Consider the following 72,089-nt stretch of genomic DNA (forward strand, 5'->3'; position numbering starts at 1 on the left):
CTCGACCACCAAAGCGGCTTGCTGAGGAAGCTGAAGAAATGTCCTGCTTCATAGGCACCAGGACCCTCAGCCCTTCTCCTACCATTAATTTTTGTAAGGGGACTGAGGCCCTCCCCAAAATAATTTATGAATAGACAATGCAGTGCAGTCATCCCTCTCTTACAAACGGACTTGTGTCCCGTTTATACGGGACAACTGACAACTCTTAGCCACGTCAATGTTTTCTTCACGTCGGCCCCTCTTCTTCAGCAGCTGAAAAGTTCTCCTTCGTCTGCTCCACTCGCAGCTGAAGATGTCTGCCACCATTCATTCGCGGATCCAGGGGTGGAAGGGGGGGGGTGGCGATAGGGACACTCGAACTTCTCAAAAGCCGAATAATATGTACGTCGGTCCCGTAAAATACCGTACGATCCAACGAACCTACGCATCTCTCCCGGTGCATCGCCCCAGATCCAGAACGATGTGCCGGACGGGCGTTCTATGGTGCAAGACAGTCGTATCGTCGTAATTTTTTATGGGAAAGACTATCTTTTCCTATATTACAGTATTTGGCTCTTGGAAAAGACGATCACTCCATCGGCCCCTCCCTGGGCCACACACACACACACACACACATGACCAGTGGCGTCGGAGCTCGGGTTGCTCGGCCCCTTAAGTAGAAATTGGGGGAGGGGGGGGACATGTGTAAAAAAGAGGTAAAGAAACACTGCAATAAGCACATAACTGAAATTTACATTTCAGTAGATAATTCCGTCAAAAGATGGCACTAGTATAGCCGAGGAGTGAAATTGCGTCGAAGAAGAGCGGAGTGACGTCATCAGTCGTGCTGATGGAAGCCATCGGATATGGACGAATGGAAGGGAACTGTCGCCATTCATTTCTTTCGTTTGTAGACGTTGTTGGAGCACCAACATCATCACTCCAACATTTCGTCACCAAGTGGATTTATTTGTGCTGATCATTAATCGATTCAATCATTCTTCGAACGGATTTACTTCAAGAAAAAGATTTCCGACTGCATCTCATTAACAGGTAAAAGCCATTTCTCTCCTCTTTCGATATGTGTTGTAAAAAATACAACATGGCGAGCGCGTGTATTTTGGCCGGTTTCTTGGCGCATTATTGGCTTCCCTTACAACATACACACAAGTGCTGTTGCAAACAACAGTTTCATTTTCGGTGAATTTCCGAATTATAGCGGTGTTTTGTCGATTATAACTAGGGCTAGGAATATTCTATGATTACATATTATTTATGATTTTGCATATTTCGCTATTTTTACGCGATGGACAATTTTTGAATTTCTCATGATTTTAAGAATTTAATTGTTGAAGATAAAGTAATTTATTTATTTTATGCCTCAAACTCTGAAAATCATGAAAAATACCTTTTTCCACAGCCCACTTCCCAGGGGCCCATAATATAAGCCGTTGAAAAGAGTGTCTCGTGCTTGGCGTCAGATCTTTTTTCATTCGACATTTTCATATTTTAAGACCATTACTTTGCATATTTAAACAAAATAATGGAGAGGAACCGCCGCCCCCCCCCTCCCCCAAAACTCACTTTTGACTAGTTTCATTTCCCACAATTTTTCGACGATATTAACAACTAATTAACAATTTTACCTACCTTTGGCATCGCTTTTGGTAATGGTAAGCGATTTTTCAGCGATATTTGCATCAATTTCCAATTTTATCTATTTCATCGCTTTGGACAACGATTGCCGATTTCCCATAACTTCCTGAAGGATACATATATATACAGTCAAACCTCGTTAATGAGTCACAAAAATATGACTTAGTAAGCGAAGTGACTCGTTAAGCGGAGTAAGCCATAGTTGTGCTAATTCCTGCCTGAGGACAATTGGGACTTACAAAAAGTGACCCGGTAAGCGGAGTGGCGTGTTAACCGGGTGACGCACTAACGAGGTTTGATTGTATATATATGGTCAGCCTGTTTTCGGACGCATATTTTAAGCATTTTGTATTCACGAATGCACTTTTGTTTTTTTTTTGGAGCGTATTCTGTCGGTTTTATGTCATAAAATATTTGTCTTAGTTAAAACCGACGAAAATTACAACAATTTAAAATATTAGGGAAGCCAATTTATCAGAGAATTTTTCCCCCACTGTTTTAGATTGTAGATGATTCAGAATCACCTACAACAATCGAAACGGGGGGGGGGAGGGGGAGACGTCAATTTTAAAAATAAGGCTCACCAAATTTCTCTGATAATTCGCTCGCCTTACATTTTACATTGTTGTATATAATTGTATGTATATGGTTATATGAGTGAATGAGTTATCGAGCTTACATTGCTGGAGGGAGCGTTGCGACGGGGTCAACATCGAATGCATGGAAATCACGTGACCATAGAAATGTACAGTTCAGTCTCTCAATATTGCATTATAAAGATTTAAAAAACAATAGGGAACTCGTCTGAAAATAGAAAAAGATTGAATTATTTCTTTCAATTAATGCTGAAATTATTTATTTTATTAATGCTGTAATTATTATTAATTATTTGATTCTATAATTATATCGCACCAATTCTGGAGTATTTTCATCAATGCTGGAATTATCTTTCATTAATGCTGGAATTATCGCTTTCATTAATGCTAGAATTATTGCTTTCATTAATGCTAGAATTATCGCTTTCATTAATGCTAGAATTATCATTTGATCATTTTTGTCGCACCACGGTCATTTTCTGCACACGAGGGCTAATTAGACCGGGACCTACAATTTATTGCCGATTCCGAACGGCAGGCTTGTTTTCTTTTATACTCGTCGAGAGGTTGGTGCGCTAACCCCTCGATGGGGGGACTCCCTGCGGTAGCAAGCTAGAATTATCGCTTTCATTAATGCTAGAATTATCGCTTTCATTAATGCTAGAATTATCGCTTTCATTAATGCTAGAATTATCGCTTTCATTAATGCTAGAATTATCGCTTTCATTAATGCTAGAATTATCGCTTTCATTAATGCTAGAATTATCGCTTTCATTAATGCTAGAATTATCGCTTTCATTAATGCTAGAATTATCGCTTTCATTAATTTTGGAATTAGCTTTCATTAATTTTGGAATTTTCTTTTTCATTAATTTTGGAATTTTCTTTTTCATTAATTGTAGAATTTTTCTTTCATAAGTTTTGGAATTATCTTTCATTTATGCTGGAATTATCTCTTTGATTAATTTCGGAGTTATCATCGACGCTGAAATGATTTCTTTCGGTTATTGTTATTGAATAATCACTTTCATCAATGCTGAAATTATGTTTCATTAATTCTGGAATTATCTTCCGTTAATGCTGGAATTATCTTTCATTAACGCTGAAATTATCTTTCATTAATGCTGGAATTATCTCATTCATTAATTTGAATTATCTCATCGATGCTGAAATTATTTCTTTCATTTATTGTTTTAAACTCGTATTTATGCCATTGGAAAATAACAGAGATAGCTCCTATATATTAAACGGGTCACGTGATCTTCCGACGAATGATGTTGCGGACAACGTTCTCAGCACTGACGTCATACTCCCTCTAGTAATATAAGCTCGGTGACTGTAGCTGATTCTTTCATCGCCAATTAGCGGTCATCCCGATAATCGACCAGTAATTTTCGTGATAGAACCTCGTCTAATTCAGAATCCGGAAATTTCGCCCCGACATTTTGTCGACGTTACCAGTGCCGTAACTTGCCATTCCTGTACCCTACGCAAGAATTAGCATTTGGGCCCCTTCTGACGCCCCCGTCTTCTAAGTGGGCCCTGCACGGGTGCACCTGTTACACCTGCCTAGTTACGGCACTACCCGCCACATTTTGCCCTCGGAAATTTCACCTGCCCTGAAAGTATGAGTGACTGATTGAGTGAGTGGCATATGAATGAACAAATGACTGTGAAATTGACTGTAGGAGTGGATGAGTGACCGTATAAATGACGAAGTGAGTGATCATGTGTGTGAGTGTGCAATTGACAGTAGGAGTGAATGACTGTATGAATGATGTCCGCATTATAATTATAGCAGCAGCTTTTTTTTTAAATGCTGGTGGATCGAGCTCCAACAGCTCAAGAATCACCTTAAGCTCACTTGCTCTGAGCCCCTGTTTGCCTTGGTTTTGTTTGGGAATTCACCATGCCCTTGTTCTCCCCCGTTTCTTCCTTCTCCAACCCCCGTACGCACATACCGGCCACATCTGCAGCTCATTTCACTTCTGAAATATAGATGGCAGCACTGAAAAATCAAACACAACACTACATACGACTATTAGGTACGCACATAGTTACACTTCCGGCACTATTCACTAGGTAGTAAATCGCCCATTGATGATGGTAGACCTGAGTTGTGCTCGGTTTGAAAGAAAAAAAGCTCCCACCATAAAAATCCAAAACAACCAGGGTTGGCAAGTTTCCGTCCCGGCAAAAAATAGTTTTTGCCATGTTTTTGGAAGCGGCAAAAATTGGAAGAATCACAAGTTTGAATTCTTAATTTGGTGAAGTAAATTCTGAGAATCCTAACTTACTCAACAAAGTGAAATATTTGAAACGATTTTTTTTACCTCTGCAATCAGCTGCTTTCCTTTGAATTAGACAAAAGGGTTGGGGATGAATGGGAATAAAAATAGTTTTTGCCAAAAGGAAAAGGAGTTCTCAATATCAAGCCCGTCTTTTGTCAATGAAACCCCAAAAACATGAAGTGATATGCATCACAGAAGTGACAGTGAAGAAAATTCCTTCTCATTCCATTAGTTTTGATATTGTTCCGGATAATTTTCCACAAGACTTCGAGATTGCAAAACAAGAAGCGGTTCGACGGACAAACACAGATTTATTTACAGAACAGCAATTTACACGTATTTACAGCCTAATCAGAGAGCTAACAACGTTCTCTCAACGTTTAAACACGACTGACTTTTCATCCAGTCTCTCTCTATTCGAGTCTCTTTGAGCCTGTCTAGCCTCTCTCAGTCTGCCATCTTGTGAACGCCACGGTATTTATAACCCGGATAGAAACTTCGAGAAAAAGAACATTCCGCAAAATTCTATTCCACAGTTTCCTAGTCGGCGGCGCTACCGTATAGAGGGGCGGGACTTTCTAGATTTATCTCTACACGCCCCGCCAGTTCTCCGCCAATTGCATGTCTTAGACGGAAACCGCTTTCATCGATATTTCTATCGAACAAATCGCGCCATCTATCGTCGAAAGTTCGTAACAATATATAAGGACTAGTGAAGTTAGCTCCACAAAGATGCATCCCACAGTATGAAATAGGTGATAGGTCACCATCATTGACTAAGCCCACAGTATTTTAATTTTCAACGTTCATGTTAAGTTTTTTTGTTAATTTTGTTTTTTTTGTTGGCATCTCGTGAATTAAAAGCAAACGTTACAATAGCTTGCTATTTTAAGATTGGATGATGTAAGAACTATTTCCAATGAAAAGAGATGACAAAATGTTGAAAATTTGGCCATATGCAAAGAAACGAAACTATTACAGCCAGGATTAAAGCATGCAAAAGCACACAAAAAAGACAACCGAGAATGAAAATCATAGGGTTTTTTGTTATTAAAAGAAACTGTTCAAATAATTTTGCTCACATCACTTCATCACTTACGCAAAAAAAGCTCCCGCAATCGATACTATTAACACTTAAATGACCCGCATATTATTTCCCGTAGGCTTACTGTAAGACCGGCGATTTTCTCGTTTGGAAATGAAAAACAAATACATAAAGGAAATTAAAAATCGCAAAATCTCTTTTACGTCTCAGCATTGAAACACGAGAAATCTGGTGAGCGGTCGTTTAAGTGTTGATATTATTAATTTTAGTAATATTAACAGAAATATGGAAGATAATAAATAGTTGAAAACTTTTTATACGCCAAAATTGTAATTCTAATGATTGATAATTGCCTAGCATTCATAGTGTTTTTGGTCTAAACTTTTATTTCAATTTTATTTTTTTTATTTTTGCCTGGTTTTTTCCACTTTTTGCTAATGTCCCGTCAAAAATTCAATTTTGCCGGCAAAAACCCAACCCTGAAGGTGACGCAATGCAATATCCTTTGATTAATCCATCGTCAGTGAGTCCTTCCAAGTTTGACATTCATCTAGGCGAGGAATGAAACAATTCGTGACAACCGTACATATGGATGTGAAATCTCAACAAACTACTTTAGGAAAATGCGTAACATACGCGTGTCGACGCGTCTTTAGGATCATCAAATTAACAGCACCGTTGGGAAAATGTGCTGTATAGGCTCAACACATCGTCATGGCATTCTGTGAGAGAAAGTAATGAATAGTAAGGGCAACTAGTGTTGTTATAAAAACTAATTTTTTGTAGAAGTTGAGTTGACTCAGGAAACCCTTACGACGAAAGAACACCCATTAGACCGAACACTTCTTCCCTCAACAAGTAGGGAAATGCAAGTGTAAGTGAAAGTTTTTGTAAACGGGAAGTATCCGCTAACGGCGAGTATCCGTTGCGGAAGGTTTCGCTGTATATTATTTAAGTCATTACCAAGAAGTTGATTTCCTTTTCTGATCACTAGGTTCTTCCAGAGCTTCACCAAAACTATTTTCCGAAACGGTGTAGCGGATTCCACATTCCTGTTTTCATACCCGTCTTGGTAACCGGTACAGTTTCTAGTACACCAATATGGAGTACTTACCATCACTGGTCGTAAAGTACAATCCGGACAAAGCATGTGAAAGTGACGTCTCCTTCATGACAACTCGGATTTCACCCGAAGAGGAGGGGTCGCCAACAGAAACAAGTCCGAATGAAATAAGTGCCAATCCGATCAGTCACAGCATCCACACCGATGAAAAATCACTCGAAAGTGACACATGCGGTGAGACTGTCTCACATCTGCCTTCTTCAAAAACACTCATTCAAAAAACTCACATTGTGGGAAACACGGATGAGTGCGATCTGAGCTGTAAAGTGTTCTCGTGCAATAAAAACTTGCGATTACACAAAAGAGATAACACTGAAGAAAAGAAACGTGAATGTGATGTTTGTGGTAGAAAATTTCTGCAAGAATGCCGGTTAGAAATCCACACAAGAGTTCACACTGGTGAAAAGCCATATAAATGTAACGTTTGTGGTAAGAGTTTTACGCAAATTGGGAATTTAACACGTCACGGAAAGGTCCACACCGGTGAGAAAACATATGAGTGTGTTCTTTGCTGTAAAATATTTTCTTGTACTCAAAGTTTGCTCATTCACAAAAAGGATCACTCTGAAAAAAAGAAACATGAATGTGAAGTTTGTGGTAAGAAGTTTACGCAAATTGAGAGTTTAAAAAGTCACACAAAAGTTCACACAGGTGAAAAGCAATATGACTGTGATGATTGTAGTAAGAGGTTTATGACAATTAAGGCTTTGAACGGTCACAAAAGACTCCACACTGGTGAAAAGCCATATGAGTGTGATGTTTGTGGAAAGATGTTTACGCAAAATGGTAATTTAAAAAGTCACAAAAAAGTTCACACAGGTGAAAATCCGCATGAATGTGATGTTTGTGGTAAGAGGTTTGCTCATATTGGGAGTTTGAAAGGTCACAAAAAAGTCCACACAGGCGAAAAGCCATATGAGTGTGATGTTTGTGGTAAGAGGTTTAAGGCAATTAAGGCTTTAAACAGTCACAAAAGACTCCACACTGGCGAAAAGCCATATGAGTGTGATGTTTGTGGAAAGATGTTTAGGGTACTTGGGAATTTAAACAGTCACAAACGACTCCACACTGGTGAAAAGCCATATGAGTGTGATGTCTGTGGTAAGAAGTTCACGCAACTTGGGACTTTAAAAATTCACATGAGAGCCCATACTGGTGAAAAGCCATGTGAGTGCGATGTTTGTGGCAAGATGTTTAGGGAACTTGGGACTTTAAACAGACACAGAAGGCTCCACACTGGCGAAAATCCAGAGTGTGATGTTTGTGGCAAGAGGTTCACGGCAATTAAGGCTTTAAACGGTCACAAAAGACTCCACACTGGCGAAAAGCCATATGAGTGTGATATTTGTGGTAAGAGGTTTACGCTAATTGGGAATTTAAACAGTCACAAAAAAGTTCACACCGATGAAAAGCCATACGAGTGCGATGTTTGTGGCAAGATGTTTAGGGAACTTGGGGCTTTAAAAAGTCACAAAAGAGTCCATACTGGTGAAAAGCCATATGAGTGCGATGTTTGTGGCAACATGTTTAGAGAACATGGGACTTTGAACAGACACAGAAGACTTCACACTGGCGAAAAGCCATATGAATGCGATGTTTGTGGTAAGAAATTCACGCATCTTGACACTTTAAAAATTCACAAAAGTGTCCATACAGGGAAAAGGCCATAGTGTTATGTTTGTATTGGAAAGTTCAATCCAGGGTTGATAAAAAAAATAAATTTTTAGCATTTACATTAAAAATAATGAAATTTGTAAAATATCATTCAAATTTCTAGTAATTAATGAAAACAAAATGTAATAGATACCAGGGCCGGACTTAGGAATTTTGCGGCCCGGTGCAAAAAAAAAAAATTGCGGCCCCCCCTCTAAAAAAATGTATGTAATTACTCCCCGATTTACGAACTTCCCAAGCTGCGAACCGATATATTTTGGCAGTCTTGGTTTTACAGCGTGCAACGAAAATTTTACAGACAGTGTGATGGAGATCAAAATCAGAATGTGTGTTGAAGGGAAAGTTATGTTGACAAAGAAGTCTTTTTTTATTATTATTATATTCAGTGGCGGATTAAAGTCGGTTAAGGCAACACCATTATAGATAAAATCTTATCTATATCTTATTGGTCGAGGTCCCGGGAGCAAAAGAAAATAATGACCCCCTTAAATTAGAAAAAAGTGTGAAGTTTAGGTTTTTCGGGAGCCCTTTAGAAGTCGGGGCAACGGGCGCGTGTCCAGTGCGCCCGCCGATAAAAGAATATAATCCACCTCTGATTATATTCTTTTTTATTGTGTACTGGAAACAGGGCCGCAACTGAGGAGGGGGGGGGGGAGTAGGCGGATCTGATGTCCCGGGTGCCAGACCCGAGAGACCACAAATTTCATCCTTTAGCCCCTTCTTCACTATTAGAGAAGATAGCCAAAATGCGTGCTTTCCTACAGCTGGCCAAACTTCTGGTTGCGGCCCTCGTTGGAAATATTGGAAATGCTCAAAAATATTGGCGAGGAAGGGGGCTATAAAACCCATTGTTTCCATTAGTATTACAAATATTGGAGGGAGGTTTGTTCCCAATACAAGTTTACGCATATGCACATCGGAATTCCTCCACTAATTGAAATGGCTATCAGCGCTTTGATGTTATTGGGGTTGAACTAAAAGCTGCTTCTTTTCTTACCAAATGTAAGTTTCAGAGGTAAAAATTAAATTTTTCACAAATGGTTCCCATTTCAGAAGAAAAGGGTTTCTTTTCTTTCAGGTAAATTGCGGCCCCATAAATTTTGCGGCCCGGTGCGACCGCACCTTTCGCACCTACTTAAGTCCGGGCCTGATTGATACTATTGACATTCAGCTACTCTATAAATATTTTATACATTTCAGCGAAAAAACTACCTTCTGTCCAAATTTAATCACTTATTTTATCGAATTATGCTTAATTGGGAAGTTTTTTTGCTAAAACTAGGTAAATACAGTGTGTTTTTATGGAGTATAATTAATGCAAGTCAATCAGCGATGACTTAAGTTACTTACAGGGTGATAATAATTAAAGGTAGATTTCAAAACACTGTAAAGTAACAACCCTTGGTCAGACCGACTTGAAAATTTGTATGAATATTCCTGAAGCAACGGAATTTTGTATGGCGGAGGAGGAAAAAATGCTTAAATATGTAAAATAGACCATGGGTTTTCATGTGTTAAACCAGAAAAGGCCCGTATGCTGTCCCTTCTGGGATTTTTCCCGCCCTTTACCCGTGTTAGCCGGACCTCATCCAGCCATGCTGGGGAGGACCGGATGAGTGTCCGGCCTGGGCGGATAGAAGTGCCCAGATTGTTTTATTTGCAATCAAAAATTTTTCAATTAAACTTGGTGACAGTACCTCTGAATGGTTTTCCAACTGGTGCTCTGTGAAACCCTGGGGTTCGGTGCATTTTCTTTGGGATCCCGCATGATCAAACGCCACGGAACCATTAAAAAATTCCAGAACCCGGAGAACTTTCAAAGATGAAAACTTCCTTGTTGCGAAACTCGCAAAGCTGTTTTTTATTTCAAATTTTAACGAGATAATTTTAATAAAAATCCAGACCCACTCTGTCTCTCTTGGATGAATAAACAGCTTGGGAAACAGTGATATTCCATTTGTTTTTTCACTTTGAATTTCCGAACCTGAAGTTCGTCATTTTCCGTTTCATCAAGAAAAATTAGATCTTCTAAAAACAATGGGTTTTTTTTTGTGTTAAATTTTTTATCCGCTAGAATCCTACGGATTCTAGAATTGTAGACTTTACTACGTGTAGCAGGGGCGGCTCGTGAAGGAGGCGCCACGCCCCCACCTTAAAAAAATTTTCAAATTCTTATAAAAATTTACGGGGGTTCAAAAAAAAAAACACCACACCCCCATTTGCCTATTTTGGGAAGTCATGGGAGTTGCTAATATCTGTATGGGTTTCCGAAAATATAGGGTTAAATTTGAATTTATTGCTCGCAAATGTAGAAACATTGTTGAAGACATTGGATATGTGGCAGCTGAAGGGTGCGATGTTATTAGCTTATAAGCCTATATTAACTGATATATTATGCTATTTATCGGTTATAATTTCGAATCAAGCATTTTGTGATGTTCCAATATTTTCTAACTACGCTTTTTATTCTTATAAACATTGTCCTCAGTTCGAAGCAGAAACTTTACACGTGTGCGCGTGGGATTTTTCACGATCTCATGATGTTTTTTTAATATTAATTTGCAACCTTTTTTTAATGAAACGTATGTTTTGATCGTGTTCTTTTTTGTATTGTTTTTTATGCAAACGTGAATTGACGTTTGATCTCGAAATTTTGGTTCCTCGTTGATTGTGTATATTTTTATAATGAATAAACAACGATTTTGTGACATAAAAAAAAAGGCATGTTTTCATGGAATATTTTACTGCGTTTATGCAAGCCTATAATTGGTCTCGAACACTAATGAGGCCAATGAAATAAATTAATAAGGGACAAAAAGAATAAAGTAATAAAAATAAGTGCAAAATATTAGTCATGACATAAACTTTCTACTCATTTCTAGGTTTACGCACGCCGAAAAAGCATTCCGAGATGGGAATTACCTGCATTCCTAGTGGGACGATTATAGAACGCATTTTAGGTCACGTGCACCTTTTTTTACAGATTTCCAGAAGTACGTAGGGTGGATTTCCTCGATCCAGACTTTGTTCCCTGATCGGTTGATGTCGTAGAGGACGTCAGACAGTTTGTAGATACAGTTAGTAGATACATACAAGATACAGTTTGTAGTCACTAAATATATCGTTATGTCAACATCATGGGAATGCGTAATAAAATCCCTTTCCCGCAGGCAAACTCATAACAAAACAATTCTCTACAAATCCATTCTGCGGTCCACTATGCTCTACGAATCTCCTGTTTGGGCCCACGCCCGTAAACTCAACGTAAAAACTCTTCAGATGCGACAAAACAAAATTCTTCGGCATCTCATGAGGGCCTTTTGGTTCCTGCGAAATATTAATATTCGCACTGACCTGCAAATCCCGCATCTCTGGCCCTATATTCAAGAACTGAATCAAAATCGATTCGACTGCATGGGCGAGTCATAACACCAACATATCCGGGGCATTGTCGACTACTCCACTGAAGAAATGAGGAAAGTTAGAAGACCCAAAACAAATCTGGGTTCTTCAGTGGCATGACCTATAGGTCACATCTTCTCTGTACACACTTGTAAAAACCTCACCAACTCCATATTTAATTCATAAGCACTTTCCATTTTTGCCGAAAGGCAAGGGAAAATATAAATACGAATCAAGTTGTATTCAAAATGATGCCTGTTACTTGTTATGGGCATCTTTTCCTCATCCTCCTGAAGGGCATTTCGCCTGTTGTGGCCTTTGCATTTGTACTGATTTTGAGGTATTTTTGTACATTTAAAACCCTCCTTCCATTTTTGAAACCTTTGCGGGAAATTAAGGCAACCACCACTCCCCCCCCCCCACACACACACAGTGATCTTGAAAACAACATTTAATTAAAATGGAAGAAATTGTGTCAGTGTGAATACCATTCCATAAAAAACTTACATTATTTCTCACTCACGCAAAGGTTGATAATGCATTCTTGAGAAATATTCTTACCGTACTTTTGGCAGCTCTTTTTTGTTTTTCTCGTGCACACACAAAAAAAAGCGTTTGTATCAAGTTCTTAACATTTTTGCTAATGGCTTGGAAGCTGAAAAATTTATTCAGAATCTCCATTTTTAGTTGGAGTGCAGACTGTTTCCTATTTTGGATCTGATTAGTTGAAATGCCAGCAGGTTCTTTCTAAATGGAAGAGAGCCTTCTTGAATTCATTTGGCAGTTCTTTCGTAGACAACAATAGAACCCTTGCATTGATTGCGGCGATGGTGAGTAATGCAAAAAATATTATCATAGGCCATCTATATCCGAAATTTTAGCAGTAGAATATCGGACACCAATTTCATCTGCAACATCCGCGGCATATTCGATAGGTATTTTTCAAATCTTGCAATAGCCCATGTACCAATCTGCCTAATTTATAGATTTTTCTTGCGTAGGAACATCTTGAAACGTTTTTGCGAGAATTTGATTTTATTTTCGTTACCGAAATCGGGAGAGGTTTCCATGGAAGTAAAGTTACACCAGGACACGGGGTGTTAAACACCCCAGTAGCTACATTCAAGTGAACAAAAGAAGGAATTTGGCGTCTGATGCGCTCCCCTAACATAAGATGACTTTAGAAGCAGTTACTTTGGGCTATACCAACACCACCGATAGAACAAGGCCTCAATAAGGCCATTTCACCTATTGCCATTGGATATAGCAGGCCGACGCATGCGATAGCTTTACTTTTTTTGCAGTATATCCAATGGCAATAGGGGAAATGGCTTTCTTCATTGACGTCACAAGCTTCGTGCAGAGGCCTTGTTGTATAGGTGATGTTGGCTATACCCATTTTATAAATAGTGAAGTTAGAAAGTTCGTGATATATATTCGGGTGGGGTGTAAAACACACCCTTACCCGTGCTCGCGGGTTAAAAAATGAAAATAAAAGTCCAAAATGGGAACTTGAAAAATGAATTCCCCAGTGGGAAATGTGTTATTCAAGTATCACGTCAGCATCGATGGGGAAGGGGTTTCGGGTTTGCTTCTTTTTGATGACGGGGGGTTGAATGATACTTATGCCATCAAGCACCCTTCATAAAAATATGAAACATTCTTAATGACATCTTACTCGGTGTGCTAAAAATGAGAAAAACCTTTCGCTAGTTTGTAGGCACGTGAACTAACTTATGATAAGTCCTCTATAGAGCCAACTTAGTGATCTCATTATGTTTCGCGGATTCTTCAAGTGATCTGGAAATGTGTCAGGGCCGCTCAAGGGCTCTACAAATGTGTTGCGAGCCGCTTAAGTACTCTGGACTTGTGCTGCTTGTCACCCAAGTGATCCATGGATCACTTGAGTAATATTTTTTGCAGAAAAATTTTGATCGTCTGGGGAAGCATGACTCCGCCTATCATAACCAATCGCGCGTACGTCTCTAATTCACATATGCGTTTGTGGTTGGGGGAGGGGGGGGGGGTGATTTTTCTGACAATGGGTCCAAAATGGCTAAAAATCTGCTGACGTATTACTTCAACGACCACAAAGGTTTCAAAACGATAACGATAAAATATTTCTAAAACAGTTCTCGGGAATTTATGCGGTAGTTGCTCAGTACTGCTCAGGTCGAGAAGCATGTTAAGAAAACGTGTACAATTCCAATGGAGTTTTTCAGTGTATGGTGGATATAATAAAAAATTTCTGCAATGTGTTCTAACCAAATCAAGGGTGCCATATCTATATATAAAATTGATTTTCTGTCTGTGTGTGTATGTTCTCTATACAAATCTACAATTTTAGATCGATCGTCGCCAAATTTTGCATTTATACCAAATGGGACCCGACTTGAACGATAGGCTACTTTAAAATTTCGTCAGAGCAGGGCAAGCGCCCCAAATGGGCAAAAAAACTGTCGGGCAACAATGGTTTTTGGGCCTCAACAATCACTTTCGGAACGTTCACTTTGGTTACCGTGGTTCCCTAGCAATGCGTTTCAGACGTGTTTACGCCTTTACAATGGCTTGCCACTTCTTCAACGCTGTCAATATATGTATAATATTTATGCCTTTATAATGGTTTGCCACATTTTCAATTCTCCCAGTAATGAGGTTTTTTGAATGACGCCATAATCGTTATCAGCATCGCTTTGAGGGTCAGGAAAAAGGTGATCCTCATAGAAATCAGTGTTAAAATTGCCGATTTTACTGTAGAAATGCGGAAATTTAGTGGAGTTATCCGCCACATGAATAATTTAAAAAAAATGTATTGAATTCTCAATTTTTGAAGTATTGAGTTCGCTTAGAGATATACGAAGCCCAGGAGATGAAATATGAAGCAATTAGACGGACCTACTTTTCAGTTGGATATTCATGCAATAACATTGATTTTAACTTTTTATTTATATCTTCTCAAGCATGAAAATTAATGTTTCAATATTCAACTGCGTAAATTCATAGTTTAGGTTGTTTTAAAATTAATTATGGGCCCATAAAGTGTATCGAAGAAATTCCACAGCTTTAACTAAGCATTTTTGGAAGCTTAAACAGGCAGAGATGGATAACTTGAAGTTCAAAGGGGGGGGGGGGATCGAACTAACTACCTAGCGCCCTTTAAAAAAGGAAAAAAATGTTCATTTGTACGTTTCTTTAAATCTAGATTTGTTTATTTCATGAGTCGCGCGGGGAATTGCCGTATTAGTTAACTTGGACACAGTTTGTATGTCTCTCAAAGAAAGAGGGAGATATCACGTGATCCAAAAAACCTCATTGAAGAAAACCCGGGCAACGCCGGGTATTATAGCTAGTAACAAATAATATTGGTGTAAATAACATAATTCTATTTTTTTTTTTATTTGGACAGTCGGATACATATCTCATTAGAGCCCCATTCGATTGAACAATTCTGACTCTCCCAACTTCTAGTGATTTAATGGTGCTAACTCGAAAGCGAAACTTAATACTGTTCGGTGTGTGTGTGTGTTTTATGTCATTACTTGAATTTATAAGCAAATCAATCACTGAAGTTTCTTTATATGCATATAATCCTACACAAATTCCGAGGATGTTGACGTCGTTATTTTTTCATTAATAGGTTCTCCCAGAGTCTCATCGGAATACGTTGTTCAAAGCAACACGTGATCTGGAGAGAGGTTTTGTGAACTTCAGCACACCCAATTTTTTTATAGTCGGTTTCACTCTGACGGAAAATTGACTGAGCGTGTGAAAGATTTTTTATAATAAGATTTTTTACGAAAGCGGATATTGAAAAGCCACTCAAACTTAAGAATGAAAACTGGTGAAAGACAATCAAGACAATATGAATGTGATGTTTGTGGTGCAAAGTTCCTGTTAAATGATAAATTGAAAATTCACACGAGGATGCACTCTGGAGAAAAACCGCATGAGTGTGACGTTTGTGGTAAAAGTTTTACGCTGAAGTGCAATTTAAAGAAGCATTCCGTAGTACACACCGGAGAAAAGCCATTCGCATGTGACGTTTGTGGTAAAAAGTTCTCACAACTGATCAATTTAAAGACTCACACGACAATGCACGCGGGAGAAAAACCGCATGAGTGTGACGTTTGTGGTAAAAGCTTCACGCTAAAGAGCAATTTAAAGAAACATTCCATGGTGCACACTGGAGAAAAACCATTCACGTGTGACGTTTGTTGTAAGAAGTTCTCGCAACTGATCAGTTTAAAGACTCATACGGCAGTGCACACGGGGGAAAAACCACATGAGTGTGACGTTTGTGGTAAAGGTTTCACGCTTAAGGCTAAGTTAAAGAAACATTTCATAGTGCACACCGGAGAGAAACCATACGAGTGTGAAATTTGTGAGGAAAAGTTTTCTCAGAAACGGGCATTAGAGAGTCACGTGAAAAAGCATGAGGGCGAAAAAATGCACGAGTGTGACATTTGTTACAAAAAGTTTCAAATAGAGCAAAATTTAATGACGCATGTCAGAATGCACCTAGGAGATACACCTCACGAGTGTGATGTTTGTCATAAAAAGTTTAGCCGAAAATGGGCATTGAAGAATCACATGGTAATGCACAGTGGAGAAAAAATACACGAGTGTGACATTTGTGGTAAAAGGTTTTCGCGAAAGACAAATGCAAAAAGACATATGAGATCGCATGCAGGGGAAAACCCAAATATGCAATGTTCCTTCTAAGCCAGGCGTTCTCTGACTTTTTCCGCACGCGCTGCCCCTTTACCTATAATCAACGCTTCTCCGCTGCTACCCAGAGCAGGTTAATAGTGTCTTCGAAAATCCTTTGGCAGAATGGTGTAAATAACATAATCTCTAATTTTTTCAATCTGGGCAGTCGAATTCATATCTCATCGGAGCCCCATTCGAGTGGACAGTTCTGACTCTCCGAACTTTTCGGGATTTAATAGTGGTAACTCGAAAGCGAAACCTGATACCGCTGTGTGTGTATTTTTTATGTCGTTACTTGAACTTATAGGTAAATATATGGGTAAAGTTTATTTACGTGCATTTATTTCTACAAAAATTCCGAGGGTGATGACGTCGTTATTTTTTCATTGACAGGTTCTCCTAGAATCTTATCGGAACACGTATTTTAAAGCAACACATGATCTGGAGAGGAGTCTACACGTTTTGTGAACTTAAAATCAGGCTTTTATAGTTGCTTTCAATTCGTCGGGAAATTGTGTGAGTGTGTGAAGGAGTCTCACCAAAGCAGAAATGAAAGAGTCACATAAGATTGAATTCTGGAGAAAGACAATATGAATGTGATATTTGTTGTTCAAAGTTCACACAGCTGATCAATTTAAACACTCAGACGACAATGCATTCTGGAGAAAAACAATTTGATTGCGACGTTTTTGTGGTAAAAGTTTCTCTCTCAAAGACTCTTCTTTCTTTTGTACTGTATTTGCAAAGATTTGTGTATTTCTCGTGTATTGTGTTTCTATAAATGCATAAAATAATCTAAAAGCTTGTGATAGCGTGACTTCTTATATTCCTGAAGGGTCGTATTTCTGAAGCAGAATTCACAAATTATCGCGATATTTATCCGACGTTGCACAGGTCGAAAGCCACGTAAATAAATAAAATTAATTGGGATAATCAAATCCGAATGGTGTTTCCCCAGTGCTTTTTGACGATAGTGCTCTCAAAGTGTGCGTCGCGACATCTAGGGGCGTCGTGGCGAGCTGCTGAGATATTGATTTGTAGGCCTTTCAAGCTTTGAACGAGATCATTGACCACCCTTAGACTTGGTTTCGTTCTTTTGCAGAACCGGGCTGCTTTCCAAGGTACGGCTGTATATTCCAGTCATAATTGGCAGCGTTGTCACAAAATACCCAAAATTTGATGTCGTACTTGGTTGGTTCGCTGGGCATGTACTGACGGAATATACATTTGAAAGCGACCAGTTGTTCATCCACAGCAACGTACATTTCAGGGTTATACAGCATCGGTAAAATTTCAACCCACTTGTCACAAAGCTCTTATATGGCTGCAAATTTGTCAGTTTCCCGTCTTCTTGGTCGAGTTTGCCCGCCATCAAATCGAAGAACCCTCTATATCTTTTTGAACTTTTCTAAGGACATAGTCGCCCTGAAGACATTATGTCAGATGGTGGCATCCCACAGGCTCTCTGTGGACTCGTTACGAGATATTACACCCTAGACAGCAGCAACAAGCCAATAAATGCTTCTCAGTCAACGTTATTCAAATTTCTCCATAACTGTCACCAAACACATTCTTTCCTTCTATATTGCTATTTTTTAGTATGATATTCACTATTGTTGGAGAAAAAAACAACACAAATGCAGAGTATTCGTCATCAATAGTAGACCGTTGCCCCGACTTAAGTGATCTCTAAATGTTTCACGGATCATTCAAGTGCTGTGGAAATATGTCCGGGCCGCTTAAGTGCTCTGGAACTGTGGCACGCATCACTCAAGTGATTCGTAATTATGCCACGGATCACTTAATTAATCTTGGAATGTTCCGCGAGTAACTTGAATGATGTAGAGCCACACTTGAGGGGAGGGGGGGGGGGCGCTCTAAAACTTCACCACGTGTCACTCAAGGGATCTTGAAATGTGCCACTTGTAGTTTAAGTGTTAAGTGTTAAGGAACTGTGTCGCCGGTTACTTAAGTGCTCTTTGAATGTGGAAAGTGATCTTTGATGCCTACATCAGCAATCTAAAAATGTGCCACGGGCCACTTAAATGCTCTGGAATTGCGCCACGGATCATTTAAGCGATCTGTAAATGAGCCGGTTAGTTCATTTTTACAAAATTAGGTTTGAGGGGGGCAAGCCACATCAGATAACCTTCAGGGCTACATTTGGTCCGCGGGTCAAGGGTTTACCATGTATGGCTTAAAGTAGGGGTCTTCAACCCGTGGCCCGCCAAAACATTTCGATCGATTGACACAATATCATTCAAAAATAGGGTAAAACGAAGATTTCAACAAAAAAAAGTCACCCAGCTTCATATAGACGTATAACAAGGACAGGCTGATCAGTGTACAGTATTTAGCTTCTGAATAAAGCTTCTAACGTAAAAGAAACCACACCATACACTTCTTCACTATAAATTCGAGTACATCCCAATCTCCTTGAGTGGGAGAAAGCAGAAATGAACGGAATTTCCATGGTATCGTACTTCTCGGGTGCATGGTCGGGTAAGGAGCAGGTGGATGTATGCATCTTGATTGGTTGGAAAAAGGATTTGTACAATATTGGTACAGTTCGTTTAGTTGTGTTTCAGGTCTTTGAAGTCTTTCATCAGAGGCCTTTTAATGAGTGCACGACGGCAAACCGTGATAACAAAAAAAAAGGAAAGTTGAGATTTTTTTCAAGAAAAGTGGTCATCCCTAGATGCTTCAGCGCCTGTTTTCCTTGAAGGAGGAAGGAGATGAATTCATGAAATCCAAAGGAAAACTTACTGGAGAGTTTCAAGATAAAAAGTGGGTGGGAGATTTCACATTTCTTGTCGATGTCACTGGTCATCTGAATGATCTAAACTACCACTTACTGGGAAAAGACCTACTTGTCCATAATTTTTATGACAACGTAAAAGCGTTCGAAACTAAATTAGTCCTTTGGAAACGTCAATTGCAAAACAAAAACTGCATAAAAAATTATTGAAGTTGGTAAATAGATCTACAACTTGGAAACCGGACGATTATGGACAGTGCATTTCAAATCTGAGAATGGAATTCAGAAGCAGATTTTCCGACTTCCGCGAGAACGAAATTTCTATGAAAACATTTTCCTCGCCATTCTCGGTCGATATCGAAAGTGTTCCACCTGAGCTTCAATTAGAATTTGCAGATATGCAATGTGACTGCAGTTAAATGAAAGTTTTTTGAAATTCCTTCATTAATTGATTTTTATTCTAAATATGTGTTCAAAGAAAAGCATCCAGAAATATGCAAATATGCATTGTTCATATCTTCTATATACAGGCAGCATATTTTTATTATATTTGCTGCCTTATAATTTATTATATTTGGCAGCACTTACATATGAGAATAGTTGTTTAGTCGAATTAAGAATACAAAATCAAAAACTAGAACACGTCTGACTGATCAGCATTTGGAGGATACTTCACGAATAGCAACAACACAAATTTTGCCTAACATTGAAGCTTTAGTCAAGCAAAAATACAGTCAAGTTTCGCATTAATTTAGGAATTACATCCACTCGCATTCGTAATGTAAGTAACCAAAGATTTTCTTACAAGATATACGGAAGACTGGATGTTGTGAAGATATTTATTATTTCAGATGTTTATTTTTTAAGGAAGGAAAAAACTCATCTCTGCCTCCACCGGGAGTCGAACCCGGGTCCCTCGATTGCCGGACGAGTGCTCTGACCACTAAGCTACAGAGGAGATAGAGATTTTCCTTCGCTAGAGCGTATATATGCCTCTGGTGGCTCGTCGTCAATGAGCTATTAGCTGATCGGTTTCACCGTCCATTGCACGGTTCCGTTCGGCATATATACGCTCTAGCGAAGGAAAATCTCTATCTCCTCTGTAGCTTAGTGGTCAGAGCACTCGTCCGGCAATCGAGGGACCCGGGTTCGACTCCCGGTGGAGGCAGAGATGAGTTTTTTCCTTCCTTAAAAAATAAACATCTGAAATAATAAATATCTTCACAACATCCAGTCTTCCGTATATCTTGTATTAACAAGTGGAGAGCGACATTCATGTCATAAAGATTTTCTTGTTTATTTGGTGCGTAATTAATTCAACATATATATATATATATAAAATCATCCATTTTCATTCTGTTTCATACAATTTACCAACTTTCAAAAGCATTTACCAGTAACAGAAATGTATTAATATCGCAAAAAAGTATGAATTTTTTGACACTATAATTTGAAATTTTTTTTTTTAAATCATTCAAAATTGATATTTGTTAAAATTAATTGAATTGAATGTTTAAATTCTATAAAATATTTTGAAATATATTTAATTTGTCATCGTCTTTGAGGGGGGGGGGGTGCCCCCCCCCCACGCCATTAATGAGTGGCCCGCGGAACGCGACAAATTTTTTATGTGGCCCTCGAGCGTAAAACGTTGAAGACCCCTAGCTTAAAGGGTTGGCCGCAATGAATATCCTGAAGAGAAATTTTGAGTTCTTACCCTTCAAATAGCATTGAAATTAACAGAAATTGATTATTATAACATATAAAGGTATTTCGAAATTTTAATTTTTTTTAAAATATATTTTGCATAATTTTTTTTTTTCATCTGGGTGGAGGCGCGCGAGGCCCTTATGCCCCCCTCCCGCGTACGTTTCTGATCCCACCAATATGCGTTAGGAAGTGGGGGGCAGTGATGACGAAATTTTGCTGACAGGGGTGGTCAGAGTTTCGCTGACGTAAGGGGGGGGGGGCGCGGTCAAAAATGGCTAAAAATTTGCTGACGTAATACTTGAACGGCCCCTTATCTATGATGATGATTCCCTTCACCGTTATGATGATGAATAAGGATATGGAAAAATTATATATATATACCTCCACCGAAGATGATGATTGGTATTACTCACAAAATATTTACAGGCGTTTCATGTCCGGTCTGACCATCAAAAGTACATTCTTAGGTCTGGGAAACTCACACGGACTCTAGGACTCCGTTTATGGGGATATCAACGAACAAATATTCTTATTTGAAGTCAAGAAATTTTTGAAAATTTTTTGTTACAAATAATATTTTCGGCATTTTGTGATTCATCCCCATAACATCAATCACCCATAAGCAAATTTCCAGAAAATTTGATTCTCTAGTTGAAAAGTCTAGCAAATATAGATGGCGTTGAATGAATAAGAGTAGCAATTTCACTGTTCTCGATCAGAAGTTTCCTTTGAAGTAGTTAATTTTGTCAAAAGATGACGCTAGTATGCCATATGAAAAAAAAAAAAAAGGCGTGGCAAGTTATGCATGGGTTGAAGCTGCAAGGAGTAATTACCGCCATTGAGCAAGCCGTGCATTCTAATTTCAATTTTGTCGCTGAATGCACTTATTTGAATAGATTATCGATCGATTCACATATATTTTGAACAGATTCGCTGCATGAAAAGGAGGATTTACAACTCCACACTCACAGGTAAGCCATTTTTCTTCCTTCATAATATCACATGTGAACATGATAGGTTTGGTGTTTTGAGGAAGATCGTTGGCGTGCTTTTTTCAAATTGGCGTGATTTAAACGGTTCTGTGTGTGTGTGTCAGCAGGTTTTCTTATTACTATTTGTTCCTGTGATTATTCAAGAGCAATCAACGTGTCGTAAGCGCATGCGCTCTACGAGGATTCTATTGAGCTATAGTTAGCTTCTTTATACAGGGATGTTTGGAGGTAGCGCGCATGTACGTAGTCAGTAGCAACAGAGAGCGCTTGTTCAAAACATTTCTCAACCGTTCTAATCTTTTACCAGTTTCCAAAAACTTTTTGTTTCTTTTTTTTTTGATTTCTTAAATTTTTATCAACAATCTATCAAAGTAACATTTTAATTTTTTCTGTATATTTTAATAAATTTTATATAATTTTATAAATTTTAAAGAAATATATTATTCGGAAAATATCATAATTCCCTACAATTCATCATGGGGAAGAAGGCACTCGGTAGCAGCCTCATCATTTTCATACAGGAAAAAAAATTCTCTAGCCATAAGGCGTCGGAACCTATGGTGGGGAGGGGTGGTCTGAGGTCACTTGAGTGTGCTTCAAATAAATTTTACATATACATCAAATTTACATATACATATAAATTTACATATACATCAAAAAACGTGTTTTCGATTTGTAAAGAAAAGGGGAAAATTAAAAGCGTCCCATCAATCAGATTGGCTAATTTTCCCATTGTATACAAAACTAGCTTTAAATACATGGGAGTAATACTGAACCGGAATTTCACATGGAGTGATCATCTGCACTATATCAAAGAAAAAACATCTACATCACATCACGAATTGAAAAGAAACTCGAGGGCAACATGGGGTACGAAGCCGGAAGTTTTAAAGAAGATTTATTTGGAGGCCATAGAAAAGAAAATAATATATGGTTACGAAGTATGGTTTGAAGACAAATCAACACATAATAACAAACTTCTTCAAATACAAAGGCAATTCTTGTTAGATATAACGAAATGCTATTCGACGGTTTCGTACGAGGCGTTGTTCACACTAGCAGGTATACCTCCAATCAACATTACTCTGAAAAATCGAATAAGATGGTATAATATCAGTAAATTGAAAGAGTCTACACAATTTGAAGAACAAATTATAATGCACTCTCAAATACAAGAGCCAGACTGCTCTAATATTCCACCATGGAATAGAATCAAGATTGAATGGGACGAAAATGCTAAGGACAATAACACACATTCTTTTTATACAGATGGCTCCAAAATGTTAAGCAGAGTGGGCTGTGCGTACACGTACTATCATGAAAACAAAAGAACATTGGAAAAAATGTATAGATTGTCAGACAATAGTACCGTCTTTTTGGCAGAATTATTGGCAATATATAATGTGGCAAAACATATCCTTGGAAATAAAATATATGAGGCCCACATATATACAGATTCAAAATCAACTTTATGTGCAATCGGTAATCCAAATTACAAAAACAACAGAGTGCTCATAATGCAGAAGATCTTTAAAAAATTTAATACAAAACTACATTGGGTTAAAGCACACCACGAAAACATTAAAAATGACTATATTGATACAAAAGCAAAACAAGCCACGCAAAAGGATGAAGTAGACATCAACAACAAATATACAAAATCATATATTCGACAAGTTATCAAGAAAGACATCCTCAAAGAGTGGCAAGAATATTGGGATGATAGCAACAAAGGAAGGGTCACATATGCTATCTTCCCTAAGATTAGCACCACAAGAATTCAAGGAGATTTTTATATAAATCAATTACTCACGCAACATGGTGCCACAGGAATTGCTCAAGCTAGGTTTCATGGAAAGTCCCCGATGTGCATTTTCTGCAACAAAGATAGTGGCACCACCCAACATCTTATATATCAATGCGAATATTGGGAAAGCCAGAGAAAGAAGATAAACTTCACAAGCACTAACATTCCAATTACGGCATTGATTAAAAACCAAAAAACAAGAGCCCTTCTTTCTGGTATAATGGACTTGGCAGTGCAAAGGTACTTAGGAACAGAGTGAAATGTTCCCGAGAGAAACAAATAGATTGAAAAGTGGTAATCGGGAGCACCAAATTCCTGCTCGCGGGTTGTTAATGGTGTTGCCCGACTTTTGTAAGGTGAATTGTTAACCTCGGACCAATGGTGCTCCGGTGATATAGAATGTACATAATTTTAACATGTAATTTTTTTTTTTTTTTTTTTGATTGAGAAAATAAATGCTCCCTTCGGGGAACCCCCGTATGGCGAATCACATTCGCCGGGTCGGGGTAAGTAACTCATATACATCAAATTTAATTTTAGTGCTTGAATTCTTCATCAGTAGTTCATGATACAACTACCAAGTAATCTCGAACACTTTTGACTTGGTGGAGGGGCCCAGGGCAGGGAAAAGTAAACGGAAGACCTCAACTTGGGAAAGAATGTCTAATTTTTTTCAACAAAAATATTTTGTTTAAGTTTCAAGCCGTAAATTAATAGAGCCCATGCAGAAATGAGATCTAGCTCGAACAGTCCTCAACTTTCCAAAAACTTTATTCGGCAAATGAACTTCCCCAGCGTAACTTTCGTTACTTAAAATGTTCCGTTTGGGTATAAATAGGATTTTATGGTGACTTTTAAGCATATGTCAATGCTGTTAACACAAGCTCTTTTTTTAATGGGAGCCATAAAAATAGTCTGTTCCTCTTTCTCAAACTTTTTCATAGTGACGAGTTAACCGAACTTAGCGACGAGTAAACGAGGGTTTAATAACGTTGTCTATGAGAGCTGGAACTGCCTGAAGACGACGAAATGACGACTAATTAGGGTGACGACTTAACGAGGTTTTACTGTATATGCATGCATTTGTTTCCTCCCTTATGCAAGAATCCTCGTTTAGGGGTTTCCAATGAGGGTATTTTTGTGAAAAGGGACAAAAAAAGATGATTATTGTTAGATTATTTTTTATATGCTTTCATAGACACGTTTTAGCGATTCGATAACAGTGAAGTTTTAGTACTATTCATGGGGTTACGTGCCCTCTGCGACCAAGGAAAATTTATCCCCCCCCCCCCCCAGTTTCCACTTTCAGTGGATTCTTGCATAAGGGAAGAAACAAATGTATACATTCTATTGAAAGAAGGAGTGAGAGCAAAAATATTAAAAAGGTTGAGGAGAAGTAACAGTTTCTCTGATAACATATACAGTGAAATCTCCCGATAACGGACACCAATGAGACCCAAAACTTTGTCCCTTAAGATATTCCTCCTATAAAGGAGAGTCATTTATGGCAGGTTCCGCTATACATTCTTGTCTGCATTACCAATAAGATGATTTTCTTTTCTTATCCACTAGGTCCTTGAAAAGCTTCAACGAGACTATTTTCTTGAAACGACATTTGATGAAGAGATCGATACTTCGAAGGGAATTATATATTTAATTTGTGGTTCGTAAAATATCAACTTCGCTGAGAAATTCAGACAAGTAACGGATTCCATTTCCCTGGCTTCAGAACTGCCTTTGCTTACCGTCATTTTTTTGGTCCACCAATATGGAGTACTTACCATCACTGGTAATTAAGTACAACCCGGGCAAGGAATGTGAGAGTGATTCGAGTGACATGTCCTTCATGACGAGATGGTTTTCATCAGAAGAGGAGGATGAGCAGTCATCTACAGAACCAAGTTCGAGTGAAATAAGTGTCAATCCCATCAGTCATAGCATCCACATTGATGAAAAACCCCGCGAAAGTGACATATGTAGTGAGACTGTGTCACAGCTGTATGATTCAAACACGCGCATTCGAAAATCTCTCGTTGTGAGAAAACCATATGAGTGTGATCTTCGCGGTAAAAAGTTCTCGTGAATCGAAAGTTGCGACTATATAAAAAGGGTCACACTAGGCTAAAGTCACATAAATGTGATGTTTGTGGTAAGACCTTTTCAAAGCGCTGGAACCTAGAGATCCATACACGAACTCATACTGGAGATACGCCATATAAATGTGGTGTTTTTGGTAAGAGGTTTGCTCAAATAGGGACTTTGAATAGTCACAAAAGAGTCCACGCAAGTGAAAAGCCATATGAGTGTGATATTTCTGGTGGAAATTTTGCACAGGAAAGGGGTTTAGGAATGCACAAGAAACTACATTCTGGTGGAAAAACATACGCGTGCGATGTTTCTGGTAAGAAGTGTGCACGGATTTTGCGTATGATTTCACACAAATATGTCAACACGAGTGTAAAGCCCTTCAAGTGTGAAGTTTGTGGTAAAAGATTTACATGGAGTAAGCATTTAAAAATGCACTCAAGAATTCACATGTGTGAAAAATCTTATGAGTTTAAAGCTTGTCGTAAAAGGTTTACTCACAATATGAGTTTAAAGATGCACTCAAAAATTCACACAGGTGAAAAACAGTTTGTGTGTGAAACTTATGGTAAAAGGTTTACTCAGAGTCAATATTTGAAAAAGCACTCAATAGTTCACACGGGTGAAAAACCGTATGAGTGTGAAACTTGTGGTAAAAGGTTTACTCAGATTCAATATTTGAAAAGGCACTCAATAGTTCACACGGGTGAAAAACCGTATGAGTGTGAAACTTGTGGTAAAAGGTTTACTCAGAGTCAATATTTGAAAAAGCACTCAATAGTTCACACGGGTGAAAAACCGTATGAGTGTGAAACTTGTGGTAAAAGGTTTACTCAGATTCAATATTTGAAAAGGCACTCAATAGTTCACACGGGTGAAAAACCGTATGAGTGTGAAACTTGTGGTAAAAGGTTTACTCAGAGTCAATATTTGAAAAAGCACTCAATAGTTCACACGGGTGAAAAACCGTATGAGTGTGAAACTTGTGGTAAAAGGTTTACTCAGAGTCAATATTTGAAAATGCACTCAAGAATTCACATGTGTGAAAAATCTTATGAGTTTAAAGCTTGTCGTAAAAGGTTTACTCAGAATATGAGTTTAAAGATGCACTCAAAAATTCACACAGGTGAAAAACAGTTTGTGTGTGAAACTTGTGGTAAAAGGTTTACTCAGAGTCAATATTTGAAAAAGCACTCAATAGTTCACACGGGTGAAAAACCGTATGAGTGTGAAACTTGTGGTAAAAGGTTTACTCAGATTCAATATTTGAAAAGGCACTCAATAGTTCACACGGGTGAAAAACCGTATGAGTGTGAAACTTGTGGTAAAAGGTTTACTCAGAGTCAATATTTGAAAAAGCACTCAATAGTTCACACGGGTGAAAAACCGTATGAGTGTGAAACTTGTGGTAAAAGGTTTACTCAGAGTCAATATTTGAAAATGCACTCAATAGTTCACACGGGTGAAAAACCGTATGAGTGTGAAACTTGTGGTAAAAGGTTTACTCAGATTCAATATTTGAAAAGGCACTCAAGATTTCACACAGGTGAAAAACCGGTTGAGTGTGAAATTTGTGGTAAAAGGTTTACTCAGATTCAATATTTGAAAAGGCACTCAATAGTTCACACGGGTGAAAAACCGTATGAGTGTGAAACTTGTGGTAAAAGGTTTACTCAGAGTCAATATTTGAAAATGCACTCAATAGTTCACACGGGTGAAAAACCGTATGAGTGTGAAACTTGTGGTAAAAGGTTTACTCAGATTCAATATTTGAAAAGGCACTCAATAGTTCACACGGGTGAAAAACCGTATGAGTGTGAAACTTGTGGTAAAAGGTTTACTCAGAGTCAATATTTGAAAAAGCACTCAATAGTTCACACGGGTGAAAAACCGTATGAGTGTGAAACTTGTGGTAAAAGGTTTACTCAGAGTCAATATTTGAAAATGCACTCAATAGTTCACACGGGTGAAAAACCGTATGAGTGTGAAACTTGTGGTAAAAGGTTTACTCAGATTCAATATTTGAAAAGGCACTCAAGATTTCACACAGGTGAAAAACCGGTTGAGTGTGAAATTTGTGGTAAAAGGTTTACTCAGATTCAATATTTGAAAAGGCACTCAATAGTTCACACGGGTGAAAAACCGTATGAGTGTGAAACTTGTGGTAAAAGGTTTACTCAGAGTCAATATTTGAAAATGCACTCAATAGTTCACACGGGTGAAAAACCGTATGAGTGTGAAACTTGTGGTAAAAGGTTTACTCAGATTCAATATTTGAAAAGGCACTCAAGATTTCACACAGGTGAAAAACCGGTTGAGTGTGAAATTTGTGGTAAAAGGTTTACTCAGATTCAATATTTGAAAAGGCACTCAATAGTTCACACGGGTGAAAAACCGTATGAGTGTGAAACTTGTGGTAAAAGGTTTACTCAGAGTCAATATTTGAAAAAGCACTCAATAGTTCACACGGGTGAAAAACCGTATGAGTGTGAAACTTGTGGTAAAAGGTTTACTCAGATTCAATATTTGAAAAGGCACTCAATAGTTCACACGGGTGAAAAACCGTATGAGTGTGAAACTTGTGGTAAAAGGTTTACTCAGAGTCAATATTTGAAAAAGCACTCAATAGTTCACACGGGTGAAAAACCGTATGAGTGTGAAACTTGTGGTAAAAGGTTTACTCAGAGTCAATATTTGAAAATGCACTCAATAGTTCACACGGGTGAAAAACCGTATGAGTGTGAAACTTGTGGTAAAAGGTTTACTCAGATTCAATATTTGAAAAGGCACTCAAGATTTCACACAGGTGAAAAACCGGTTGAGTGTGAAATTTGTGGTAAAAGGTTTACTCAGATTCAATATTTGAAAAGGCACTCAATAGTTCACACGGGTGAAAAACCGTATGAGTGTGAAACTTGTGGTAAAAGGTTTACTCAGAGTCAATATTTGAAAAAGCACTCAATAGTTCACACGGGTGAAAAACCGTATGAGTGTGAAACTTGTGGTAAAAGGTTTACTCAGAGTCAATATTTGAAAATGCACTCAATAGTTCACACGGGTGAAAAACCGTATGAGTGTGAAACTTGTGGTAAAAGGTTTACTCAGATTCAATATTTGAAAAGGCACTCAAGATTTCACACAGGTGAAAAACCGGTTGAGTGTGAAATTTGTGGTAAAAGGTTTACTCAGAGTCAATATTTGAAAATGCACTTAATAGTTCACACGAGTGAAAAACCGTATGAATGTGAAATATGTGATAAAAGGTTTACACAGCTTTCGAGTTTAAAGACACACTCAAAAATTCACACGGGGGAAAAACCGTATCAGTGCGAAACTTGTGGTAAAAGGTTTACATGGATTTCGAGTTTGAAAAGGCACTCAAGATTTCACACGGGTGAAAAACCGTATGAGTGTGAAACTTGTGGTAAAAGGTTTACTCAGAGTCAATATTTGAAAAGGCACTCAATAGTTCACACGGATGAAAAACCGTATGAGTGTGAAACTTGTGGTAAAAGGTTTACTCAGAGTCAATATTTGAAAATGCACTCAATAGTTCACACGGGTGAAAAACCGTATGAGTGTGAAACTTGTGGTAAAAGGTTTACTCAGATTCAATATTTGAAAAGGCACTCAAGATTTCACACAGGTGAAAAACCGGTTGAGTGTGAAATTTGTGGTAAAAGGTTTACTCAGATTCAATATTTGAAAAGGCACTCAATAGTTCACACGGGTGAAAAACCGTATGAGTGTGAAACTTGTGGTAAAAGGTTTACTCAGAGTCAATATTTGAAAAGGCACTCAATAGTTCACACGGGTGAAAAACCGTATGAGTGTGAAACTTGTGGTAAAAGGTTTACTCAGATTCAATATTTGAAAAGGCACTCAAGATTTCACACAGGTGAAAAACCGGTTGAGTGTGAAATTTGTGGTAAAAGGTTTACTCAGATTCAATATTTGAAAAGGCACTCAATAGTTCACACGGGTGAAAAACCGTATGAGTGTGAAACTTGTGGTAAAAGGTTTACTCAGAGTCAATATTTGAAAATGCACTCAATAGTTCACACGGGTGAAAAACCGTATGAGTGTGAAACTTGTGGTAAAAGGTTTACTCAGATTCAATATTTGAAAAGGCACTCAATAGTTCACACGGGTGAAAAACCGTATGAGTGTGAAACTTGTGGTAAAAGGTTTACTCAGAGTCAATATTTGAAAAAGCACTCAATAGTTCACACGGGTGAAAAACCGTATGAGTGTGAAACTTGTGGTAAAAGGTTTACTCAGAGTCAATATTTGAAAATGCACTCAATAGTTCACACGGGTGAAAAACCGTATGAGTGTGAAACTTGTGGTAAAAGGTTTACTCAGATTCAATATTTGAAAAGGCACTCAAGATTTCACACAGGTGAAAAACCGGTTGAGTGTGAAATTTGTGGTAAAAGGTTTACTCAGATTCAATATTTGAAAAGGCACTCAATAGTTCACACGGGTGAAAAACCGTATGAGTGTGAAACTTGTGGTAAAAGGTTTACTCAGAGTCAATATTTGAAAATGCACTCAATAGTTCACACGGGTGAAAAACCGTATGAGTGTGAAACTTGTGGTAAAAGGTTTACTCAGATTCAATATTTGAAAAGGCACTCAAGATTTCACACAGGTGAAAAACCGGTTGAGTGTGAAATTTGTGGTAAAAGGTTTACTCAGATTCAATATTTGAAAAGGCACTCAATAGTTCACACGGGTGAAAAACCGTATGAGTGTGAAACTTGTGGTAAAAGGTTTACTCAGAGTCAATATTTGAAAAAGCACTCAATAGTTCACACGGGTGAAAAACCGTATGAGTGTGAAACTTGTGGTAAAAGGTTTACTCAGATTCAATATTTGAAAAGGCACTCAATAGTTCACACGGGTGAAAAACCGTATGAGTGTGAAACTTGTGGTAAAAGGTTTACTCAGAGTCAATATTTGAAAAAGCACTCAATAGTTCACACGGGTGAAAAACCGTATGAGTGTGAAACTTGTGGTAAAAGGTTTACTCAGAGTCAATATTTGAAAATGCACTCAATAGTTCACACGGGTGAAAAACCGTATGAGTGTGAAACTTGTGGTAAAAGGTTTACTCAGATTCAATATTTGAAAAGGCACTCAAGATTTCACACAGGTGAAAAACCGGTTGAGTGTGAAATTTGTGGTAAAAGGTTTACTCAGATTCAATATTTGAAAAGGCACTCAATAGTTCACACGGGTGAAAAACCGTATGAGTGTGAAACTTGTGGTAAAAGGTTTACTCAGAGTCAATATTTGAAAAAGCACTCAATAGTTCACACGGGTGAAAAACCGTATGAGTGTGAAACTTGTGGTAAAAGGTTTACTCAGAGTCAATATTTGAAAATGCACTCAATAGTTCACACGGGTGAAAAACCGTATGAGTGTGAAACTTGTGGTAAAAGGTTTACTCAGATTCAATATTTGAAAAGGCACTCAAGATTTCACACAGGTGAAAAACCGGTTGAGTGTGAAATTTGTGGTAAAAGGTTTACTCAGAGTCAATATTTGAAAATGCACTTAATAGTTCACACGAGTGAAAAACCGTATGAATGTGAAATATGTGATAAAAGGTTTACACAGCTTTCGAGTTTAAAGACACACTCAAAAATTCACACGGGGGAAAAACCGTATCAGTGCGAAACTTGTGGTAAAAGGTTTACATGGATTTCGAGTTTGAAAAGGCACTCAAGATTTCACACGGGTGAAAAACCGTATGAGTGTGAAACTTGTGGTAAAAGGTTTACTCAGAGTCAATATTTGAAAAGGCACTCAATAGTTCACACGGATGAAAAACCGTATGAGTGTGAAACTTGTGGTAAAAGGTTTACTCAGAGTCAACATTTGAAAATGCACTCAAGAGTTCACACGGATGAAAAACCGTATGAGTGTGAAACTTGTTGTATAAGGTTTACTCAGAGTCAACATTTGAAGAGGCATTCAAGAGTTCACACGGGTGAAAAACTGTATGAGTGTGAAACTTGTGGTAAAAGGTTTGCACGGATTTCGAGTTTTAAGACACACTCAAAAATTCACACGGGTGAAAAACCGTATGAGTGTGAAGCTTGTGGTAAGAGGTTCAAAGATAACTGCGGGTTTAAAATATCATCGTACTAAAGTACACACATATGAAGAGACTGACGAGCGCGACGCAAAATAGCTGGTTTAGCAGAAAAGAAAACTTCACCCTCGCACTTCCGAGTCAAATATGTTCCAATCATGATCACTCATGAGTTCATCTGATTAATTTTTCTCGTTCATCTTATTTTTTGTTCATCGCTCATTAACAAACAATTCGACAGATATTGCAGCTTTCAACCGCATGTATTTACATGCACATATGAATTTAAATCCAGACCGTGAGGCTGTCTGACGACTGACGATTTAAAATTTGAAGAATGAACGCAAAATACTTTTCTTATTTGTTTCGTGTTTCCAATAAACTCGGATGATCGTTTTTATTTAGATTTCAGTAATAAATATCCGATTATTCTTTTATACTTCTGATAAATTCGCATAGTATGAAATAAGTTTGCAGTGGCTTTTTTTTATGCATAGAAATCTAATTTGTTAAAAATTACCCCTCCTCCGAATTTCGAATAAATTGGTTGTGCTGCGCAATTTTACTAATTTTCACGAAGTTGAATGACTAATTAGTTAATTAATTATGATTTCGATTAGCATCAGGATCGTTGTGATTAATAAAGGACAATGTTTAAAAATTTATGAAAATTAGAAAAATCTCAATTTTACTAGTTTTCAGGAATTTGAATGATTAAATAGTTAATTAATTATGATTTTAATTAGCATCAGGGTCATTGCGATTGATAAATGTCAGCATTTGCCGAAGTGCTTGGTGAAAGTCCGAAATGTATTCGTTTACAAGCGTTCTTCGGGCTTTTACCGTAAGATATATCTATATAAACTATATATAATATTAATATATATATATATATTATGTTATTTTAATAAGTAAATATGTAAAACTATCGAAACAAGCTTCATTAGACATGGTTAAGCCGAGATTATCATGATGCAGTTCCATTATTTGAATTATTATATTAAAAAAAACAAACAGAATTGAATTTATTTCGTCGTTTCCCAGCCCAATGAGGCTGTCTGACGACTTACAAATAGCTTTTCTGAGGCGATGTGAAGGAGAAAGACAAGTTTGTCCATGTATGTGTAAAGCGTGAGTGCGTATTTGTGTGAACAAAAATCCAGTCCAACGTCATGTCCAAATTACAAATGCAGTATGCGCTCTAAAAGGTCACAATAAGGGGAAAAGATTAAAATATTCAATATTTAAAAAAGAAAAAAAAATCGTTGGTAGACAAAACCATATAACACATACAATACATATAAGATACACAGATGACACATACGGATACAAGAATGAGTACAATATACCAGTGGCAAGTACTAGATAAAGTGTTATATAATACATATTATGCTTTTTTTTCCTCCCTTCCATCTTCATTTCTTGATCTCTTAAATTGCTGGCCACCCAAATTGCAACACCAAGAAAGACAAGAGATATCGCAACAATATTTATTTTGTAGATAACATGTTGACCAAGCATCAAATGATTAAATTTATAGACTTCTGTGAAGTGTGGTTCCTGCCAAAATCAGTAGCCAGAGTAGCCGCCATTGTTGGAGATCACCGCTGCCACACGCCTCGGCATCGATTCAAAGAGACTTTGGATGTGTTCTTGGGGTACAGCAGACCAAGCAGCTTCCACGCGTTGCCAAAGTTGATCTGGTGTGGCAGCTGGGGATGTAATCTGGGTCAATCGTTGAGCAACCATGGACCACATGTTTTCTATCGGCGAAAGATCCGGAGAGCGAGCTGGCCAGGGAAGCAATTCAATCTGGCGATTGACGAAGAACCTTTGGACAATGCGTGCCACGTGTGGTCGCGCATTATCCTGTTGAAATATGGCTGTGGGCAAGCCCTGAAGGTAAGGAAGGACAACTGGCTCCAACACCTCGGAGATGTAGCGCTGACTTTTTAAAGTACCGGCAATGCGTACTAGAGGAGTGCGAGAGTGATATCCAATACCGCCCCATACCATAATACCCGGTACAGGACCAGTGTGGCGGTGCATAACGCAGCTGTTCAGCATCCTCTCTCCACGGTGTCTCCAGACTCGAATCCGACCATCGTGGTGTTGCAGACAGAAGCGTGGCTCGTCAGTAAAGACAATTTCATTCCATTGTGCCGTCCACATCCTTCTTTCATCGCACCATTGGCGGCGGAGACGTCTGTGGTTCTGCGTCAAGGGTAGACGAAGCAATGGACGTCTTGCGGACAGACCACTCTGCTGTAAACGGCGTCGAATGGTACGCGCAGACACTGGATGATGCGGTACAGACTGAATGTGCTGTGCTATGGTTCGTGATGTGGCTGAGCGATCCGTCACTGCCATACGCACAATACGCCTGTCATCACGTGAAGTGGTGCACTGAGGTGGATGCGATCGAACACGTCGGTCCGTCGTACCCTCCTGCATACAATTTGAAGTATAGATGGCAGCACTGAAATATCAGACACAACACTAGCTACACACTGAGACTGTTAGGTGCACTCACTTTGCTCCAGACTCTGCCACGAAGCTGTGCTGGAAGAGATCTCGGCAACGGGATAAGTCCGGTGGCAGAGACCCTGGCGTTCATTCATTCATTCATTGACTGGAATGCCAACGTGGCCGGAAATACTGGGGGGCGTGGAGAACAGTGCACCCTCCCAACTTTAATGGAGGAGTTTTTTTTTTTTACTTTTAAACCGTACACCACCCAGGCTCTGTTGTCGACATTCGTCAATTTCAGCCCTTGTCCCGGTTAAGGGGCTGGGTGGTGTCGGGAACTTTATTTCCCATGTACATAAATATATACAATCATGATGACAGAGAAATAAAAGAAGGAGGGGGGGGGGAAGACAACTGTACACAGTGAACGTTCGCCGGGGGCCTTCAGCGCAGGACTTGTTTGGGTCCGACTTGGTCAGGGGCCAAGTCAGACCTAGTCTGACGAGTCTGAGTCTTCGACGTATCGCTGATGTCTTCGTGCCAGCCTGGCCGAGCGTCTTGGCTCCACAGCGATGGTGGTGGACCTCTCCTCATCCAAGTCCGGGCCGATCGTCTTAGCCTTGTCCGAGTTTTCTTGTAGAAATCTAACAAGCCCGATCAGTTTTTTTTATCATATCCGGTCTTTTTAGGGCATTGGCCATCCATGCTGCTTCCATGGCTTCCGAAGGAGCTATTAGATGGAACTCTGGCGTGTCGGCAAGATGTGGCGTAGGGGAGTTCTGTGCCAAGTTCGCCACAGCTGCAGCGATCGTTGGGGTAATGGACTTGAACCTTCGGAGGTTAGCAGAGAATGAGGCCGTGCCCAGTAACGAACATAATCAGTTCTCTGCACCACTTGCTGTTCCACGTTTTCACGCGACGCAGGATCTTATGCGTGGAGGACCTTCCCGAAGTCTTCGGATCATCCCAGGCTATTTGCCAGTTCATCATCATGTCACCCATAGCCTGGCTTTGGCAAGCAGATGCCGGCAAGCGGACTTCATTTGTGAAGCTGCCATTCTTTGTTGACTCCTTTGCGTAGCGGTCGGCCTCCTCATTGCCCCACGAACCCGCATGCGCCTTTATCCATGATATTCTGATGTTCGGGTGTCTGTGGAGCAATGTTCTCATTTTCCGGGCAGTATGGTGGTGTGTCTGTGCATTCTGGATGGCCATGATTCCGGAGAGACTGTCCGTTTAATGGAGGAGCTGATTTATCTAATGCATATGCATATACCGTATATGAATTGAGATCATCGATCCAGCCTGTCCCGAAAATTACTAATGATATGGTCACCATATTGTTTGGACGACGAAGCAAACAACTTTGCTTTGCACTGGGTTGGTGACGCTCTCTGTGACATATAAAATAATCTATTTCAAGTCTTGATTATGTGTAAACACATTATTCCTCATCGTTTGAATCCATGTCTATCAGCCGAGAAATTGCGTAACCAGTTCCCTGCTGAGTTTAAATTTCATTCGAGGTAAAATGGAAATTTTTCTTCTAAAAATTCTGAATTTCACTTCTGAAAGAAGTTCCACAATTTCGATAGATTCCATTTGAAGTCATGTGCTGTTATTGTCGTAGATTTCAAGACAGCGCATTTGTTAGTAGAAGACACTGGATTGATATGAATTCTTCGAGAGAAAAAAAAACCGTCAACATGGCAAATAGGCCCGTGATACACATGTTACCAAATAGCACGAAAGCATGCCACTTTCGTGCTACTTAGGGCCGTATTCACCGACATGGTTAAAACCTGTAGTTACAATTTTTAGATAAGAGATCAACATAGATTGGTTAAAACCCTGAATTTAACCAATCCGTGCCGATCTCTTATCAAAAAATTGTAACTATAGCTTAAACCATGTCGGTGAATACCGCCCTTAGTGGCATGTGCATCACGGGCCATATGCGAGATGAATATTTATACCTATAATACGTATTTACAGTCGTAATTATCGTATTATAGTTTATGAGTTAGGAAGATAGTTTCAATACTTGATTTCAATGAAGAATAAAAATTCAAGTTGGCTTGATTGAAAATGCGTAGAAAAAAAACGGGACATTTCCCAAAAAAGTCGGGATGGTAAAAATTACGTGAAAGTACGGGGAGATGTTCCGAGAAATACAGGACGTATAGTCATCCCACATATATCAGCATAATTGAAAAATAATTTCATTATAATAAGTGTGTACAATGGCAACCACGGTTATTAAAAATACAAATCCGTTTTTCAACTATACCCTTACTTACAGCATATTATCAGTAGGCTAATCACGTGTCCCGTAAAATACGGGACATTCTCGTACTTTCACGTAAATTTTGCCGTCACGAGACTTCCTTCTATACAACTTTCCTATTTATTTCAACAATGCTCTAATTTGAATTCAAAGTTTTTACTGAAATCCTGAATGAATGTAATTTTCATAATTTATGAAATATTTTGGTAATTATGGCTATGATTATTTAATTCTCATCGTTTCGCTGCGATTTCTAGTTTCCCGTCATTCCTCACCCCCTCGTTAGTTTTCCACGCATTTTAACACTGTTGATAATTTTGCCAACATTTTCAGTGATCAGGGCCGTCTTAAGAGCATCATGGGGCCCCCGGGCCAAATGATTTCTCTGAGGCCCTACCCGAAAACTTCTCGTAAAATTAAATTACTCGCCGTTTTTCTGAGGCCCCCGGGCCGTGTCCGGTTGGGCCCATGCGTGAAGACGGCACTGTCAGTGATGCCCCGTATAATGTGTGGAAATGTGCCGCGAGTCACTTAAGTGCTACCTGAATGTGCCACGGGCCTACTTGAGTGATCTGTGAAAAAAAAGTGTGCGCGTAGTTCATTCGGGGTGGCGGCCACATCAGATAACTTCGAGGGCTATATTTGGCTTTCTGGCCTTGGGTTGGCCATACATGGCTCAAAAGGTGGGTCGCAATTAATTTCTAAGAGACAAATTTTGAGTTCTTAGCCTTCAGATAGCATTGAAATTAACAGAAATTGATTATAAAGTCGAATCCCGTTATAACGAACGCCAAGAGACCGAAAGAATCACTTCGTTATGACGGAATTCCACGTTATCTAGCATTGTTCCCATGTAAACTTATTTGGGAGATTAGAAAAGTGTTCGTTAAAACGAGATTTTCGCTATAACGGTATGCGTTAAAACGGGATTCGACTGTAATAACACACACACACACACACGTAAAAGTATTTTCTTCCAAAATTTTAAATTTTTTGTGGGTCAAAAAACATAAATAAAATTTTTATCATCTGGGAGGGTGGGGGGGGGGGGAGACGAGACGAGATCCTCTTTGCCCTCCCCGCGTACGTCTGTGATCCCATTTTGGGGCGGACGAAATTTTGCTGACAAGGGGGGCAGGGTGGGTCAAATATGCCGAGAAATATGCTGACGTAATACTTGAACGGCCCCTAAACAGGGAATAAATAAAAATAATTACGCACTGTGTCAGAGCGAGAACCTCCCGAATTGCAGCTGAAGTGGTTCATCTCGCCCACAGATGGCGCTGGCACGGCGAAAAAAAGAAGATGGAATAGGAAGAAAAACATATCAATCAGAGACGAAAGGGAGATGACGTCGTCACGTGGGTTAAAGGAACGGCTGCGGCTTTCTCTCTCTGTTCATGTTGAATCAACATTGTTGATGGTCGTTGTAACGGCGATTTGCGGAATGCAAGAATATTTGACGGCGATTTTTTGATTTTAAATTGATTCTTGTGGTGCCAAATGTTTGAATTGATCCTGCGATTGAAGGGATTAGCCACAATTGAGGAACGCTGCCACGGGTAAGCCATTTTGTTTCTACCGCAGCACACGCGTTTCCTGAAGCGTGTGTGGCGTTGGCTCGATTTTTGGCGCTTTTATTGTTATTTTTGTGCTCCTTGTGTAACGTGCTTTCGAGTCTGTTTTTCTGGCCAAAGTCGCTTGAAAGGAACTTCAATGCAGCTTTGGTTTCTGGCGAAGCTTGTTCACGGAAATTTCGTCCCCGGTGCATTTCGTCTGCCCTGACTGTATGAGTAGGAGACCAAGTTTGTGATTGACTATTGAGTGACAGAATTATCAAGAGCGACCATATGAATGGTTGAGTGACTGTAGGATGAGTAATGACCGTATGAGTGATCATATTAATGATCTAGTGACTGAACGAGCGATAATATTAGTGATCTAGTGGCTGAATGAGTGATCATATTAATGATCTAGTGTCTGAACGAGCGATCATATTAATGATCTAATGTGCTGAATGAGCGATCATATTAATGATCTAGTTACTGAACGAGCGATAATATTAGTGATCTAGTGAGTGAATGAGTGATCATATTAGTGATCTAGTGACTGAATGAGTGATCATATTAATGATCTAGTGACTGAACGAGCGATCATATTAATGATCTAGTGACTGAACGAGCGATCATATTAGTGATCTAGTGATTGAATCAATGATCATTAATGATCTAGTGTACTGAATGAGCGATCATATTAATGATCAAGTGCGCTGAATGAGTGATCATATTAATGATCAAGTGACTGAATGAGTGATCATATTAATGATCTAGTGACTGAATGAGTGATCAATGAGTGACTTCAATGCAGCTTTGGTTTCTGGCGAAGCTTGTTCACGGAAATTTCGTCCCCGGTGCATATTAATGATCGAGTGACTGAATGAGTGACCGCATCACCTGGTCTCTCATACAGTCACGTACCCACTCGTTCACTCATATGGTCATATGCTGTCAGTCACTCATGTAGATACCCACCCATGCGGTCACCCATCCTCACAATTGGCCATTCATCCACTCACTTGTCCATTCATACGGTCACTCACCTTTCAATCAGTCATTAAGGCATTCACTTGGTCATTCATGCACTCACTTCCTCATACGTCACTCATTCGGTCGAGTGATCAGATAAGAGACCAAGTGGGTGTGATTACTCATGCGGTCACCAACCTGATGACTAATGCGGTCAATTGCTTGATCATTCAGTCACTCAATCATACAATCAATAACACACTGAGTGGGTCACTCATATGGTCACTCACACAGTCATGCGAAATGTGTGAATACGAAATTTCCGGATCCCGTATCTGAGGGGGGGGGGGAAGCAAGTGCCTTTTATATTCACATTCATTCTCTTCCCCCTCCTTTCCGTTGCATATCGTCAGTTGTGGAATTCATTTGGAGGGTAATTATGCATAATTGCTACATAATATAATTATCTACACCCTCGAGGAACGCTTGAAGGGGTCCGTAAAAATTCATGTTTGACCAGGGAACCGAACTTTGTACGGTTCATTATAACGTGTGGTACGAATGTTACGTTTCTTTGACACCCATATCACCCCCCTTACACTCCCTTCCCCCAAACCAGTGTAACATTGGGCCTCATAATAATAAGGCCTAGATCCCACCGAGTGAGTGAATGTATCAGTGTCCATGTGGTTGAGTGACCATATGAATGACCTAGTGAATGCGTTAGTGACCGATTGAAGGGTGGGTGACCGTAGGATTTGATGAGTGGTTGGATGAATGACCAGTTGTAGGTCTGAGTGACTAGCAGCATGTGCCCATATGAGTGAACGAGTGGGTACGTGACTGTATGAGAGACCAGGTGATGTGGTCACTCATACGGCCACTCACCTGATCATTTATATGATCGCTCATTCACTCACTAGATCGTTAATATGATCACTCATTCACTCACGAGATCGTTAATATGATCACTCATTCACTCACTAGATCATTAATGCGGTCGGTCACTCATACGGTCATTACCCATCCTAGTCACTCAACTACGCATATGGTCACTCTTGGTGATTCTCTTACTCATAGTCAATCACAAACTCACTTGGTCTCTTACTCATACAGCCACTCACTCATGCGGTCAGGACAGGCGAAATTTCCGGATTCCCCCCCCCCCCCCAAAGCGTTTGACTCATTTTATGCGAAAGGTTGCCATGTGTGTGACTCTGACTGAGAATAAGTGGAGTGTCCCACAGGACCGTCTCAAGAGTGTCACGGGCCCTCCGACCAAATGACTTTTTGCAGTCCCTAACAAGCAAATTTACATGTATACTCGAAAAAATTGCAACTTTATCTCATTCTTGTGAGGCCCCTGTTCTCTTGAGACCCCCCCCCCCAGCTCATGCGTTAAGACGGCGTCGGTTTCTCCCCTCCCCCCATCACAGTTCTTTTGGAAAACATTTTTTCCTCCGGTCCTTGTGCTCTCCCGTGGCCCCTTCTTACGTTTTACCAGAGACCCGTTTGAAGAAATAACATATTGCTGCAAAGGGGAGACACGTGGCTCCTGGTTCAGAGCCACTGTTTCAACGAGGGTGCTTCAATGGCTTCGAATGAAATGCAGAACGTGCAGCAAAGTCTTGAAGCATCGGACTGTGCCCTACTCAGCGTATGTTCAGGACCCGATTTTCATTCATTGCAGAGCAGGAATTAGGGGACCAAGGATACGGGGTTCAAATTTTCGGGCCCTGGGCAAATACCATACCAGCTGAAACGGACCTAACGCAACTAGTATATTTTCTCGCAAGGGTAAATGAGCACGATGACCCCACACACCGTTTCACACTATGCCTATTCTATTGCGACCGAGGAAATTCCCTCATGTTAAGAGCTTATTTCCATAGAGTGTCGCGGCCGTGACAGCCAATTATTGACGCTATGGCCTCGGTTGCCACTGAGTTCGTTATAACCGAGTTTGATTGTGTCAAAATGAACGCCAGTTTTCGGTAGTTTTTTTATGTAAATGCTATTCGTCAATGGTTCTTAACACGAGTCGCTGGGACTTCCGAGATGGGTCGTTAAAATCCACTGATAGCAGCGTTTCTTGCGCTTCGGGTCACTTTATTCATTGGGACTTTCTCGATGGGCCGTTACTTAGAGAAGGATTCTTGTGCTATAGGGTCAGGATCCACACTTAATTCGCAGAGAGTGTCCCGAGATGGGTCCTACAAATCCACTTACAGCCAAGGATTCCTGAACTATTTATTGGTCGTGTACCAAACATTATTCACCGGGGTTTCCTGGATGGGTCGTATAAATTTACTTACAGTCAGGGGATTCTTCAGCTATGGGTTAGTATTCAAACTTGATTCCCGGGGGTTTTTTCGAGAAGGCTCAAACAAATCCACTTGCAGCCAAGCACGCTTGAACTATGGTGGTCAAGATTGGTCACGAACCAAGCTTGGTTCGCAGGGGCTTCCTGGATGAGTTTTATAATTCCACTAAAACGAACTTAACTGCGTCACTGGTTTCACTGATTTTGAAAAACAAAAAACCAGTTCCCATGGGTCACAAAGCTGATCTTGCTGTTGATTTCGGGGTCACGGCTGAAAAATGATAAGAACCCCCCCCCCTGAATCTCCGAAATGCAAAAAAGTGTCAAATGATGTACCTGGCAAGTACAAGATGCAAACGGAAACATGATGCTTTATGTTTATGTGAAACTTTTGAAAAAAAACTTGACATTAGTACGAATATTGTGTGGAGAAAGAGTAGATTATGGTTTCAATTAAATTAACTGTGCGCATGTGCAGGGTGATTCAAATTGTTTGCCCCGTGGGACCAATTGTAACCGTTGGCTTTAGAAATGCACTTCCAATCACGAAGAGTTTTCAAATTTCATGCGGTTTCGTTTAATGACGTCATTTTTTTTTTAGGAATGGCGTTTTGTAATTGTTCCATTCTGTATTGTATAGGCCTATGGCTATAGTTTTTCGTGGCCCCCACTCGGAGGTCTTCCGACGACGTGCGTATCTTTGTAAGTTCCTGCCCAATGTAACCTTTCGTGTCTTCTTGCCCTGTGGTGGTCTTTCGGTGCTTAGTGTTCCAGGCGTTAGCATCGCTCTTCCACCACGGCCCAAATTCTTATTTTGGGCGGCCATAATAGCTTATATCCCCTAGTTCTTAACCTATTTAAGCCGTGACCCAAGACTCTATTTCGGTTATAAAAATGCTTAACGAGCATTACTTATTAACAAAATATTTGGTTTGATGTACGACCCATCCCGGAATCTTCTAAGACCCATGATTGGGGCGCGATCCATAGGTTAAGGACTCCTGCCCTATGGGAGTCATGGTCGGTTTGTTGTTGCATAGGAATGGAACGAATAGTGATTTGGCCGAATACTAACTATTCTCCTAATGTTCCGACCGATATGACATTGAATTTCAATTATGCACTTTGTTATTTAAACAAATATTAAAAAAAAACTGGTAATTGAAAGATGATCTTCGCCACGTGGGGGTACTGAGTAATCAAATTTAACGATGATGTTGTTGTATTTTAATATTACAGAATCAATTTGATTTCAACACTTGTTGCAATTTTACATCTAATTAATGTAAATGCCAACCATTATTACCTAGCATCATAAAACATTTACGACATATTTCGTTATTTTTCCCTTTTCCGATGTGCTTTGCCCCGTTTTTCCTCTTTCAGTAGCTCAATAGGGCCCAATAACAATGAAGAATCTATAAATCTCGCATATAGGGTATGGACATAGTGCACGCGTGTTTCCGATCCAGGTAGGGGGCGTGGTGCATGCCGGTTTTTTTCGGCTGCTGTACTTACTGTATACATATTTTTTTTTACTCGTCAAACAGGCGGAAGGGAAGAAAAGCAGTTTCGATTCCAGAGTTGCCAATAAAATGTCTGGAAAAACGGTTACCATAAATGCCTGAAAATTCTGTTTGATTCGTGTTTTTCAGTGGCATTTTTTTGTATTATATATATGCCCATCACAGTGTATGCGTTTTTGGTCAAGGAAATTTGCGAATTAAAGTCAGGCAGGATCGAGCAGATTTTGCTGAGAACCTTGCACTGGTAGGGGGGGTCAAGGCAGGCCGTAACTAGGCTTGGGGCAACCGAGGCACTGCCTAGGTTCCCCAGCTGCCGCGCAAGGTTCCAGTGACTATAGGGTTGTTGTATTTAAGTATACACTTTTTAAATTTTTTTTCGAAATTGAAAAGAAATTAATTTTTGAGTAATTTTTTTTATTGTGCTGTATAGAATACTTTAGCGGAGTGACAGATGCTTCGTAAAAATTTCAAATGACCTTTGTGAGGGAAATTCACAAATTATGAATTTATGAAGGAAATTTATTTAGAATTAGATATTTTCAGCATTTTAGGGGAAAAATTACCCCCTTATATTGCAGATATACGTAGTCTGTTTGTACTCCTGCTCCATTTTCAAAATTTCTGCGCCAAAAATGAAAGCTTGCTGCTCGAAAAATGGATGAGTGGCACTCGCACTTTGTAGTGGGTTATGTTAAGTCCGATGAAGGGATCTCTCTCGTTTCCACGAAGGCTGAACGGTACCTGTTATGGGGTCAGATCCAGGCTTAAAAAGAGATCGTAAATTGTGGAAATCGCAGAGATCGAAATGAAAGAGATCGTGGAAATCGATACGAATGGTCTTCATTGGACGTGGGCATTCCAGTGTCTTCACAAAGGTTAATCAGTCAAGATTAGAAAAATTGGCGGTGTTCCACAATTTATCAGATAATCGGAGGTAAACGGACGAGGAGTTTCGCAATGAATGAAATACATTAAATTTTGACTACATGTTCCGTGTGATAAAACATCGCAACCAAACTCCAATAATTTCCGATCAGTGACAGAATATTAATGTGATCGACCGAATTCTCTATGTTCGTTTGTTGGTCAATGGTTTGCTCTTAATTGCAAATGTCACATTTTCTACGGGTGATAAAAAATGAGTTTGTTAAATCTATTTTTTTCGGATTTCTCGAATGTATATATATTTTTTGTGAAACAAAAACTACAACAAAAGAACATTCCGAAACGCATTACATGAGGAGTAATTCGAGCGAATGAATTAGTAAAAGTTAATTGAGGTTTTATGATTGTGGTACCTTTTCTTTTGCAGGTAATTGAAAATCATTGTCGGAACCTGTTAGAAAGAATTATGGATTTTGTGAAACTGCACAAGACTCTGCACATTCCTTCCAGCAATATCCAATAGGATAGGCATTGTGAGATACATTGTAGAATATTTACCTTATGCTAGATCATTTGCAATTCTTGTGTGACAAGATTCTTTGGTAGATCAGAGATAACAGAGATCAATCTATGTGGTGAATACGGATATAATAGAGACAATTCGGATTGTGTTCTGATCATGCTCACCTTGTAAATGAAGTATTCCCCAATCTATCGCTTGTCGTCGCATACATACTGAAGAACACCGGTATAATACCCAATACTGTAAAATATTTTTTTGGAAGAAGTGGAAGAGAACAAGCAAACAAAATATTGCATATTGAAAGAAATGCGATATAGGGGAAATTTTTGTTAACTAAACATTTACTAAAATGGCTAGCTTGAACCAACACAGAAGAATCCACACAACAAGGAAACTACACGAGTGCAACTACTGCGGTAAAACTTTTTCTCAGTTTGGTCATTTGAATTTTCACATAAGAGTTCACACAGGAGAAAAGCCACATGAGTGTGATTGCTGTGGTAAAACGTTTTCTGACGTCCGTCGTTTAAACATTCACAAAAGAGTCCACACTGGAGAAAAGCCACATAAGTGTGATCTTTGCGGTAAAGCATTTTCTCAAATCGGTCATTTGAATGTTCACAAAAGAGTCCACACGGGAGAGAAGCCACATGAGTGCGACCTTTGTGGTAAAACGTTTTCTCGAATCGGTTGTTTGAATGTTCACAAGAGAGTCCACACTGGAGAAAAGCCACATGAGTGCGATTGTTGTGGTAAAACGTTTTCTCTCATCAGCAGTTTGAACAGACACAAAAGAACCCACACTGGAGAGAAGCCACATAAGTGCGATCTCTGCGGTAAAACGTTTACTCAGATCAGTAACTTGGACATACATAAAAGGACCCACACTAGAGAGAAGCCACACGAGTGCGATTTCTGCGGCAAAACGTTTTCTGTCGTCAGTAATTTGAACAGACACAAAAGAACCCACGCTGGAGAGGTCACATATGTGTGATCACTGTGGAAAGACTTTTTCTGAAATTGGTCATTCGAATGATCACAAAAGAGTCCACACACTGAATAAAAGTCACGTGAATATGATTCGTATGATATAGAACGTTTTCTCGCACCAGTAGTTTGAACTGGCGTAAATGAACCCACAGGACTGCGGTCTCTGCTGTAAAACGTTTTCTTGCATCGGTCATTTGAACAGTCAGAAAAGACCGACAGATTTTAGTTGCGACGAAATGTTTTGCGTTAGGTGGTGTAAGTTTTCTTATAGCGCTATTCTGTCATAATTGCCGTCATAGGCGTATGTAATATTTTCTCGTGTGGGGGAGGATGCATTCATCTTTTTTTTTTCTCTCTTCTGAAAGGAGTTCTTACGTTTCTTTCCTGTAAATTAACATAATCTAGGCCTCCAGACGAAATAAATAGCCCCCCTTCACTGCGTACGCCAATAATGAGAGCCTGCATATATGTTTTCAGACGTATACCGAGTGGGGGCAGTGAATGGCGATACTTGAAATTAAATGTTTTGCGGGAAATAATAGCTGTTATATGAAGTTTTTTTTTTTCTTTTGAATTTTAGAAAGTTGTGGCCAATCACGGGCGGTTAGTAGCTTCAAACTGTAACTACGAATTATGAAAATTTTGAGTTGGTATTGAGGGAAAGAAGATTGGTAACCGTAGATCTATTTCTAACAAAACCATGCTGATTTGGGGAGATACAGGTCTTAATTTGAGCATAGATTTTATCATATAAAATAGACTCAAATATTTTAGTGAAAGGTGACAAAATGGCCATACCTCTATAATTTTCAATTTGACGTCTATCACCTTTTTTAAGAATTGGAACGGTTCTTGCTTTCTTCCATTAGTCCGGAAAGATCCCATTTTTAACAGACATATTAAAAATTAATAAAAGTGGATACAGCAAATGCTCAGCACACGCCTTGACAAAATATGGAGGTATACCATCAATACTTCTGGAGCTACTCCCCTTCAATCTTTTTATACTACATTTGATGTCATTTACGGAGATATAAGGAATATTGACAACATCAGAAGAAACAGGAAAGTCGTTGTTTGAAGCAGAATAATGATTGTGATCATTCTCAGAAGTTGTGAAATTCGATACAACAAAATTGGCGAAACCATAAGCAATCAAGGCGTCTGTTAATAAAACATTGTTTTTGAAACACATATACTTAGGTGCATTCTTATTTTTATTGTTACAGTAAGACCAAAATTGTTTTGGGTTGAATCTGAGCAGTGATTAGTTAAAAACCGGGACGTCTGGCCACCCTTTATAAAACTAGCAAAAAACTTGTGTTTTGCACTTGATGATCATTTAAGAGGTACGCAGTACATTTACAGATAACTAAAATGACCCGAAGCACATTTACAGATCACTTAAATGAGGCAAAGCACATTTACAGATCACTTGAATGACGCAAAGAACATTTATAGATCAGTGATTGACCATATGAGTGACAGAGTAACTGAATGTGCGAGTAATCTAAGTGATAGTGATTGAATAATTTACCGTATGAGTGACCAAGTGAGTGATTGACCATATGAGTGGCGAAACGTTTGACCGTATGAGTGACGAGTGACTGACCATATGAGTGACCAAGTAAATGAGTGAGTGGTTGACGGTATGAGTGACCAAGTAAGTGATCAAGCGAATGACCATGTGATTGACCGTATGAGTGAACAAGTAAGTAAATGAGAGCGAGTGAGTGATGACATATTTACAGATCACATGAGTGACCTGGACAAAGTTCCAGAACACTTAGAATACAATTAAAAGAAATATTACTCAAATTCCGTCCCCGCAATATTATCAAATTTGGAATCCGATTTCACAGAGATGTTGGTATTACTCAGAATCCCCTCCCCCCCCCCCCACAAACTACATTTATTTAATGTAGCCCTTCATTTCCCCACCACTCCGTAATTTTTTGGAATTTCAGCAATGATCGGTGACTTTGCAAAGTTATGACGTAATCACCAATTTTGTGACAGTTGGCATTGGAAATCTTCTGCCGTATTTCCGCAAAATTATAATGGGAAATGGCATGCGTATTTCTTATCACTTATAACTTTCAGGAATAGCCTTAGATGCTGAAAATCCTGGATAATAAAGTCAAGTCAACCACAAAAAGGGCCGGAGCTGTCACACCGCAACTTGTTGCAGTTGCAGTGTCTCAACGTTAAAGTTTATTTATATATATTTATATTATATATATATATATACATGCATACATACTACATACATTATATATATATATATATATATATATTATATAATATTCACACTTTTTTTTAATATAATGAATCACAAATGGCGCTGTATTAAGACAATATCAACATAACCATGTCTTTACTCTAGCTTGTTCCGATAATTTTACATATATATATATTTATTAATTAATTATTTATATATATATATGTATATTAATATTATATATAATTATATAGGTATATGTTACGGTAAAACGCCGGAAAACGCTTGTAAACAAATACATTTCGGACTTTGACCACGCACTTTGGTAAATGCTGTGAGTTTTCTGATTTTTTATAAATTTTTAAATCTTAACATTCTTTAATCGCAGTGATCCTGATGCTAATTAAAATCATAATTAACTAATTACTCATTCAAACTCGTGATAATTAGTGATGCGATTTACATCCAACTTTCATAAATTCGAAAGATTGTCATTAATTAATCCCATCGTTCCTGATGCTAATTACGATCCTAATTAGTTAATTATTCATTCAAATTCGTTAAAATTAGTAAAATTTCGATTTTTCTAATTTTCATAAATTTGAGAGATTGTCGTTTATCAATCGCAACGATCCCGATGCTAATTAAAATCATAATTAGTTAATTAATTAGTCATTGAAATTCGTGAAAATTAGTAAAATTGCGAATTTTCTGATATTTATAAATTTTTCATCCTGATGCTAATTGAAATCATAATCGATTAACTAATTAGTCATTCATATCCGTGAAAATTATTAGAATTGCGAATTTAGTAGCATTATGTGTATCATGGGCCATATGTGAGATGAATATTTGATAGTCGTAATTATCGTATTATGGTTTGTGAGTTGGGAAGAGATAGTTTTAATACTTGATTTCAAAATGAAGAATAAAACTTGATTGAGATTTCGTAGAAAAAAAAGAGGATGACGTATGGTCATCCTTAATATATCAGCATAGTAGTAATAATTGGAAAATTAATTTTAAAATTGCAATAAATGTATTTAAAGCCACTTTTGTGACAACCGTGTGGAAATGCCATTGAAAATATAAATCAGCGTGTTTTTCATCTTTTCAGGAAAAGTATAATGTTTGAAACAATTCGACGGGAACCACCAAATTTCACAGCATATTATCAGTAGGGTGACCACATGTCCCGTATTTTACGGGACATTCTCGTGCTTTCACGTAAATTTGACTGTCCCGACTTCATTTATGCAATTTTAATGTTTATTACGAATGAATTAGTAAAAATTAATTGAGGCTTTATGATTGTAGTACCTTTTCTTTTGCAGGTAATTGAAAATCATTGTCGGAACCTGTTAGAAAGAATTATGGATTTTGTGAAACTGCACAAGACTCTCGACATTCCTTCCAGCAATATCCAATAGGATAGGCATTGTGAGATACATTGTAGAATATCTACCTTATGCCAAATCATTTGTAATTCTTGTGTGACAAGATTCTTTGGTAGATCAGAGATAACAGAGATCAATCTATGTGGTGAATACGGATATAATAGAGACAATTTGGATTGTGTTCTGATCATGCTCACCTTGTAAATGAAGTATTCCCCAATCTATCGCTTGTCGTCGCATACATACTGAAGAACACCGGTATAATACCCAATACTGTAAAATATTTTTTTGGAAGAAGTGGAAGAGAACAAGCAAACAAAATATTGCATATTGAAAGAAATGCGATATAGGGGAAATTTTTGTCAACTAAACATTTACTAAAATGGCTAGCTTGAACCAACACAGAAGAATCCACACTACAAGGAAACTGCACGAGTGCAACTACTGCGGTAAAACTTTTTCTCAGTTTGGTCATTTGAATTTTCACATAAGAGTTCACACAGGAGAAAAGCCACATGAGTGTGACTGCTGTGGTAAAACGTTTTCTGACGTCCGTCGTTTAAACATTCACAAAAGAGTCCACACTGGAGAAAAGCCACATGAGTGTGATCTTTGCGGTAAAGCATTTTCTCAAATCGGTCATTTGAATGTTCACAAAAGAGTCCACACGGGAGAGAAGCCACATGAGTGCGACCTTTGTGGTAAAACGTTTTCTCGAATAGGTTGTTTGAATGTTCACAAGAGAGTCCACACTGGAGAAAAGCCACACGAGTGCGATTGTTGTGGTAAAAAGTTTTCTCTCATCTGCAGTTTGAACAGACACAAAAGAACCCACACTGGAGAGAAGCCACATAAGTGCGATCTCTGCGGTAAAACGTTTACTCAAATCAGTAACTTGGACATACATAAAAGGACCCACACTAGAGAGAAGCCACACGAGTGCGATTTCTGCGGCAAAACGTTTTCTGTCGTCAGTAATTTGAACAGACACAAAAGAACCCACGCTGGAGAGGTCACATAAGTGTGATCACTGTGGAAAGACTTTTTCTGAAATTGGTCATTCGAATGATCACAAAAGAGTCCACACACTGAATAAAAGTCACGTGAATATGATTCGTATGATATAGAACGTTTTCTCGCACCAGTAGTTTGAACAGGCGTAAATGAACCCACAGGACTGTGGTCTCTGCGGTAAAACGTTTTCTTGCATCGGTCATTTGAACAGTCAGAAAAGACCGACAGATTTTAGTTGCGACGAAATGTTTTGCGTTAGGTGGTGTAAGTTTTCTTATAGCGCTATTCTGTCATAATTGCCTTCATAGGCGTATGCAATATTTTCTCGTGTGGGGGAGGAGGCATTCATCTTTTTTTTTCTCTCTTCTGGAAGGAGTTTTTACGTTTCTTTCCTGTAAATTAGCATAATCTAGGCCTCCGGACGAAATAAATAGCCCCCCTTCACTGCGTACGCCAATAATGAGAGCCTGCATATATGTTTTCAGACGTATACCGAGTGGGGGCAGTGAATGGCGATACTTGAAAATTAAATGTTTTGCGGGAAATGATAGCTGTTATATGAAGTTTTTTTTTTTTCTTTTGAATTTTAGAAAGTTGTGGCGAATCATGGGTGGTTAGAAACTTCAAACCTGTAACTACGAATTATGAAAATTTTGAGTCAATACATTACTGCCGTTGACGTATCCAGGATATTATTACAGACCTATTTATTCATTATAATCAACTATTTCACGCATCATAGAGTATTTTCATTGGATGACGCATTCATAAATCGTTCCCTTCGCTCTCATTGCAATCAAAAGATTACCCGTTTGCAGTATTATATATACATGTATATTCTCGCCACTATATCTCAGGACACACTGTCGATTTTCTGATCTGTACGACTACCGCTGGAAACATTAAATGCTTGATTAGGCGATGACAAGAACCAACACAAACATGAGAAAGTCACGAAAATACTGAACAATATGGGATGTATTCTAATTATTAAATACATTGTGCAGTACTGATAAAGTCCTATTTCAAGTGTATTATATCAGTATAAATGCGAATTTTATTTTTTATTATCTTATAATGCATTTTGCTTTGCTTTAATTTCAGAGTAAAATAATCATTTTTTTAAATAATACATATTTCTTTCGATATGCTAGCGCCCCCCTTTCAGTACTATCACGCCCCCCCCCCAAGGGGGCGCGCCCCACAGGTTGAGAATCGCTGAATTAGAGCATGATTACGACAAGAGCTACCTTTCTGATAATTCTGTTCTTGTAGAAAAAAAAATTCCCATTGACTTAACATTGCATGCATGAGCTCAGAAAAACATCTGTCAAAAATCAAATATTCTTTCTAAAAATTTAAAATAAATATCCTAGTAATGGAGGATATTTGAGGCGTCTGCTCAAAAAAACTGGTAATGTTTTGAGAATAATTATTCCATTAAACAAATCATCAATAAACAGTGTTTTTGCATTGCTTTATCATTAGAAGACGCCATGAGGTGAATCTGATGACGTCACTCAAACATTGAAAGCGAAAATTAAAAATCTGGTTTTACGGCCACCTCACGAATGACGTCATTTATCTCTTCAATGATTCGTTCCTCGTTTCTTCGCCCCTCCCACAAGTGATGACGTTCCACGTTCTGCGTCTCTCATTCGTTCGATGATGACGTCATGAAGACCTCATGCTAAAACTGAAGACAATGCTACCCTTTTTAAATCGAGCCGCTTCTTCGAGTTGAGAACATATGAGTGATCAAGTGAGTGTGGAATTGACTGTATGAGTGAGCGACTATTTGTGAATGTGTAATTGACTGTAAGAAAGATTCACCGTATGAGTGACCAAGGAAATGACTATGAATGCTTAAGTGAGTGGCCGTGTGTGTGACCAAATGAGAGACCGAGTGATTGTCGGTATAAGTGACCAAGTGGGAGGCCACATGATTAACCGAGCGCGTGACCAAGTGGGAGGCCACATGATTAACCGAGCGCGTGACCAAGTGAGCGACTGCATGAGTATGTGAAAGTAAAGGATTACTTGAATGAGTGAATGACCATGCGACCGATCATGAGAGTGACTGAGTGATTGACCACATGAGTGATCAAGTGAGTGACTGAGTGATTGATCATGTGTTTGACCGAGTGAGTGACTGAGTGATTGACCACATGAGTGATCGACTGAGTGATTGACCACATGAGTGATCAAGGGAGTGACTGAGTGATTGATCATGTGTTTGACCGAGTGAGTGAACCAGTGGTTGACCATATGAGTGGCACTGATTGACCATATGAGTGGCACTGATTTACCATGAAAGTGAACAAGTGAGTGACCGATTGATCGACCATATGAGTAACAAAGGAGTTGACGATAGGAGTTACAGAGTAACTGAATGTATGAGTGACCAAGTGAATGACGTAGTGATTGATCATATAAGTGACCAAGTGGGAGGCCACACGAATAACCGAGTGCGTGACCGAAAAGGAAGGACCAAGTGAGTGGCTGTATGAGTATGTCAAAGTAAGGGATTGTTTGAATGAGGAAATGACCATGCGAACGATCATGGGAGTGACAGTGAGTAAGCAAGTGCGTGACCGGCTGAGTGATTGACCTTATGAGTGACAGAGTAACTGAATACATGAGTGACCAAGTGATTGAATAATTTACCGTATGAGTGAGAAAGTGTCTGAGTGAGTGATTGAGTGTATGAGTGACCGAGTGAATGACCATATGAGTGACCAAGTAAGTAAATGAAAGAGTGAGTGATTGACGGTATGAGTGACCAAGTGAGTAATTGAGTGATTGACGGTATGTGACCAAGTGAGTAATTGAGTGATTGACGGTATGTGACCAAGTGAGTAATTGAGTGATTGACGGTATGTGACCAAGTGAGTGACAGTGTAACTGAATGTATGAGTGACCAAGTGTGAGTAATTTACCGTATGAGTGACCATGTGGCTGAGTGAGCGATAGATAATATGAGTGACCGAGTGATTGACCATATGAATGCCCAATGATTGACCGTATGAGTGACCATGTGGCTGAGTGAGCGATAGATAATATGAGTGACCCAGTGATTGACCATATGAATGCCCAATGATTGACCGTATGAGTGACCATGTGGCTGAGTGAGCGATAGATAATATGAGTGACCGAGTGATTGACCATATGAATGCCCAATGATTGACCGTATGAGTGACCAAGTGAGTGATTGCCAGTATGAGTGAGTGACTGACTATATGAGTGACTAAATGATTGGAAGAGTGATCAAGTGAGGGACCATATGAGTGACTGAGTGATTGAACGTACGAGTGACCGAGTGATTGACCGTATGAGTGTCCAAGAGGATGACCAAGTGATTGAACATCCTGACTGACAATGATCAATTGACTGACCGTGTGAGTGACTGATTGAGTGATTGATCGTATCAGTGACTGACGATATGAGTTACAAAGTGATTGATTGTATGAATGACCGAGTGAAGTGACCGTAGGGTGAGTCACCGAGTGATTTAAGGTGTGAGTGACCAAGTGAGTGATCCACATGATTTACCACATCATACGGTTAACCGAGTTAGTGACGGTATGAATCACCAAGTTGATTGCCCATTTGAGTATGTGAATGTGAGTGAATGTATGGCTGAGCGAATGACTGTGAATGATCAAGTGAGTGACCAATTAAGAGGGGCCAAGTTATTTTCCAGAGCCGAATGACATTATCCGGGATTATATATAGTAAGCTGCCTGTAACTAAACCCTAAGTTATTTGCTTCGTCCACTGTTTCAATTTCCTTCCACTTGCATAATAATGTATCTATTCATTGTAAATTCATTTGATGACAAAAATAGTGTTTGTGGTCGCTCAGAACTCAGTCGATTCCAGGGTCAGACGTGGAGCCCGTAGAAAAAATGGTCTGTAAATGTGCTTCGGGTCATTGTAGTAATAAAAATAAAAAAGTTCATATAAAAGATTTCTGATTAAATGCGAGCGTGACGCTATTATTTTTGGAGTTTTATAGTTTTCTGATATAATTTTCTAGTATAATGTATAGAATCCAGCATGTGTTATGTATCTGGCAACACCAGAAAATACAGTATTATGTTTTACGAAGGTGGCAACACTTGAAGGGAATGACAACATGGCGGGAACGAGATGTAAATATTGTTCCGTAATAAATTAGTTAAGAATTATCGTTCATCTCATGATTCACTACCGAAACGGCTCATAAAGTACAATAAAGTTGGCGACGAGTGAAAAAAAAAAAAAAGAATCTGAAATGGCAGACATCGACGATCTAGTAACCGTTTTAAGTAATTTCGTCTCGAAACTAAACGAAACTCATCCAGCATCTTCAACCAGCGTCAATGTGAAAACGCTTCTCCAGTCACAATCGATCTCGTTTGAATGCTACGACGAAGCTAACGAAAGTTTCGGTGAATATGTACAAAGACTCGAAAACTACTTCCAGCTCAAAGGACTCACGGATTCAACAGCCGACGTCGCCGAAGCCAAGAAAATGGTGCTAATCAACTGTCTCGGATCCAAGTACTATCACCTGCTTTCCAGTCTAACTTCACCGGATCTCCCTTCATCGAAGACGTACGACGACCTGCTGAAAATCTTGAAAGATCATCTCTGCAAAAGGGTAAACATCCTGACGGAACAACACAAGTTTCTTTGCCGCACACAACACCCAGGTGAGCCGATTTCGAATTATATCGCTACATTAAAAGAACTTTCGAAAACCGCCGAATTCAAATCTAGTTGTGAAAATGCTGAATGCTCAAAATCTGTCATCAACCTCATGCTACGTGCTCAATTTATACGAGGATTACAGGATGCCGAAATCCGCGAAAGAATTCTACAACAAGCTGAACTGACATTCGACGAAACACTCGAAGTCGCATTAGCGATTGAAGCTTCGAAAATCGAAAATAAAGAACTCTACAAGAGTAATTACGGTTCCAGTGTGGATAAAATTGCGCAATGTAATAACAGCGGGAGTTCGCGACGGAAATCGACTCCGCATCGACGCGACAGATCGGCAAGTCGGAAGCGAAACCTCAATTTGAGAGACATCGGGTTAGAAAACGTGTGTCTCCATTGCGGAAAAAACAACCACCAGACTCAAAACTGTCGAGTGAAACACAAGCTCTCATGCCAGATTTGCTTCAAAAAAGGTCATATCAGTAGAGTATGTATTACAGAGCTTCTGAAACGGAAAAATAAAAGCGGATCTGAAGGAAATACTGTTCAATATGTCGAAAATCCAGATCACTTTCAAGTGAGCCAGGGGCTGTACTATCTCTTCATGCTTATCAGGAATCCGATCCGTATCCCCACCGATTATGACAATATAAGCATGAAAGGGAAATTTCCGTACTAGCGGCATTCTCCCTCCGAAAACAAGCATCGTATTTCTCCGAATATTCGGATGACGATAAGGATAAGGGAGACCCACTTCTTAAGCATCGGATGATCGTATTCTCTACTCGCCATCGCAAGTGGAAAATACGAAAAATGAAAAATTTATTTCTTGGATTCGGAAATTTATTACGATGACTTAAGTGGTGTTTTTCCTTGAAAGAAAATTGCAATTTCATCGGATTTTTACAATTGATTGGACGGATTCAATTGGAAATCCAAGTGTAGTATACAGTGAAACCTCGCTACAACGATACTCGATATAACGATAATTCCCTCTAAAGCTATATTTTTTCGAGATATTTTTTCACGGTATATTTCTCGATGATATAATTATATTATTCTAAAATTATATATATATATATAAAATAAATGAAGCAAAGTAATAATCACCCACGTCCATCAAAATAGGCAATGGAGGACAATACATTATTATTCCAATGCGATTTTGGTAGTTCCTTATGAAGTACGGCTTAAAAAGAACTTCAGTAAATTAATAAGAATGCTGTAATATCCTTCTGAATAATATTTACACGCTGAAAAATATATTTTAATTATAGAAATAACTCTTCATATACTCTTATTTCCCATCCTCCCCATTAAAAAAAATAAAAAAAAGTATCTAGCCGATACCCGCTAACACCTTCCATTTTTGACGTTAAAGATTGTGGAAAGAAAACAACAACAAAAGGTTCTGCACGTGCATTAAAAATGAATTGCGTTGCCACCGTCGCTGAACAAAAAATTCAGTAAATGTATAGTAGTAGTTGTATACCCCAAGCTTAATTTTGATTGGTCAGTGGTCGATCGGCCAAAGGGAAAAATCGTTTTTCCCTGTGTAGAAAGCGATTTCTTTGATTTTCCCTCTTTCATGTCACGTGACGTTAAGGAGTGACCCTACGAATAATTTCTTGGTATCGTTTTTCGGATTATTCTTAACGTCATGCTTATGAACGGATGCTTATAATTCGGATCGGATGAGAATAAGCATGAGCAGGTAGTACAGCCCCAGATTGTTGATATATGCACTAACACTGCTGAAAAAGACGATAGAATATTTGCAGTCATTCAATTAAATGGGAAAAATTGTCGTTTCGAATGTGACTCTGGTAGTCGTGTGAGCATCATGAACATAAGTGACTACAGGCGCTTAAACCTAAATCTTCCGATCCTGAAAACAAATATATTTTTCCGAAGTTATACAGGTGAAATTTTCAAACCTATCGGATACGTCAAAGTGACTGTATGCTACAATGCTAAATCCAGTGAAGAAGAATTATACCTTGTCAATTTGAAGAGAGAACCTATCCTTGGTCGAAATTGGATGCGTAAATTGGATATCAACATAAATGACATTCATGATTCCTCAAGTGTCAAGCATATACCTGTGTGTGCCGTAAAAAGATCTGTTCCTAGTATTGTCAATGAATACTCTGATGTTTTTGAACAAACAGTGGGCAAGATTCCAGATTATACATGCTCCCTGAAATTGCGGAAAGATGCCAAACCAGTGTTTGTTAAACCCCGTCCAGTACCATATGCTTTGCGTGAAAAAGTTGAAAAAGAACTGGATAACTTGTGTGATCAAGGGATCATAGAAAAAGTGGATCATTCAGAATGGGGAACTCCACTTGTCATCGTGCCAAAATCTGATGGTTCTGTAAGACTTTGTGCTGATTATAAGGTGACTGTAAACAATCAACTTCATGATGCCAGACACCCAATACCCAAGATTGAAGATATATTCAACAAGCTACGAGGTGGATCATATTTCTGCACCTTGGACATCCATAAAGCATATTTGCATTTAGCAGTCAATGAAGATAGTGCAAAAGTTCAAACGATCTCTACACATCGAGGTACCTATTTGGCAAAAAGATTGTTTTTTGGTATTAAAACTGCACCGAACGAATTTCATTCTTTCATGGATCAGTTTGTTCAAGATTTAGATGGAGTAACTGCATATTTTGATGATTTAATTATACAAGGCAAGACTTATGAGGAATGCACAACACACTTGCTGAATGTTCTAAATAAATTACGAAAATATCATTTGCATGTAAATATCAACAAATGTAAATTTTTTGAAAAAAGTGTAGAATACCTTGGACATGTTATAACTTCCAAAGGACTGAACAAATCTCCAGCTAAGATTCAAGCTATTCAAGAAGCACCCAGACCAAAAAATGTTGACGAATTGAGACAATTTTTGGGCTTAGTTATGTATTACTCGAAATTCATCAAGAGTGCATCAAGGTTACTTCACCCACTAAATAATCTTCTCAAGAAAAGTATTCTGTTCAACTGGACAGCTGATTGTGAAGCAGCATGGATAAAAATCAAGTCTGAAATTTCTAGTGACCAAGTCCTCATACCATTTACTCCAGAACTTCCAGTGACTTTGGCTACTGATGCTAGTCCACATGGTCTATCCGGAATATTATCGCATATTATGCCTGATGGAAGTGAACGTCCTATTGCATTTGCTTCAAGATCACTAACAGCTGCTGAGAAAAATTACAGCCAGCTCGATCGAGAAGCTACAGCTGTATATTGGGCATGCAGAAAGTTCTATGATTACATCTTTGGTCGAAAATTCACATTGGTTGTGGACAATAAACCAATGATGACTCTCTTGCATCCAGAGAAAAAACTTCCAGCATTGTCAGCTACAAGAATGTTGCGGTATGCACATTTCCTTTCCAACTTCGACTATGACATCAAACATCGAAAATCATCCGAACATGCAAATGTAGACTATTTGTCGAGAAGTCCCTTACCACTGACAGATGTACAAGTCAATACTGTTGATGATGAATACATCCTGCAAGCATCAGTGATTAGACACATATCCACAGACACAATTACTTCTGAAGAAATCCGAAAATATACAGAATTGGATGATGATCTACGTGAACTAAAGAAAAATGTGATGGAAGGAACTTTATATGACCCAGAAATAACATTACAAGAAGGAATTCTACTTCGTGGACAGCGTGTAATAATACCTAAGACACTTCAACCAACCATCCTTCAAGAACTACACTCAACTCATTGTGGAATAGTGAAGATGAAAGCACTTGCTCGAAATTACTGCTATTGGAAGAATATTGACTCTGACATAGAAAGTCTAGTGAAAAGTTGCAAGAACTGTTGTGACGTCAAGAAAAACCCCCAGAAAGCTCCAGTGCACAATTGGGAAAGTCCAACAAGAAATTGGCAACGTGTTCACATGGACTATGCGGGACCCTTCATGGGACATTTTTTCTTACTTGTCATCGATGCGAAGTCTAAATGGCCAGAAATCTACTACATGAAGAAAGCTCCAGATTCTGCTATTACAATTCATTTCCTGCGAGAAATATTCAGTCGACATGGACTGCCAGAAATTCTCGTTAGTGATAATGCTTCAATTTTCAAATCACAAGAATTCATGGACTTCTGCAAACGAAATGGTATTCGACAACGAATGATAGCTCCTGGTCATCCCTCAACAAATGGACAAGCAGAACGTTATTGCCAAACCCTGAAGACAAAACTGAAATGCATGGAATTCGAACGAGGAACACTTCACGAAAAATTATGTAAACTATTGTTTCGGTACAGAGCTACACCTCTTTCATGTGGAAAGACACCAGCAGAATTATTGTTGGGAGAGAATCTCAGAACAAAGCTAGATCTCCTCAAACCTACAACTCCTGAGTCATACAAGAACAATGCAACACAGCCAGTCTTTGACAAATTTTTCAAGGAAGGAGATAGAGTACAGTCAAGAAATTACACTCATTCAAGCCTATGGAAGTATGGAACTGTTGTTCAACGATTGGGTCGTGTTCATTACCTAGTTGAACTAGATGATGGATACATTATCAAGAGACATTTTGAACAGCTTCGACGGTGTGAAGTCAATCGACCGTCTTCTCCAACTCCTATTCGACTATCAGTTCCTATGAGACACTTCCCTCAAAAGAAATCTGTCACTTTTAGTGATCATGTAAGTCAACGAGAGATTCCTGCAATTTGCCAACACAAGACTTCATCTATGGTAGATGCTTCTACTGAAACAGAGCAAACTTCAAATGCAACTCCTCGATCAACAAGAACTATTTTTCCTCCAGCTCAGACTACTCAACTGAGACGCTCAACTCGTTCCAGAAAACCAGTTCAAAGATTGAACTTGTGACTATTCAAATGTTGATTCTTGTGTATAACTTTTGTTTCTATCATTAATCATCTCTTAATTTAGTGTGGGAGAATTGTTATGTATCTGGCAACACCAGAAAATACAGTATTATGTTTTACGAAGGTGGCAACACTTGAAGGGAATGACAACATGGCGGGAACGAGACGTAAATATTGTTCCGTAATAAATTAGTTAAGAATTATCGTTCATCTCATGATTCACTACCGAAACGGCTCATAAAGTACAATAAAGCATGAATATAATATTTACATTGTATTGAAACTTCCTATGAAGTCGCCATCTGGTGGGCATGTTTTGAGCGACTAACATTTCTGCCTTTATACGTAATTATTTAAGTAGTCCTCAATTGCCATTAATTACAGTATATGACTTCTACCAATGGACAATAACCTTAATTATCTACATCAGTTTGTCCATAAGTCGTTCTTATCGTTGTAGGACTGTTGCTCTCTGTGGCGAGACTTTTTAACGGGGAGATCTGCTCGCATTTGCGCCTTGAAGTTGGGAACCACAGAAAACCAACTTCAGCCGACCACCACTGTGGGGTTCGAACCCGGCCCCTCGCATCGCGAGTCCGTCACTATAACCACTCGACCACCACAGCGGCGATATCCCGTGATATCCCGTATTTTTATTCATAAAATTCTAGTTTTTCATATTTTTCTAACGAAATATGGTCATCATGCCGTGATTTGATTAGGCGATGACAAGAACCGACACAAACAGATGACGTGACAGTGATTAGTTAAAAACCGGGACGTCTGGCCACCCTTTATAAAACTAGCAAAAAACTTGTGTTTTGCACTTGATGATCATTTAAGAGGTACGCAGTACATTTACAGATAACTAAAATGACCCGAAGCACATTTACAGATCACTTAAATGAGGCAAAGCACATTTACAGATCAGTTATTGACCATATGAGTGACAGAGTAACTGAATGTACGAGTAATCTAAGTGATAGTGATTGAATAATTTACCGTATGAGTGACCAAGTGAGTGATTGACCATATGAGTGACCAAGTAAATGAGTGAGTGGTTGACGGTATGAGTGACCAAGTAAGTGATCAAGCGAATGACCATGTGACTAACCGTATGAGTGAACAAGTAAGTAAATGAGAGCGAGTGAGTGATGACATATTTACAGATCACATGAGTGACCTGGACAAAGTTCCAGAACACTTAGAATACAATTAAAAGAAATATTACTCAAATTCCTTCCCGGAATATTATCAAATTTGGAATCCGATTTCACAGAGATGTTGGTATTACTCAGAATCCCCTCCCCCCCCCCCCCCACAAACTACATTTATTTAATGTAGCCCTTCATTTCCCCACCACTCCGTAATTTTTTGGAATTTCAGCAATGATCGGTGACTTTGCAAAGTTATGACGTAATCACCAATTTTGTGACAGTTGGCATTGGAAATCTTGTGCCGTATTTCCGGCAAAATTATAATGGGAAATGGCATGGGTATTTCTTATCACTTATAACTTTCAGGAATAGCCTTAGATGCTGAAAATCCTGGATAATAAAGTCAAGTCAAGTCAACCACAAAAAGGGCCGGAGCTGTCACACCGCAACTTGTTGCAGTTGCAGTGTCTCAACGTTAAAGTTTATTTATATATATTTATATTATATATATATATATATATATATATACATATACATGCATACATACTACATACATTATATATATATATATTATATAATATTCACGCTTTTTTTTAATATAATGAATCACAGATGGCGCTGTATTAAGACAATATCAACATAACCATGTCTTTACTCTAGCTTGTTCCGATAATTTTACATATAGTATATATTTATTAATTAATTATTTATATATATATATATATGTATATTAATATTATATATAATTATATAGGTATATGTTACGGTAAAACGCTTGTAAACAAACACATTTCGGACTTTGACCACGCACTTTGGTAAATGCTGTGAGTTTTCTGATTTTTTATAAATTTTTAAATCTTAACATTCTTTAATCGCAGTGATCCTGATGCTAATTAAAATCATAATTAACTAATTACTCATTCAAACTCGTGATAATTAGTGATGCGATTTACATCCAACTTTCATAAATTCGAAAGATTGTCATTAATTAATCCCATCGTTCCTGATGCTAATTACGATCCTAATTAGTTAATTATTCATTCAAATTCGTTAAAATTAGTAAAATTTCGATTTTTCTAATTTTCATAAATTTGAGAGATTGTCGTTTATCAATCGCAACGATCCCGATGCTAATTAAAATCATAATTAGTTAATTAATTAGTCATTGAAATTCGTGAAAATTAGTAAAATTGCGAATTTTCTGATATTTATAAATTTTTCATCCTGATGCTAATTGAAATCATAATCGATTAACTAATTAGTCATTCATATCCGTGAAAATTATTAGAATTGCGAATTTAGTAGCATTATGTGTATCATGGGCCATATGTGAGATGAATATTTGATAGTCGTAATTATCGTATTATGGTTTGTGAGTTGGGAAGAGATAGTTTTAATACTTGATTTCAAAATGAAGAATAAAACTTGATTGAGATTTCGTAGAAAAAAAAGAGGATGACGTATGGTCATCCTTAATATATCAGCATAGTAGTAATAATTGGAAAATTAATTTTAAAATTGCAATAAATGTATTTAAAGCCACTTTTGTGACAACCGTGTGGAAATGCCATTGAAAATATAAATCGGCGTGTTTTTCATCTTTTCAGGAAAAGTATAATGTTTGAAACAATTCGACGGGAACCACCAAATTTCACAGCACGTTATCAGTAGGGTAACCACTTGTCCCGTATTTTACGGGACATTCTCGTAAATTTTATTGTCCCGACTTCATTTATGCAATTTTCATGCTCATTACAACGAAGCTAATTTGAATTTGAAAATTTTACTGAAACCGTAAATGAAGGTGATATTTATAAATCGTAAAAAATAGTCTGATAATTACGACTATAATAATTATTAAATCCTCATCTCGCGTGTTTGCCACACGCTCAGCATTTTTTCGATTAATTACAGTTCAATTCACTGTCCCGCCATTTCTCGCCCCTTTTTCAGAAATTTTAACACAGTTTGTAATTTTGCCAACATTCTCAGTGATGTCCCGTAAAAATCTAATTTTCCATATTTCTCTAACGAAATATGGTCATCATGCCGTGATGGAGGATTTTTTTCTTTTCCCGAGATAATTTTTTTTTACTGTGATTTGTAGAAGCTGGAAATGTCAAAATACATGTGAATATATTAAAATAATTGTGTTTCATTAAATGCTTGATTAGGCGATGACAAGAACCAACACAAACACATGTCGTGACAGTGATCAGTTAAAAACCGGGACGTCTGGCCACCTTTTATAAAACTAGCAAAAAAACTTGTGTTTTGCACTGGGTGATACGTTTTTAAATATGACCACTTATCGAAAATGCTACATATTGGTACAATGGAAACTCTCTTGACAGCACATTTACAGATCATTTAAGAGGTACGCAGCACATTTACAGATCACTTAAATGACGCAAAGCACATTTACACATCACTAAAATCATCCAATGCACATTTACAGTTCACTCAAATGACCCAATGCACATTTACAGTTCACTCAAATGACCCAATGCACATTTACAGATCATTTAAGTGGTACGCAGTACGTTTACAGATCACTAAAATGACCCGAAACACATTTACACATCACTTAAATGATGCAAAGCACATTTACAGATCACTTAAGTGACCCGCAGTGCAATTTCATATCGCTTAGGCAGCCCACGACAAATTTTCAATCAAATCCGCGGCACATTAATGTCCCTAAAATTCCCTTTTTACAAATGAAAAATCCCTAAAATGTTTTACAAGATCTTTTTACATTTAATTTTGTACGGAATTTGCATCTGTTGGGAGCGACTGCATAAAACTTCTTTGGAGGGGCGCAAAAATTTTTTTTGCACCGGGGTATGAAATTCCTAAGCCTGGCCCTGGGTCTACCTTTTCCTGGTCAGTGGGGTAGAAGTTGTTCGTCCACAGTTAGATTGGGCCCTGGTTTGTAGCAAGTCGCACTGTCGTTCGATGAAGGAATTCCTTAGTGAATATGCAAGAGCAAATTTGTCAGTTTTTAATATTTCAGATCGAATATTCCTCTGCGGAACTTCTAACGAATTGGTACATATTCACTGGTTTAGACTCAAATTGGTTTTCACTGTCAATCGATGGCATCATTTTTTCTCCTTTTAGTGATAGAAATGAGTGATGTTTGTTAGTGACGATTACTAGCCATTTCTGTGCCCTGTACAAGAATTTGCTTTTAGGCTCCTTCTCGGGCCCAGAATCTATTGCACCTGCTTAGTTACGACACTGGCTGGCCACATCGAATAGTGTGGAATCATTTAAAAAATATAAGCACAGCGGCATTACGCGCGCTTATAAAGCCTGTTTCTCTACTGGCTCCGCCTACACACACGTGTACGCTTACATATTTGACGCACAAGATTTGCATTTTTGTCTAGAAGCAGTGGTATTACATTCAGTTCTTTTCATGAAATTCGATAAAATATGCAAATTCTTTCAATTTATTTCACCAGTGTATTTATTGTGCTGGCTATGTTATTAGTGTCGAGGAGTATGTCGCTGTTGTGTGATTTTTGAAACGATGGAAGGATAGTGTGTGTGATTACGGTGTATAGACAGTTCCGCACATGGGAAATTTAGGGACAAACCAGAATGAAATATACACCGGTTCTTCTTCTTTTTAAAAACAGCACAACTCTGTTCTACCGTCATTGGGCAATTTACTACCGTGGACAAGGAAGAACGCCAAGTTTGTTTTTTGTTCGTCCAAAATTACGAGGGCGCGGGGATGACAGTATCAATTTTTGTTTCTGGTTGCGACAATGGTTGATCTGTTGCGAGACATTTCAGCAGGGAGATCGACTCATATTTGCGCCTGAAGCTGGAAAACGACGGAGAAAATCAACTTACAACCAACCACTATTGTTCCACCGGTGGGATTCGAACATGTCCTCGTGATGCGAATTGTTATGGTCGTTGAGATTTGTTATAGTTCTGGAGACTTTCTAGCGTTGAAAGTGTATTAAGACCAAAGACACATCCAGTCTCTATGTTAGCACTGAGAACGAACTAGTGGTTTGTGTGTTTTTGTATTAGGCCGAGATCAAGAAGCATCAACAATGAAAAACAGTTTTTTGTAACAATGCACATTTCTTTCATGATAACTGTGTGTTCCTTTAAACCCCTCATATTTTATACACGTTAACGAATAGCAACAAGCAAAGGATTCAACAGGTGATGTCATTCCCCCCACCCCCGTCGGCTGGTAAATAGGAACGCCATGCTTTTTGGGGTTTTTTGTAATGGGGAGTTAACTTAAGAACTCTTTGTTTCCTTGGTATTTATAAAAAAAAGGTAGAATACAAATAATTAGCTAGAATTCTTTTGCTTCAGAAAATATTTAATATTGTTTTTTACATTCGAAGTCGAAAGCTTTCCCATTCGCCCTATTTTACGGTACGCAACGAATACGCTCAGTGTCTTATTTATCATAAAGTCAATTCATCGTTGCTAGCTTCACTCATCAATAGTTCGCTACGGTGATGATATTTTGCAGTTTTAAAATGTGGTTGAAAAATCATCAAATTATAGTATTATACATATAAACGCTGATATGCTTTTTCTTCCATGTGGATTCATCTGACGAAGGTCAGACTTTTGACCTTCACAATCATCTGTTTTTTCCTCATGAAATAGGCTCTTGATTAATTATTTAGAGTCGAGTTCCCAAAATCTCTGACCGCAACAGTTTGCCCCAACTCACAAGTCTGAGAAATTTTTCAGACGCAAACTTCACACTCGCGTAGGTTTCTGTCTCGTGTGGATTTTTGTATGCCTGTTTAAATTTGATTTTTTCGAAAATGTTTCTCCACAAATCTCGCACTCGATAGATTTTTCTCCAGTATGTATTTTCATGTGACTGTCTAATTTTTTCTTTAGAGGGAACCTTTTATCACAAAACTCGCACACATGTGCTTTTTCCATACCGTGGGCATTTCTGTAATGATCTAACAACGATTCGAACTGCGTAAACTTCCCGCCGCATACATCACAGTCATACGTTGTTGCTCCATTGTGTATTTTCATGTGAGAGTTTAAATTGGTCCTACGTAGAAATTTTTTACCGCAGACGGTACAATCATGTGGTTTCTCTCCGTTGTGTATCTTCAAGTGACTCTTCAGGCTGGAGTTTTGTGAAAACGTTTTTCCACAAACATCACATTCATATGGTTTTTCTCCGGTGTGTATTCTCATGTGTTGCTTTAAGGTGCCAATTTTTGGAAATCTTTTACCACAAACATCACACTCGAATGGTTTCTCTCCAGTGTGCATTCTCATATGGCCCCTTAGTTCGTGCGGTCGAAGAAACTTCTTGCCACAGACATAACACTCGTATGATTTTTCTCCATTGTGAATTATTTTATGCTTCTTCAAACTTTGCATGCCTGAAAATGTTTTACTGCACACATCACACTCGAATGGTTTCTCTCCGGAGTGGACAATTTTGTGTTCTTTCAAATTCGAGACATCTGTGAACCTTTTACCGCAAACATCACACCCATATCGTTTTTCTCCAGTGTGAATTCTTATGTGCCTTCGTATACTTGACGGTATTGCAAACCTTCTCTTACAAACACCGCACTCGTACGGCTTTTCTCCAGTGTGAATTCGGTAATGATTAACCAAAGTCACACGCTTCGGGAATATTTTTCCACATACATCACATTCGAGGGGTTTTCCGGCACTTTTGTGAATGTTCGACGGTGGACATCGGGGGAACATTTCACTTCAAACACCACTGCTACGTGGTTTTGTTCTATTGCCAAAATGGAACCTATTACGAGCACAAGATCAGCAGCCAGTGAGAATTTGATTTGATTGTTGTGAGATTGTTTCTTGCTGCAAACACAACTTGAAGACAAATTCTCTTCACACTGAATGTTTTTCTGATTCTTAAACACAGAGGGTAAAGCAGATTTTTAGTGTTTGTGACACTATCATATATTTGTAGGGCCACAGGTTTCCATGAGCATGTGTTCCTTTTACAAAGAAGATTTTCGAATACTATTCCACCTTGGCATGAAAAATATATGACTGAATTTGCTGTCAAGATTCTGCGTTTGATTCAAATGCATGTCCTTATAGATATTTAGTCCAATAAAATTATTAGCAGGTGAGATCGATCCAAAAGAAGAAAATAGAAGATATTGCTTCTTATATGATCATTGGGATCTTTTTTCCAGTCCATTATGTTCCAAGAAATACCTGTTAATGAAAACATAGTGATGTCAACATCAGATTAATTCTGCAGGAATTAGAATTAATAATTTGCCTTTAAACATTATAAACTACAATTCATCAGTTAGGTCAGAATATTTTATATATATATATATATTACTTATTTTGGCACATGAAATTACGCAAATAAATCATGCAATAAATAATTAAAGCCACGAAAAGTAGAATGCGAATTCAATTACAATTTTTTATTAGAACACTATTTGCACCATAGACGAAAGATATACGTAATGTATTTCTTGGTATAGGATTTGCATCCATAAAACATGTTCTACCACTTGTTCGAATGGTTAATTCCACGCGCGTGAGAAAGGTGCAACTTATTTGAACTCTGTAAAAGGTAAAATATCTGAAACGATTCGAGAGACACCAACTTACATTACGCGGACCTAGCATATTTTATATCTAAACTTATGAATCACACTTGAACGTTAAGTCACGGGTAATACGAACATTGCTAATGCCTGGATTAAAAACTATAAAGGTTTTACAGAAGTTATTTCATTAAAATGCAACTAATATGCGTATCGGTTACATTAAAGCGAATGTAGCCAATAGCATAGCTGCCAACTTTTGAAAATGAAAATTCGGGAGATTTTCGCGCAAACCCGTATTTTATGCTAAAACCACTCCCTAATAAATACAATAGGGATTTTTCCAAATAAAATAGGGATTTTCCCAACATAAAAGTTAAAGCGTAGGGAATAAAATCCATACTCAAAACTGAAGTCAAATTAAAATAGGGATTTTACACACATGGAAGTTAAACCCTTGGGAATAAAATTCCTACGCAAAAAACAAGTGAAATTGGAGGCCAAAATTTCAATGATGTAAAAATAAATATTGTGTTCAATCAGAAACGCTGTGAACAAACATTCTGCGCGAATGACCCCAAAATCATCGGAAGATGAAGGAAAACACCGTCAATTTTTGAAGAACACCGACTTTTTGTGACGCTTGATGTTTTTGATTTGACATGAGTGATGATGGTAGTCTTTCCATGACCGATGTTTATGTCCGTAACACAACTTGTACACAAATGAAAAGTCGGCCCTCTTCTGGAACGTTTGATAAAAGGAAATTTATCGGGGAATAAGTATCTTTAAAATTGATTAAATATGTTTTTGCTTATCAGTATTCATGCTTTGTTATATCGCACGTACGTAACTTCAACAAAAGAAATTTTGACCATATACGCGTCACTATAATCTTCAATTATTATCCAGGACTATTGGCTCCTAAGCCATTTCCCTGCACGATAAGACAAACAACTTTCTTGTTACCATCAGAGGGTTTGTAAAACTTCCTTAAAAAGGAAATTTCCCCATTTACGACATGTGACGCCATTTCGAATGGGAAAAAAAAGAGGCTTCATGCCCCACAAGAAATTCCTTAGGGGATTGTTTTCATAAGCGGGGATTTTTTTTAATGAAGTAGGGAATTTTTAGGGACAATTAGGGATTTTTGTGATTTCGTAAAAATTCGGTAGATTTAAGAACTTTTCGGGAGGTCGAGCGATGAAGCTAAAATTCGGGAGATTCCCGAAAAATTCGGGAGACTTGGCAGCTATGCAATAGGCTTATTGGTTGTTTTTCAAGTTTTGTGAAAGCGCTCTTATAAAACTTGAAATACAACCAATAAACTGATCGGTTGCATTTGCTCGAATGTAACCGATCAGCTTGTTCGCTGTATTTTTCAAGTTTTATACAAGCACTTTCACGAAACTTTTATAGTGTAATCCCGGCCTAAGAGACCTAGTTTGACAGTGGTGACTCTCGTTTAGTTGAAGAAAGACGCTATTTCTTTTTCGTCCATGGTATATGTCGAGATTCTCAAGTTGCCATTTCAGTTATTGCTTACCACTAAAGCTGATGTCAATACCTCACTCTTTGAAGCTGTCATCACACAAATGCGATAGGCTTTTTTTAATTTTTCCTTTATATTGTTTCCTAAGTGCCAAGAATTCTAGGACTAAATCTGAATTAATCGAAATCATTTGAAATCTCCACTTTTTGGCCGCATAACATTACAGCATGTTCAAACAGCTTGAATTGAAGTTTTCTCTTTTTAAATTCAGCTCGAAAGAATTCAATTATGGACTCGGAATTTTTAAAAATTACATGTTCAGGCATCCAATTTGTCACCATCATTCAACCTCGACCGACTAAAATATGAAGAAATAACTAAGAGTTGCGCTCCGCAGACTCGCGAATTCTGTTTCAGGAATATGAATTTTTAATAACTCCCCCTCCCTCCTGCATAAAAGTTTTTTGAATCCGGTTCTAGTCCTTCATATTTTTACAACAAGTTTTCTTCCCAAGAATGTGTTTATTACTGTGCGATGATTAAAATGCAAAAGATACACTATTACAAGATTTCAGATTATTCCATGCGTTTATAGCATTTCACACAAAGCACGAGAAATACACAAATCTTCGCAAATGCAGTTTTTTCCACATAAAAATTTATCAAAGTTCAATTCATAATTTTTCATTATCTATTTTCATGTACACCTGGCTATGCGCGTTGTTAATATTTCAGCAGTGGAAACGTTCTTAAAACCATAATTTCACAAGAAACTTGCTCAGTAATTGTTTTCAGCAGCGATTTTGCATTAGCAGAAGAAATTTTTCCATACAACATACGCACAGCTTGGGGGGGGGGGGACATTGTAAATGTGGTTTTTCGTCTGCATGCTTTGTCACGTGTCTCTTTAACGGCCATTTTTTCAGGAAAAAATTTCATCACAATCGTGTGATTTTTCTTCAGCGTGGCCATTTTTCACATGTTTGTTCAATAAGTAGGATCGCGAAAACTTCGCACCGCACACATCACACTCATGTGGTTTTTCTCCGGTATGCACTATGAAATGATTCTTCAAATATGTCTTTAACGTAAAATTTTTACCACAAACACTGCATTCATATGGTCTTTCCCCAACGTGGACATTTTTCTTATGCTTTTTCAATGAATTGGATCGCGAAAACTTCACATTGCACACATCACACTCATGTGGTTTTTCTCCGGTGTGCACGATGAAATGACTCTTCAAATTAGACTTCAGCGTGAAATTTTTACCACAAACATCACACACATATGGTTTTTCTCCAACGTGGACATTTTTCTTATGCTTTTTCAATGAGTTGGATCGCGAAAACTTCGCTCCGCACACATCACACTCATGTGGTTTTTCTCCGGTATGCACTGTGAAATGAGTCTTCAAATTAGTCTTTAGCGCGAAACTTTTACCACAAACATCACACTCGTGTGGTTTTTCTCCCGTGTGCATTGTCGTATGAGTCTTTAAGTGAATCAGTTGTGAGAACTTTTTATCACAAACATCACACTCAAATGGTTTTTCTCCATTGTGCAATAGGGAATGCTTCTTTAAATTCCACTTTTGCGTAAAACGTTTACCACAGACGTCGCACTCATGTGGTTTTTCTCCAGAGTGCTTTGTCGTATGATTCTTTAAACTGGTCAGCTGTGTGAACTTTTTGCCGCAAACGTCACACTTAAATGGTTTTTCGCCGGTGTGCACTATGGAATGATTTTTTAAATTGCCCTTAAGGGTAAAACGTTTACCACAAACATCACACTGAAATGGTTTTTCACCGGTGTGCAATATGGAATGATTTTTTAAATTGCACTTTATCGTAAAACTTTTACCACAAACGTCACATTCATATTGCTTTTTTTCAGCATTCATCCTTATGCGACTCTATAATTTCTGCTTTGTTTGTGCTCAAAAGTCTTTCACTCTATGCTCACAGTTTTCTGTCAGAGTGAAACTGACTATAAACTTGGGGATGTGCCATATTTTTAAGATCTCAAGATTGATAAAGACTTTTCTCCAAATCATGTGTTGTTTGAACAACGTATTCCGATCAGACTCTAAGAGAACCACCTGTTAATGAAAAAATAACGATGTCAACATCCTCGGAATTTTCGTATATGCACGTAAAAAAACTACTTATTGATTTACCTAGAAATTCAAGTATGAATACATACACAGCAGTATTAGGTTTCGCTCTTTCGAGTGAGCACCATTTTTTTAACATCAGAAGGGCCGGATTATACGTTATACCTAAAAGGGCCGCTGGCAGTGATTTTGGCTGCTACTTCATTTTAATGCGAATATATTTAATCGCACTAAATTTTTACAATGAATAATAACAAGCATTATCCCATAGAGTTAATTTGTTGATTTTGAACAAATTTACCTTTTTTTTACAAATTTACCATAAAGTTACTTTCCAACTTTAAATATAAAAATGCATAAGGCAACTGTGGACAAGATTTACACCATGAAAAAAAGACAAATAACATTGCATATATATGACATCGTACATTGCTCCATTTTGACGAGGTATACCTTAATATGTATATCACTATCACTTAGGGTGACCATACGTCCCGTATTTCCCGGGACAGTCCCGGTATTTTCTGTTTTTTTTGACCGTCCCGACTTTTTGGCAAAAGTGTACCGGTTTTTCCCGTATTTTACACGAAGCCTACTTGAATTTTTATTCTTTATTGAAGTCAAAGATTGACATTATTTTTCAACTCATAAATTATATTACGATAATTACAACTATATATGGGAATATTAATCTCCCACATTTGTCTTAAACGTTTGTTTTTCGTGGAATACATTTTAATCCACTGCAATTTGCAGCGATGCATCATTTCCCGCCATTGTGATTTTTCCGTAATTTCAACATTGTTTGGCAACTTTGGTTGGTTTTGGCGATAATTGGTGATGTCCCGTATTTTGAATCGCAATGTCCCGTATTTCTCTCGAGGAAATATGGTCAGCCTAATATCACCGTCTTTTTTACTCACACTATTTAGTTGTTTGCTCACGCTATGGATAACATGTACTATTAATATTATGCCACCGGAAATTCGCACTATCAAGGACAAACTAGGGCACTATTAAAATTTCATACTACAAATTAACTTATGAAGAATATACAA

The 72,089-nt window shown here is 38.3% G+C and overlaps 4 protein-coding genes across 7 annotated transcripts in view; 3 read left to right on the plus strand and 1 right to left on the minus strand.

Annotated features, from left to right (window-relative positions):
• Positions 1 to 820: 820 nt before the first annotated feature.
• LOC149068015 (uncharacterized) lies at positions 821 to 17,272 on the plus strand. Of its 2 annotated transcripts, none has more exons than XR_016195198.1 (2): positions 821 to 1,032; positions 16,870 to 17,272. XR_016195198.1 is itself a non-coding variant. In XM_089251665.1 (2 exons), the coding sequence occupies exon 2, from the start codon at positions 6,669 to 6,671 to the stop codon at positions 8,358 to 8,360; it is 1,692 nt and encodes a 563-aa protein (XP_089107791.1). In that variant the 5' UTR covers positions 832 to 1,032; positions 6,562 to 6,668; the 3' UTR covers positions 8,361 to 11,031. The 2 variants fall into 2 exon arrangements, 1 of the variants encoding a protein (XP_089107791.1); XM_089251665.1 differs by lacking the exon at positions 16,870 to 17,272 and adding an exon at positions 6,562 to 11,031 and having other exon boundaries at positions 832 to 1,032.
• A 9,660-nt stretch (positions 17,273 to 26,932) lies between these two features.
• LOC149068016 (uncharacterized) lies at positions 26,933 to 32,491 on the plus strand. The gene is made up of 2 exons (XM_089251885.1): positions 26,933 to 31,275; positions 31,360 to 32,491. The coding sequence occupies exons 1-2, from the start codon at positions 26,933 to 26,935 to the stop codon at positions 31,985 to 31,987; spliced, it is 4,971 nt and encodes a 1,656-aa protein (XP_089108011.1). The 3' UTR covers positions 31,988 to 32,491.
• A 5,545-nt stretch (positions 32,492 to 38,036) lies between these two features.
• Positions 38,037 to 53,995, plus strand: LOC149068017 (uncharacterized). Its single transcript, XM_089251886.1, has 3 exons — positions 38,037 to 38,249; positions 44,374 to 45,457; positions 49,457 to 53,995. Exons 2-3 carry the CDS (start codon positions 44,819 to 44,821, stop codon positions 50,096 to 50,098), a joined length of 1,281 nt encoding a protein of 426 aa, XP_089108012.1. The 5' UTR covers positions 38,037 to 38,249; positions 44,374 to 44,818; the 3' UTR covers positions 50,099 to 53,995.
• Positions 53,996 to 65,146: 11,151 nt separating this feature from the next.
• The window catches only part of LOC149068018 (uncharacterized), an 18,556-nt gene continuing 11,613 nt past the window's right edge, over positions 65,147 to 72,089 (minus strand). For 2 of the 3 annotated variants that reach the window (XM_089251650.1, XM_089251652.1), the window contains exon 2: positions 65,147 to 67,076. In XM_089251650.1, the coding sequence (XP_089107776.1) occupies positions 65,604 to 66,593 (990 nt within the window). In that variant the 5' untranslated portion in view covers positions 66,594 to 67,076 and the 3' untranslated portion in view covers positions 65,147 to 65,603. Of the gene's footprint in view, positions 67,077 to 68,969; positions 71,017 to 72,089 lie in introns of all 3 variants that reach the window. The other variant, XM_089251651.1, reaches the window with a different exon arrangement.

Source organism: Pholcus phalangioides, unplaced genomic scaffold (assembly GCF_987345545.1).
Source record: "Pholcus phalangioides strain wild (caught in Gottingen) unplaced genomic scaffold, Ppha-v1.0 ptg000027l_1, whole genome shotgun sequence".
NCBI classification, from domain to species: domain Eukaryota; kingdom Metazoa; phylum Arthropoda; class Arachnida; order Araneae; family Pholcidae; genus Pholcus; species Pholcus phalangioides.

Coding starts and splice junctions, on each gene's coding strand:
- LOC149068015 (XM_089251665.1), top strand. CDS start 6,669: ATGGAGTACTTACCATCACTGGTCGTAAAGTACAATCCGGACAAAGCA.
- LOC149068016 (XM_089251885.1), top strand. CDS start 26,933: ATGCACTCAAAAATTCACACAGGTGAAAAACAGTTTGTGTGTGAAACT. Junction 31,276..31,359: donor TGTGAAACTTGTGGTAAAAG/GTTTACTCAGAT, acceptor TTGTGGTAAAAG/GTTTACTCAGAGTCAATATT.
- LOC149068017 (XM_089251886.1), top strand. CDS start 44,819: ATGGCTAGCTTGAACCAACACAGAAGAATCCACACAACAAGGAAACTA. Junction 45,458..49,456: donor ACGCTGGAGAGGTCACATAT/GTGTGATCACTG, acceptor TAAACATTTACT/AAAATGGCTAGCTTGAACCA.